We start from the raw sequence: 72,089 nt of genomic DNA on the forward strand, positions 1-72,089 counted from the left end.
GTTCATATCCTTTGACTTTATCAATTGGGGAAATGCCTTTTAGTCTTATAAATTTGATTCAGTTCTCAATATATTATAGAATGAGGCCTTTATCAGAAACACTGGCTGTAAAAATTGCTTCCCAGCTTTCTACTTCCTTCTAATTTTGCCTGCCTTGGTTTTGTTTGTGCAAAACCCTTTAAATTTAATTTAGTGTAATCAAAATTATTCATTTTGCATTTTATAATGTTCTCTAGTTCTTGTTGTACACCCTGTACCTTGACCCTAAGATAGCTTTGTCATTTTGGTCTTCTTGGAGAATGAAGGACAATACCATTGAATGTGGAGATAGAAGAATGGAAAGAGCAGATCTGAACTTCAGAAAAATAACATTGTGTGTGGATAATGGAAAGGGCAGTGATTAAAGGAAGGAAGACCAATTAGGAGACAATTGTAATGGTTCAGATGAAAGATGATAAATTGTGGACTGAACCAAGGTGGTATATGAGATAGAGCCCACACAATTGGTTGACCATGTGGAGTTCATGAAAATGAGGAGTTGAAGCTGATACTAACTTTGTGAACCTATATGTTTAGAAGGATAGTGCTGACTTCCTTAACAGAGAGAAGGAAATTTGGGAGAGAAGATGTGGCTATAATGAGGTGGATTTTGACTTGTCTTCTCATCCTCTGATTGATTGATTGGCATTCCCAGAAAGACAAAGCACCCACTTTGGACTCCATCTCTTAAAAGATAATTTTTTATTTTGGTAATTATATTTGCACTCCAGATATCTGTCCCAAGTAGTGTACTGGGATGCACTAACCATTTGGATTATATGCTAGTAACACATCAACAATAAAATTGTCAATATATAAACATAGATAAAAGACTATTAAATCAAATTATTAACTTACATAAAATAAATATTAATTATTTATTAAATTAAATTAATTAAATATTAAATTATAAAATTAAATTAAATTTAGTAGGCAGTAGACAATTTCTATAAGAGATGAATCATATAATAGCTAAACTTTTTGATCTAGAAGGTAAAAAGCATCTTAAAGTCCAACTTTCTTATCGAGAAAACCAATTGATTAATCAGCAAATATTTATTAAATTCCTAGTATGGGTTTGATGGTATTCTAAGTGCTGGAGATAGAAAAATAAAAAATGAAGGGCAGTTCCTGCCCACATGGAGGTTATTTTCTGTCAGAAGAAACAACTTATCCACATATATGTTTATACCAAATGCATATAAAACAAACACTAGCTTATTGGTGGGAGGAGTGGGGGAGGGGAAGAATTAATACCTAAAGATCAGGAAAGGCATCCTTTGAAGGGTGGTCCTTTGTAAGAAATCAGAAATTCTAATTATCAGAAGTATTGAAGAGAATGCATTCCAGAAAGGGGGAATAGACTTTAAAAAAAGATGTGCAGATGGGAGATGCAATACTATGTATAAGGAATAGCAAGATTAGCTGCAATAAGAAGCTGATAAGATAGTTTCTTGACAGATAGAAGAATCAGGACATTTAGATTGAGAGGAAGAAGATATCAAAGGAGGAAAGAAAAAGGGGGTGATGTTAAAGACAAACTTTTCTTTTTTTCTTTTTTAACATTATTTTTCAAAAAATTGGGTTTCAAATTCTCTTCTTCCACCCAGTCTCTCCCCCATCTATTAAGAGGATAAATAATTTAAACATGCAAAGTTGAGCAAAACATATTTCCATATTATCTATGTTATAAAAGAAAGAAAAATAAAGATAAAAAGTATGTTTCATCTGAACTCAGTTTTCTCTCTCTAGAAGTATTTATTATTATTTATTTATTATTATTATTCTTTGGAATTATTTTGAGTCATTGGATTGATCAAAGTAGCTAAGTCTTTCATAGTGGATCATCCTTACGATGTTGCTGTTACCATGTACAATACTCTGCTGGTTCTTCTCATTTCACTTTGCATTAGTTCATATAAGGTTTTCTAGGTGTTTCCCATCATTTATTGTAGCAAAATAATATTCTATTACAATCACATACCAGAACTCGTTCAGACAAAAGGTTAATGTGTTATTCCTCCAAGAATATTTGCATCATGTGGAATGCATGCTAGTAACACATCAATAATAAAAATGTCAAAATATAAATATAGACATAAGACTTAATTTAAATAATAGTGTGAAATAGACAATTTCTGTTAAGAGATGAATTATTTAATAGCAAAACTTTTTAATCTAGAAGGCAATTTAAACATTTTCTATTCTAACCTTATTGAGAAGACCAATTGATGAATCAATAAGCATTTATTAAATGCCTATTATAGGTTAGGTGGTATTTTAGATGCATCAAGCCACTGGTAGAATTTGAAGTTTATTATTGGAATTCCCTGCCATGCAGTAGTGTCTTTCTGGTGTTATTTAACATTATTCTGGGTAGCCTATGAATAAGATTGGCCCCACAGACAAGCAAGCCGGAAGGCAATCAGCGCTATATAAAGTGGAGAGTTGGGGGCTGACTCTTGTCACTGTTCACACCCTTCCTTTGGGGTAAGGGTAAGGAGGTTGGTTTGCTGAGAAATGGGTGAATCAGTTGCTAGACACGTCATCTCCGCTTCCCCTGGGATTTGGGTCTGCCTGTTTTCATCTTGAAAAACAAAATATCAAAGCCCACAGTTGTAACAAAAGAAATGACCTGTCGCTCTTTCCCCCTCCCAGCTTCCTGATAGCAGAGGCCAGACAGAATGGGCATTGTCTGGAACTTTGCTGCAGCTGGGAGGCCTGACCAGCCCCCCACGCCTCACCTCCCTACCCCCAGCCCAGCAAGGCCATTTGGAAGGGCAGGGAACACCAGCAGTTGTAATTTCCCAGCTGTTGTACAGGCCCGACAATATTCTGGGTACCAAAAAGCCTTGTAAACTAACTGTGCTGGGCTGGAGGTGAAGGGGGCTGGGACCAGAGCTTTTTTAGATCTAAAGGATCAGTTCCTCTGGCCTTCCAAGAAGCAGGTTCTTGTGGCTTAAAGCTATGGGAGTAGGAGCTAGAACACTAGACACATAGTCAAAAAGAACTGTGTTCCAATCCTGCCTCAGAGACTCCAAGTAAGTCATCACTTCTATTAGTCTGTTTCTTTAACTGCAAAAGGAGGGCATGAGATCATCAATCTAGAGCTGGAAGGAAATTTTATAGGACATCAAACTCAACCCCACTCCTTTCATGGATGAGGAAACTAAGGCAGTGAAAAGCTAAGTAACTTGTTCAAAATCCAAAAACATATGGATATATATGCCTTCGATACATAGAAGCTCCCTTTAGCAAACTCCATTTGGACACTATAGGGTAAAATGTATCTTTTCTGCTTAGCATTAAAAACACTTACTTATTTTGGTCCACAAAGTTTCTGGCTATTCTCAAACTAGGACTTGAATCATCAGTTAACACTACTTAAGAACCTAGATGCCAGGCTGTATTAGACTAGGCAGATGCAAAGGCAAAAAAGAGTTGTTCCTGCTCTCAAGGAGCTTACATTCTATCAGAATACAAAAACGTGTACATAAAATATATGCAAAATAAGTACTCGGTGATTTCAGTGTGAGGACCACTAGCAGCTGGGGATGGGGAAGGCTCAGGAAAGGCCCCCTGTTATTAGAAGTACAAAAATGCACATGTGTATATGCCCACATAAATATACTAACAAAGCACTTTACAAATATTATCTAATTTGATTCCCATTCGATTGTAAATTCCTTAAGGACTTTTTTTGCCTCTTTTTGTGTCCCTAATGCTTAACACAATGCCAGACATATAGTAGATGTTTAATAAATGTTTTTTTTTTATTGATTGATCCTTATAATAATCCTGTGAGACAGATGATGTTATTGTCACTTCGCAGATGAGGAAATTAAGGCAGAAAGAGAGGTTAAATGACTCGCCAGTGACACAGACACAGTCAATATTTAAGGCTGGATGTGAACATAAGTTTTTTCTGACCTGAAGCACACTGTACCACTTGGCTCCTCAGGAGGGAGCAAACTAATGAAACTACAGGTGTCCCTGAGGCACTGAGCCTCAGTTTGCTAATCTATAAAATGGGCCAATACTACTTATTCTCCCTATCTGACGGAGTTGTGAGAAAACCTAGCCCTTCTCTTTCTAACTCTTTCTCTTTGTGATTCTTCATTGATTATGTGTTACAGTCTGCTAGTACTCACCAGGTGCCTCTCAGTTGTCATTTTAAATTTTCCAGAGATAGTGATGTTCCATGTCTGGGTGCCACTGGCAAAATATTAGTATTGCAAAGATGGACTTTTCATCTCTGAAAGGCAGCTGGGTGATGTAATGAATAGATTGCTCGACTTGAACTCAGGGAGATGAGAGTTCAGCTCCAGCCTCAGACATGACTCTGGGCAAATTACTTAACCTGTATCTGCCTCAGGTCCCTTTTCTGAAAAAATGGGAATAATAATAACACCTACCTCCCAGAGTTATTGTGAAGATCAGATGAGATTATATTTAAAAAGTGCTTTGTAAGCCTTAAAGCTATTATTTCACAGGAAGGTGGGGTTAAAGACCGTGACAGTTTCCTGACAGTATCCTGTCTGCTCTCCTGCTCAACTCTGGATCAGCTCATCATCCATCTGTGCTGTCTGTCCCAAATATACCCAGTGTTGGACAAACTCTAGAGAATGTTCCTCCAAATGTATATTGAAATCTGGACAATAGACATTTTTCATCCATTTGTTTTTTCTTGTGTCATCAGAGAGGCCAAAGTCCTTTGAGTGATTATAGATCTCTTCCAGGAGATTTGTCAGTGTCTTGGGGCCTGAAGTACTCAGCACCATGTCATCCACAAACAGGAGCATCTGGAGGACCTCAGTATCCACAGGCAATCCTTCTTTGATTTGGAATCTGCACTATATCTCCTCTATCACATAAGCTAATACCTCTGGCAAGCACACATCTCCATGATTTACGCCTTGTCTAATAATTATTATCTAAGAATCACTGAATGGAGTTTATTTTATTGATGTATCTTCCAAGGAATCTTGAATGATGCCGATGTTTGGATGAGATATTTATTGTTGTAAAGAACCCAAAAGGCAGAGTCTTGTGGAACAAAAATTTTCCCCTAATCAGCAGACAATAATTATAATGGGATCTTATCTTCTAACATCTTTCAATTAATTACAAAATTACAAAGATATAGTCCATTGAATATTTGTTGTGAAAATCCTGTTTTCCCTTTCCAATATCCTCCCTGAAGCTGTCTTTGATTTGTGTATACAATAGATGACTCTCAGAAAGATTTTTATAGATGGGAGTATATGCTTATGGAGCTTAGGCCTATAAATCAATGGTTACTAATGCTATCTTGTTCACCCTTTTGGGAGATTAATAAGAGCTTATTTTTTCCCCATGACTTTGGTGTTTCTTCCTCCTTTAAATACCTTGTCTATTGGTCTTTCCATGACCTCCCAAATCCATCATCTTCAGCATAGATTTCTTTTATGTATACTTGGTCGTATATTGCTATTTTCCCTCCCTGTCTTTGCTCCTTTTAGTACCATTTCTGCTTCTTTAATAAGAATATTTAGGATTGTGATGTTAGGATCCAAGGGTGATGATTTCACCCTTTGTGATGGACAAAATAGATTATTAAAATGATTTTTGCACATCTTTTCTAATGTTCTTCTGTTTGTATTTTGTTATTCATTTTGTGTCTGACTGTGTTCCCATTTGGGATTTTCTTGGCAAAGATTGTAGAATGGTTTGCCCTTTCCTTTTCTAGCTCATTTTACAGATGAAGAAACTGAGACAAACAGGGGTAAGTGACCTCCTGCCCAGGTCACACAGCTGGTAAGTATTTGAGACTGGATTTAAACTCAGAAAAATGAGTCTTCCTGATTTCAGGTCCCACACTTGGTGCACTATGGCTGCCCTCTTCTGTTTATAATCCTCTTTCTTTGAATGACCTTGGAATGAGTTTGCTTAGTTATAGCTCTTGACAAGTTTTCTATAAAAGTTTTACTGTCCTTTGCTTTTCTCTACTTTATGAAATAATATTGCTTTTCATTAACCGTCATTTATCTTTTTGAGATTTTACAAATGGATTTATATTCTTATATGGTGTTGCCTTTATGTGCCACTTGGTGAATAAGATATTTGTGCTTTTGGTCACCTTGTTTTGACAATTCATTTACATTGATTTAATTTCTGAATGAAATGATAATAGTTGGTATTGAGGTAATTTTTGTTGTTATAGATGAAAACCCTATGAAATACTCTCAGAGAGATTTGAGAACATTTACTCCTGGGTTCCTGGAAGTCTAAAACTGGGTACATATTGAACCAATCAACCAAGAAGTATTTATTAAGTGCCTACTGTGTGACAGGTACTATGTTAAGTACTGGGGATGGGAAGGCAAAGAATACCTAGCTGGGGGCTGATAATATAATTTATAAGTTACCCAAACCCTTTGCCTCTCTTCTTATCTCTGCCTTTTTACTCTCAGCTATCTTTGAGGGTTTCATCTCCTTTATCCTTACACACCCAATTAATCAATAAGCCATAAGGAATCTTCCTTAAAAATCTCTCTTCCTTTCATCCCTTCCTTTTTTGTTTTTACCACTACTATTCTAGTCTTGGTCCTTATTCTCTCTTGATGATATAGTCATTCTGGCCTCATAAGTGCCCTTCCTCCTTTTTTCTCTCCTCACCTCTATCCTACCCTAACCTTTAGCCTTTCAGCTCTCCAATCCACATCATCTACCTCTGCTAGACTAAATTTCACAAATTCACCAGACATTGATTTTATAAAGGCCCCTAAAGTTTATCTAAGCAAAATTCTCCACTTTATGGGGGTAGGGAGGGAACAGTCCTTGAGAGTTCATAGTTCAAATGAACATATACCAACATCCCTATGAGGAAGATAGTATAAGTATTATTACACCCCCATTACATAAGAAGAAGCTGAGAACTGAAGTGACTTACCTGCACCTTATTCACACAGTTAGTGGGTCCCAGAGTCAGGTTTCAAAATCAGCCCTTCTGATTCCAAGTCCATTGCTTTGGCCACTATTCCACACTCCCCCTGATGATGTCATTTTCTTGTCCCCCAAATAAATAATGGTTTTCTATTGTCAGTAGTTCTCAAAGTGTGGTCCAGAGAATCCTGGGGATCTCTGAAACCCTTTCAGAGGGTCTACAAATTCAAAATTGGCTTTTATTTTTAATGTGGTAAATAAATATCTATAAATATAACCCACATAAACAAAAACTCTTTGGACAGATCCTTAATCATTTTTGGAAGTATAAAGATACTGGAAACAAAAGTTTGGCCTAGAGGATAAATTCCAAACTCTTCTTGGCCCTTCACAATTTAGACCCACCCTTTTTTCTTCCCTTTCTTAGTCAAATCATCAGAAAAAACTGTCTTTACTTGTTGCTTCTACTTCCCTTTTTCTCACTCAGTTAAATCAATAAACATTTATTAAACACCTTACCATGTGCCAGACACTGTGCTAAACTCTGAGGTTACTAAAAAAGGTAAAGGATAGTTCTATCCTTTGAACTCATAATCTAATGGAATCAGAAACAATTGCTTGATGAGAAACCTCGAGGGTCAGGGTCTCTCAGTCTTTCTGTCTCTCTGTCTCTGTCTCTGTCTCTTCTTTGTCTCCTCTCTCTCTGCTCTTTCTCTCCTCCTCTTCTCTTCTCTTCTCTTCTCTTCTCTTCTCTTCTCTTCTCTTCTCTTCTCTTCTCTTCTCTTCTCTTCTCTTCTCTTCTCTTCTCTTCTTCTCTTCTGTCTCTCTCTCATTTATATATAAGGGGCATATATTTTTATATATTTGAAGATAGAGGGATTATATATATGAGGAGATATATATTTATACATTCATATATACACATAGATAAAAAATGCACACATATATGTACACATACATATGCATATATACAATACAAATATACATACATACATGTATGTATATCTAAATTTTTTTGATTAAGTAGATCATTTTTGTCTCATTTTTTATTCTTAATCATTGATTGGTGTAGTCTCAGTCAAACTGAGACCTGTTAAAGACCTTAGCTTTAAAAAGCCAGGGTCTTTTTCTCTCAAAAAAAGAGGGCTCTGAGGTGAGTATGTTCTCCCTCCAACATTTTTGGGGAGGAGAATATCATGTAGATTCACTTAGAGTAACAAGGCTACTGATGATATTAGATAAAATGAAAGAATAAAATAAAAATAAATGCTATTTCTTTTTTTTTAAATTAAATCTTTTTATTTTCAAAACATATGCATGGGTAATTTTTCTTTTTCTTTTCCTTCCTTCCTTCCTTCCTTCCTTCCTTCCTTCCTTCCTTCCTTCCTTCCTTCCTTCCTTCCTTCCTTCCTTCCTTCCTTCCTTCCTTTTTTCCTTTCTTTCTTTCTTTCTTTCTTTCTTTCTTTCTTTCTTTCTTTCTTTCTTTCTTTCTTTCTTTCTTTCTTTCTTTCTTTCTTTCTTTCTTTCTTTCTTTCTTTCTTTCTTTCTTTCTTTCTTTCTTTCTTTCTTTCTTTCTTTCTTTCTTTCTTTCTTTCTTTCTTTCTTCTTTCCTTCCTTCCTTCCTTCCTTCCTTCCTTCCTTCCTTCCTTCTTTCCTTCCTTCCTTCCTTCCTTCCTTCCTTCCTTCCTTCCTTCCTTCCTTCCTTCCTTCCTTCCTTCCTTCCTTCCTTCCTTCCTTCCTTCCTTCCTTTCTTTCTTTTTTTGCTGAGGCAATTGGGATTAAGTGACTTGCCCAGGGTCACACAGCTAAGAAGTCTGAGGCTAGATTTGAACTCAGATTCTCCTAACTTCAGGGCTGGTCCTCTATCCACTGTGCTGCCTAGCTGCCTCTCATGGATAATTTTTCAACATTAATCTTTGCAAAACTTTGTGTTCCAAATGTCCTCCCTTTTGCCTCCATCCCCTCCCTTAGATGACAAGTAATCCAATATTTATTAGAAATGTTATATTAAAAATAGAATGTTAGAAAAATATATTAAATCAATATATATATTCATATTTATACAATTATCTTACTGCACGAGAAAAATCAGACAAAAAGGGGAAAAATGAAAAAGAAAAGAAAATACAAGCAAACAATAAAAAGAATGAAAATGTTATGTTGTGATCTACAGTTTTCACAATCCTCTCTCTGGGTGTAGAGGTCTTTCTTGAATCAACTCATTGTTGAAGAGAGCCATGTCCATCAGAATTGAGCATTGTATAATCTCATTGGTGCCATCTACAATGTTCTCCTGGTTCTGCTCATTTCATTTAGCATCAGTTCATGTAAATCTCTCCAGGTATTTCTAAAATCATCCTGCTGATTATTTCTTATAGAACAATAATATTCCATAACATTTATATACTATAATTTATTCAGCCATTCTCCAATTGATGGGCATCCATTCAGTTCCCAGTTCCTTGCCACTACAAAAAGGGCTGCCAAAACATTTTTGTACATGTGGGTCCCTTTCCCTCCTTTAAAATATCTTTGGAATGTAATCCCAGTAGAAACACTGCTGGGTCAAAGAGAACGCACATTTGGTAGCCTTTTGGGCATAGTTTCAAATAGGCATGCTATTTATTTAAAAAGAATTACTAGGATATCCCATTTCATCCAAGGCCATCTCCAGTTTTCCTGGACCCAGATAACTCCAGAGGAGAAAGTGGTGACAGGGCTGATTTTGCATAGCAAAAAAAAAAAAAAAAAAAAAAAAAAAAAAAAAAAAAAAAGAAAAAAAAGAAAAGAAAGAAAGAATCACTTAAATCTAGTTCACTTGCAAGTCATGTCATCACTTCTCTGATTCCATAGTCCTCTCTGAGAATAAAGGACAAAAAACCAACAATCTAATGGAGGAAGAAAACATGCAAACAAATATGTACAAACAAGCTACATACAGGATAAGTTAGAAATAATCATCATAAGAAAGGCACTATAACTAAACAGGATTGGGAAAAGTTTCCTGAGGAAGATATATTTTAGCTGAAACTTGAAAAAAACTGGGGGTAGAGAAGTGGAGGGAAAACATGTCTTGCCTAGGGAGCCATTCACTTCTTAGTCATTTGGTTGTTGTTGACCATAACTCAACAGAAGCTGTTTTCTCCCAGGTTACCAGTAACCTCTCGATTGATAAATCACATGGCCTTTTCTGATGGCTAGTTCTTCTTCTTCAGCATTTGCCACTGCTGGCTACCCACTTCTAGACACTTTCTTTTTTAAGGAGCTCTTGGTTCTCTTCCAGCCCATTTGGCTGACTTTTCTCAGCTTTATCTTCTGGATCATCATCCATGTCCCACCACATATTTGTGTTTATCTTAAGGCTCTGTCTTGGCCCTTCTTTCTTCCCTCTATATACTCTCTTGGTGATCTCATCCAGTCTCAAGGTAAAATTTAGATCCACCCTTTTTTTTTCTTCCCTTTCTTACTCAAGCCATCAGAAAAAGCTGTTTCTACTTGTTGCTTCTACTTCTGCTCTCACTCAATCATTCAATAAACAATTGTCCTCTTTATGCAGAAGACTAAATATCCATCTCTTGTCTCCCTTCTGAGCTCCAATTTAACATCACCAACTGTGGATTGCCCACATTGAAATATATGCCTCAAACTCAAAACTCAACATACTCAAAAATGAACCAATTCTTCCCCCCCCCCCCCACCGACTTTCTGGTGAGAGAAACCTCCCACCTTTACTCCTTTTGCCTGTCCTGAAGTTCACACCTGATGACTGAAACTTTGGTTTTGTCTTTGATTCCTTATTCTCTTACCTTCTATAAAGAATCAGTCTTATCAGTTATAATTCCCATAGCACTTCTCTCTATATACAAGTTAATGACACCCTAGTTCAATTTCTTAATATCTTTTGCCTGAACTATTATAATAACAGCATCTTAATTGCTACTAGTTGTCTGACATCACTCTGTACTCCAATCCATCTTCCAAAAAACTACTAAATGATATTCCTAAAGTACGCATCAGACCACATCATTTTCTTCTCAATCTCTTCCTCCTAGCTTCTTTCAAATCTTTCCCAATTCTACTGACTTCTAGTACTTTTTTCTCTTGAATATTTCTTATTTATCCTTTATACACATTTGTTTGCATTTTTCTCCCCCACTAGATTATGTATTCATCAAAGGAAAGGATCATGTTTTGTACCCTTGGGGCTTAGCACAGTGCCTAGCATATAATAAGGGCTTAATAAATATTTATTGACTGACAGAGGAAGGGAAGTGGAAGCAACAAGAATAGACAGCCTTTTCTTTGACCAAGAAAAGGAAGAAAAAAGCATTAGAATAAACTCTAGGATAAATACAAATTACTGCTTAAAGCCTTTTACCATCTGGCTTCAGCCTATTTTTTTGATACATCCCTTCCCTTCACAAATCTTATGGTCCAATCAAAATGGCCTACTAACAATTCTTCACATAAGGTGTTCTATCTCCTCTTATTTCTATGTCTTTGCGTGGAGTGACCCAATACCTAAAATACACTGTCTTCACTTCTGCCTCTTAGAATTCTGAGATTCCTTCATAGCCTAACTCAAGTGCCAACTCCTTAATGAAATCCTTCCTGGTCACTCCTGTGCTTTCCAAACACAAATGGCTTATTTTTACACTCTATTTTGTGTTTATGTTTATTTCTCTGCAATCACGTAACTTCTTTTATACATTGTTAGCTCTCTGAAGGCAGGGATCATCATTTTGTTTATGGTACTTTGCAGACATGGGCAGTTATAAATGTTTCTTGATTGATTATTGATTCTCAGCATAAGACTCGGTATATAGTACTTGCTCAGTAAACTATTCACACGCAAGTAAAAATATCACCTGTGGGATGTCATTGGTCCTTTTTGAGAACAACCACAAGCAAAGACCAACTTTATGTTTTAAGGAGTTCTCTCTCACTTGGAGACATCCACAGACCAGCCACATTCTTCCCCCACTGCCCACAGACGCCACCCTCCCTCTTTCACACACACACACACACACACACACACACACACACACACACACACACACACACACAATCTCACACACATACACACACAATGACAAGCACCTGGAATGAGATAAAAATCCATTTCCCTGTTCCCCAAAGACCAAACAGGGGCCAGAAAGGAAGGAAACTCACACCCATCCTTGGTTACTTGTGTGTAGCTCTAGAGAAAAGTTTGGTTGAGGGAGGAAGTTGAGCTATAAAAATCCTATATGCAACTACCAGATTAATCTCACAATCAGAGATCTAGAGTAGGAAGGAACTTTAGTGGCCATCTGGTCTGGTCTTCTCATTTTACAAATGAGGAAACTGAGGCCCACAGAGCTTAAGTGACTTGCCTATAGTCATAAAGGTAATAAGAGGCAGAGTTAAGATTCAGAATCAGGTCTTGAGATTCCAAGTTTTTCTTTTTTTCCATTGTATCACAGACTCCCTCTATTACTCTGATTATGTCACTTTTTTGACAAAAAAAGAAAAACCCCTCAAAACTGTTGGCAGTTCTCTGTTGTACACTTAAACAAGTCTAAACTCTGGTCCTGCAAGATTTAGCCCCAACCTACCTTTCCAGCATTATATGCCATTACAGCTCTGCTCCCCTCCATCCCTTTAAATATTTCTTCTGCTCTAGCTAAACTGGGTTGCCTACCTTTTCTTAAATTATAGTCTCATTTTTGAAACCTTGCTCACATCATTCCATTTGGCTGAAAGTCCTTTCTTCATTTTTACTTGTCTTTCAAGGCTTAACTCAGATGTCAGGTCCTCTCTCTCTCTCTCTCTCTCTGAAGTCTCTTCTGATGCCCTCATCTAAAAGTGATCATTTCCATCTCTGAATTCCCAATGCTCTTTGGTAGAGGAAATATCGTTTAGTTGATACAGAACTGGACTCAGAGTAAAATCCTTTCTGGGGATCTAGTTAGGCAATCATTTAATTACTCAAAGTCTCAATTTCTTTTCCTGAAAGGTGAGGACAATTATGCTTTTGTTGCTCATGAAGATTTGAGGAGCTTTAGACCAACTCCTCCTCCCACTGATGAATCTGTTCCCCAGAGTTTAGCTACATTTCCTCCTCAAAGTTCTAAGGGTATCCCTGAGAGTTCCCATTTGATTCCATAATACTATTGGCTTGAGCCCCCACAGATGTGCTTTGCCATTGATATTATCAGTTGAGAATCATTTTAGTCAGCCTGCCTAATATATTTTTTAAAGAAAGGGTTATTTGCTAACATGGCCAGAAAGAACAGCTGGTATATAACATCTTCCTGTGAATCTGTGATATAGTCTTCCACAAGTACATATAGAGTCCACTCCAAATGTTCATAGGGATTGTCTGTGTCCAACCTGTGGAAGAGCCTTCCAAACTCATATTGGTATGATCAGCCATTGTCAGAAACACGGTAACTCAACTCCTTCCTAGTGATGTCATTTTGGTCCTCTTTGGTCCAACTACTAAAATTGGACTCAATTGGAAAATTGGACTCAGGCTTAAAAGCACATGTAACAAAGGAGTAAATCATAGCTCCTAGAAGTCTTTTCTTCTATTCATGGGGTGCTTAAGAAGTTCCCTTAGGAAAGGTGTAGTTCAATATTGTCAAGCAAATAGAAATGGGGTCACTAATCTGAACATAAATCACATAATGACTTAGTTTTTGAAATGTAATGATTTATGTTTTATTGTATTTTTACTTATTTTGTTAAGGATTTCCCAATTACATTTTAATCTTTCTGGCCACACTTGGAAGTGCTGTGGGTCACATGTGGTCCTTGGACCATGTGTTGGATACCTCTGGTGATTTCTTTGTTGAGTCACAAATCTATGTTCAATCTGTCCTTGGCTCCCAATCCAGGCACTGATATCAGCTGATTTGGGTAAGTTGCTAGGAAACTGAAGGGGGAAGGGAAACTCTAGACATTTCAAAACTATTGAAGTTCTCTTCTGGCTAAAGTAGGGGGAGAGTGGGCAGGGCAAGAAGACTTGCCTGAGACCAAAGCTAAAGTCTTTTTTTTTTCCTTTCTTTTCTTTTAGGAGATTTCTTCTATAGGGAATTCTTTAGAAGGGAGGTCCTTTCAGAGAGAGTTCAGCTAGAGCAGTTCTTTCATTTCTGGAATCCTTCCATTCCAGATAACTTGTTACTTTTATATAGGAGCCAGAGGGCACGATGAAATTCCTTAGTCAATTGGAACAGATTTCCTGTCTGGCAACATTTCACTCATCAAATGTCTTTTAAACACTTTTCACACCTAGTCTAAGGTCTTTGATTGAAATTGATTGATTGGACATCTTATCATTTACTTCAAGTAGGGTGGGGTGACTTGCTTGAGTAAATATCAGTCAACCCCACCCTTACACTTGTACTGCCTACCTCTAAGAGTTTTGAGGAAAACCCTGTGCAAACACGAAGATCATGTAAATATGAATTCATATTTTCACATTGTACCTCATATTGGTACAGATCCCAGCTTCTTAAATTGTGGTTTACGACCCCATATGGGATCTCATAACTGAATGTGGGGATCATAAAATTATGATTTATTATCAGTAAATGTTTGGTTTGTATATCTATTTTATATACTTATATATCCAGGATTATATAAAAATTTCTCAGACAAAAAAGAAGTCACCAGTGGAAAAAGTATATCTATCCCTTAATTATATTGTACATCTGCAAACTAGATCTGAAGTTAAGGATTTGGTATCATTCCTGTTTGGATCTTCTCAGTGACCTACACAGAGGAGGTGAATAATAAATGTGTACTAAATGAATCAAATGAAGTTTTTGTGTTATCTGTGGTTTTCAATTATCCAGGTTCCCCCTTAATCCAAGTGGTACTTATGGAAAAGTCCTGGATGTGGATAGATCAAGGTAGAATATCTACCTACACATAGAGCAGGTCTCTAGTGTCTCCTATGTGAATGATAGCTTTTTAGGCCATCTAGATATGTACCCAACCCCCGATTATACTTTTATTCTATATTAGTTGGGTGAAGCATATTGACTCATGCTTAGAATTTTTCATTTCATTTCAATTTAATTGATCAACCATTTGTAGAAAAATAGGGATTTTATTGTAAGAGAGGATGGTAAAGGCCACAGATCCAGGTTTGAATCTAGTCCAGTCCAGACCTTGTAGTTTACATAAAAACCGAGGGATGTGATGGGTGATTGTAAAGCAGCATCTACTCGTTTGTGGTTTTTTCCAGTGGAGCAGTTAGGAGTGATTTCTTAGAATCAGGAAGAAATGAGGAAGAAATTGTCTTATGATATCTGGGAGTTGATTGGCAACAAATGAATCAGGGTTGAAATGTCAGACATTTTCTTTGCTTGCTGGGTACATTCAATTGGGCATATGGCAAAAAGAGCTAATTAAGACCAACCTCTCTGCTCAGAAGCAAAAGACCTGAAAGACCTCTGGTTACTCTGATTGGAAGAAGCTGTACCAGCAGAAACTAGCAGAGAGGGACACGTAGCAGGAAGCATCATGGTCAAGAGACCAAAGAGCAGCTGAGAGGATCCCAGAGATTCTGGTGTTAATCATGAGAATGGTCTAATTGGGCTTTGTATATGCCCTGGCTACAAGTACTTACTAAAATGTATATACATCTCTTTCTGTGTGTTTTCTAGATGCATTTTCCATTTCCCCCCCTTCCCTCCCACAATGGCTCACAACCTATGGTAGGAATATATTTCTTTGTGTACAAGGTGCACAGTGCAGTTTTAAAATTTAAAATTGAACTAAGACTTTTGGGATACTGTATATGAAGGATCTTTCTTGTCACTTTCTTTGAAAGAACTCCAAGGTTGGAGCTTGGTGTGATTACCAGCTCTGCTACTTTCTACTTGTGTGATCTTATAAAAATAGCTTACCTTTTTCCTCCTTTATAAAGTAAAGGGTGGCTTCCAGCTTTCCTGGTTCTATGTCTTTTGCTTTGAATGACCATATTTTCTGGTTGTTCTGCTAAATGTAAATACATGGGTGAGTTTTATGAATGATGGCAAATGAATAGGTTGTTGTTATTGTTCAGTCATTTCAATCATGACCTACTCTTTGTGACCTCATTTGGGGTTTTCTTGGCAAAGATACTGGAATGCTTTGTCATTTCCTTCTGCAGTTTATTTTACAGATGAGGAAACTGAGGCAAACTGGATTAAGTGACTTGCCTGGGGTCTCATAGCTAGTCAGTGTCTGAGGTCACATTTGAATTCAGATCCTTCTGATTCCAGGACCTAACCACTGTACCACCTGTTTCTAGATGTGTGTGTGTGTGTGTGTGTGTGAGAGAGAGAGAGAGAGAGAGACAGAGAGACAGACAGACAGACAGACAGACAGATAGAGACAGAGAAAGAGAGAGAGAAACAGAGAGATAGATACAAAGACAGAGAGAAAGAATCAAAGACAGACAGACAGAGAGACAAAGAGAGACACAGGAAGAGAGCAAGAAACACAGAGATAGAAAGAGACAAAGACAGAAAGAAAGAGAGAATCAGAGATAGAGAGCAAAGAAACAGAGAGAGACAGAGACAGAGACAAACAGACACAAATAGACAGAGACAAAGACATACACACATACACACACACACAGATACAGAGAGAGAGAGACAGAGAGAGAGAGATACAGAGAGAGAGAGATACAGAGAGAGAGATACACAGAGAGAGAGAGAGATACAGAGAGAGAGAGAGAGAGAGAGAGAGAGAGAGAGAGAGAGAGAGAGAGAGAGAGAGAGAGAGAGAGAGAGAGAGAGAGAGAGAGAGAGAGAGAGAGAGAGAGAGAGAGAGAGAGAGAGAGAAAGTGCCTGGCTGCAGCATATTTATAAATCCCTGTTCTGTGCTATACAGTACTAGTCCTAGAATCATAACTCTTCCCCACTTTTCTGAATCATAATCCATTCCCTGACTACAAAGCAACATCCCTTAGGTCTGGCCAAGAGTCTCTAAGTAAAGGGGAGTAAAGGCTAAGTTTAAAAAAAAATAGTGCAAGGCAGGTTAAGCTTAAAAAAACACATTTCATAGCAGGATTTTTGTTTTGTTTCTTAAATGCAAAGACTTAACCTTCACTAGAAAAGGACTGGAGTATTTTTTTTTTCAGTGAAAGGAGACCATTGTGATCCAAGCTTTGAAAAATATATAACATCCTTGTCCTTTTCTGCCAGGCTAAGTTACTTCATCTGTTTCTCATTAGGTAGAATTTTCTTTCTTGATGCATTTCCCTCCTCTCATTGTTAAGTGTTGGGAAGCCGTGTGGTGTATTGGCATGGGCTTCGGGCTAGGAATCAGGACACCTGGGGTTGAACCTAAGCTTTGCTGCTGACTAGCTATGTGACCGAACCTAAGGGACGTCAGTGGGATTGGATTAATCCTATATAGCAAAGGTTAACTCTTTAGATTTGGGGACTGCCTTTCTGAGAGGTAACCTACGTGCAGAAACTATTATGGGCCCTCAGTAAATACCAATGAATGACTGACTGACTAAATGAATGAATGATGGCATCCATCTGACCTTAGAAGATAAAGTCTCCCACAGGCTACAGCCAGAGCTTTGCCTTTGAAGATGTTTCCCTGAGCCATAGACAGATTCCAGATGACCAGCCATAGGTCATGGAGGTTAATCACAGAATTTAGAGATGCGGGGCCTTTAAAATCATAAAACCCAAATGTGTCATCTTTCAGAGGAACCCCAGAAATGTAACCCTGGTATAAAATAACCCTGCTATAAAGAGTTAAGCCAGAATTGGAACCCGGGCCTTTGGATCCCAGATCCAAAGCTTGTCTACATCTGGGCTTCCTGATCTTTTCTGGGTTGTGGACCTTTTTGTTAATCTAATGAACCCTATGGATTCCTTCCAAGGATAGTTTTCAAATTGAAGGAAATGCTAAATTTCAATTAGAGATTAGTGAAAATAAAGATGTATTTTTTTCCTGTCCAAGTTCACAGACTCAAAGAAACCCTGTTTATAGCAATAGAAGGGGGAGATGACGACAGAACCATTGAAATCCTTTCTTCCTGTCTCTACTCCCCCAAACCTGCTCCCAAGTGCTTCGGCAAATGGCAACATCCAAATCGGCTTTTTGCTCCCGTTTGTTTTCCTGTCATGTTTCCAGGCAGTGATCCTGGGTGGGGAAACCATTTTGGCCTGAATCTGTCCTGACTAGAAATTGGGGTTTGGGAAAGTCAGAGGACAAAGTCCCAGCTGCAAGGAATATTTGTCTTTGTGAGACTTGTCTAGATCTGTGCCGTTTATAAGGTTCCCCACAGGTCCTATTGTAAATAAGAAAGTACAAACATGGGCCTCTTTTCTCAGAAAATTAAAACCATCCATTGCTTTTCCTGGATCTGAACACTACAGGGACCTGTATTTATCTAGCATTTATTACCTTGACTACACAAAGACTTCAGGTTGTGACCTGAGCTTCCTTCAGCAAGAGTTGTGGCTTGGGGCACCCCCCGGGCTGTGGTAAACCCACTTGTTAGGTCCAGAAGAAGTTCTAAAGGTCAAATCTCTTGGGATGGCTTCACCCTCACAAGACCCAGGCTTTCTCCTTTAAGGCAGATTGGGATAAACTGGAAAAAGTGCTGAATTTAGAATTAGGCGGTTCAAATCTCAGCTCTGCAATGTAATATTGGTGTGACCCTGGTCAAGTCTCAAACTTCCTAAAAAAAGAGGTGGTAGGACTCAGTCACATCTTACATTGATTCCAACTCTAAATTAATTGTCCTTCAATTATCCAGTCCTACCTGGATTCCTGCAGAAAAGCAGGATTAGATACAGAGATGCAGATTAACAGAGTTTTAGAAACAGAAAGACACAGAGAGAAAGACAGTTTGCTGTATTGGAGAGAACACTGGAACTTGAAGGAAATCAAAAGACTAAAGATTTGAGTTCTGCCTCAGTTTTACTTGCTACATGACTTCCACTTTCTTCATCTGTGAAATGGGTATAATAATATTTGTATTACCTATCTCAGAGGTGTGTTGTGAGGTAATTATTACATAAAACTGACTATAGTTACATAGAAAGAATACAGAGATCCTGACAGGATCTTGAAAAGAGATACAGAAGCCCAAAGAGACCATGGAATTCAACCCAAATCTTACTTCTATCAAGAAATCTTTCCAGATTTACCCCAATCTAACTACTTTTATCTATTGTTGATACTTTGTTGCCCTGCCTCTCTCATCTGCTCTTTTCCAGTGCCATTCTTTTTTTTTTTTTTTTTTTTTCTTTTTTGAGATAATTGGGATTAACTGACTTGTCCAGAGTCACATAGTTAAGTGAAGTTGGACTTGGAAATCAGATCCTCCTGTCTCCAGGCTAGTACTCTATTACTGCATCGTCTAGCTGCCCCTCTACTGCTGCTCTGTAGGCACTGCTCCTATTTTATAGAACAACTGGAGTCACCCCCTATTCCCACTCTCTATTCAACTTTACAGCGTTCTCTGGATAGTCAGCAGTGCAATGTATTGGGAAAGATTTGCAAAATCACTTTTTATATGTTAATCCATTTTGATGCTCATAATAGCCCCTTTTGAGGGAGATACATTATCATGTCTATTTTACAGATAAGAAAACTGAGGCTGATCTATTCAGTGACTTACCCAGGATCACACAGTTTGTTAGCATCTAAGGCAGATGTCAAACTCTAGTCTTCCTGTCTTTGAGTCCATGGTGCTATTCATTATGCCAACTAGCTGCCTACAGTGAATTGTCTTGTTTTGGGTTATACAAGTAGTAAGAAGCAGAGTGAAGACGGGATTGGGGTTCTTTGCTCTACCTCTTGTGGCTTCCCGTCAGCACGGTGCTGAGTACTTTGTGCTTCCTGGGGAGATTTCACCCCAGGCCTGGTAAAGAGTCCATGAAAAATAGCATGCTCTCTTTGGCAGTTTAAAGTCTCTGAACCTTTTCCAGAATTCTGTTTTTTTTTTTTAAAGCATAAAATATATTTGAAAGAGACAACAATCATAATGAAATACCAGTTATCAAAATATTAATAGAAACAAGGTCAGGGACCCCTAGATAAAGAATTCTTGCCTAGGTACAGGTGGCTAGTGGAGAACAAGGACTGGATTGCAGGATGTTTCTGGGATGGTTGAGAGAGCAAGGGGAATGATATGATCTTCCATGTGTTTACAGACAGATGAAGTCCCAACAAAGGCATTTCCTGGAGCTCCCCAGTGGCCCCAGGGATCAGCAGGGGGATCTTTTGGGCTGGGGGAAGGGTGGAGGGTGGAGGGGATGTGAGGCTTCAGTGCAACTGGTTGCCATGGTAACAGAATCAGCAAAGCAACAAACTCTGACAAGTCTTGGCTGAGATAGGAGTGGGAGGAGAGGACCAGGAAATAACAGAGAACCTTCTCTAACTGGCTTGTATTCCCATTTTATGGTGGGGGGTAATTGTAAGGCTAAGATTTCTGTATGAGTCACGGATGGCTTAAAGCATTCACCATTCATTCAACCAACTGCTTGCAAGGCACTGTGATGAACTCTAAGGAGGTGTACAAAGTAGATACTCTTCCTGCCCTCCAAAGGGTTATAATCCAGTAAGAGGATAAGGCTATAATACAAAGCAGAAACTTAGGGTGTGCCTTTAAAGAATCAATAAAAAAGCACAAGGTGGGGGGGGGGTTGGCGGTTCACACACAGAAGCAAAGACCCTGTTTTGTTACAGGGAATTAGGGGAAGACTTCCTGGAAGAGGTAATTTTTGAGCTAGACTTTGAAGGATGTCTGGGATTTCAACAGATGGAGAGGGGGCACATTCCAGATTAAGGCAACGAAAAAAAGCAAAGGCATGGAAATTGGAAAAAACTAGCCATATTCAGATTAGGAAGAGAAGTCTAGCTTGCTTTAATAACAATTTACATATAAAAAAAAAGTAGTGGGATATAAGGTTGAAAAGGCAGTTTGGGGCCAGACCAGAGGGCCTTGAATGCTAGGTTAAAGTGTTTGGATTTAATTTCTAAATAATTTCTAAATGGAAGGTTCTTGACTAGTCATGTGATCAGATCTGTATATTAGAAAGATTATTATGACAATAAAGCGTAAATGAGAGAGGAATAATGGATGTGGGGACAGCATCTAGGAAGCAATCATCATCTGGTTAAGAGGTGACAAGGATTTGAATTGTAGGAGCAGTAGGAGAAAGAAAGGTTGAAGGAGAAATCTCATCTTTTGTGTCACTCTTTCCTTAGCACTCACAGACTGTCTTTCTCCTCAGTGGAATGAAAACATTTTCAAGACAGGAATTTGCATTTGTATCACTAGCTTCTAGCACAGGGTTTGGCATAAACAGGTGCTTAATAAATACTTATTAATTAAGTGATTAAGCCCATTTTTGTTTCCAATTTAATCTTGGCTTGGTTTTCTTATATCACTTTGGAAACCATAAGCAGACCAGGATTCTTAATCTGGGCACCACAGGCCGGTGGATAGCTCTGGGGGATGTGTGTGTCTATGAATTTTAAAAATTATTATATTTCAACATGATAATATTGAATATTATATAATCAATATAATAATATTCCTCTCCATCTTTCTTTTTTATAACTAAGATTTTAAAAAAATTATCAACAACTTTTTTTTTTGGTCATTCTTAATCTATCAACATAACAATAAATGATATGTAGTATTTGTAATTTTCTTATCCTGAAACATCCCTCTATCCTTTTGGCCCCTTTCTCCCACTAGTAAGGTCTTCCTGGGATCTCCATTTTGAGGGAGGGCTTCTGTTTCTTAGGACTTCCATGCTATGACCTATTCAAGTGAGTACTTTTCTTACTCTCTCTCTTTCCCTTTTCAGGTCCTTTTCCAATGTTTTCTTCTTCCAGGAGAAATGAGCTCTTCCTACCCTCAAGGGTGGGGACTTCCTTTTTGTTTGTTACTTAGCGTTGTGTCAGACACATAGTAAGCATAGTAGCTAAGTAGCACCATGGATAGATTGTTGGGTCTGAAGTTAGAAAAAACTTGAGTTCCAATATGGTCTCAAACACTCACTAGTTCTGTGATCCTGGGAAACAATTTGTCTGCCTTAGTTTCTTTGTCTGTAAAATGGGGGTGATAATAGTACCTACCTCCCAAGATTATTGTGAAGATCAAATATAATAATATTTGTAAAGTGTTTAGCATAGTTCCTGAAACAGAGTAGGTAATTAATAGATACTTATTTCCTCCCTTGTTAACTTGATTAGGTAATTCCTTTGTCTATGTATTTTGTTTTATGCTTTAAAAAATTATTCCAAATTCCTCTATCAGCTATATTAATATTGTTTTAGACTATTTAAAATAACTAGACAGTATAAGGTAGGAATATTACTGTGGTATAGAAAATGATGAGTTGGTAGATTTAGAAAAATATGGAAAGACAGATCTATGAAGGAAGATATCCATTTTCAGAGAAACAGAACAAACAAGCCTATAATGTGGTCTTACACAGATGTATGTGAATGTAAATGGGTATCTATCTATCTATATATGATTATAGTTATCTATATATATATACATATGTATATGTATGTATGTGTGCTTGTATAAATCTATTGGTGCTTAATTGTAGCCTTCTTGGGGGCACAGAGGAAAGGGGAGGAAGAATAAAATAAAAAGTACATAGCAGAGAACAAAAACAAACCTACAAGGAACCAAAGAAAAGATGGGCAGCATAAATGCAATGTGTAATGTTTATTATCTAGGCTTTCTTGAAATGGACATTTCTTGATTTTTACTTTAAATCCTCTCTTATGTTCTGCTGTGCACATGGCAAATTTTTTTTCTATTTTGCATTTAAGTTTTAAATAAAAGGAAAAAAATTTAAAGTATCCATGGGCTTCATCAGATTATTGCCAAAGGAGGTCTCTGATGCAAAAACAAGTTAAGATTTCCTCATTTAGATTTAATTTCAATAGCTTTGGACTCAAGGGCCTTTGTTGTGTCAGAGAAAGACTGTTGGACTTTGAACTGTGTCATGTTAGACTGATTTGGGTCTGTTCAATTGATCCCTAAAGGAAGAGGTAGAGTCTCAACTTGGGTTGTATCTAAGTATCATCATAGATATAATGAGATAAGAAGATTCAGTGGATAGAGAGCTGGTCTTGAATCTAGAAGGTCCTGGGTTCAAATTTCACCTTTGATACCTCCTGACTGTGTGACTGGAAAAATTATATATCTTGCCCAGGGTTATACAAGTAATAAGTGTATGGGGCTTGGATTTGAACTCTAAGTGACTCTCTAAGATGCAGAGAAGGTGCTGACCTGTTTCCGTTGTGGGAGTTTCCTCTCCTGGGAATTCCCCATAAGAGTGATTCTATCTTAGGCTTATCCTTTAGTGAATTGGGTCCTAAGTAAACATTGGGTACCAGGTATAGCCATAATAACATGGTGTGTGTGGGGGTGAGAGGGAAAAGGAAAAGGACAAGGGGCAAAACAGCTCTGACAAAATAATTATTCCATTCAGGAAGGTTCTTCCTTCCCACAACAAATGATATTGTTCTTTATCTATTGACTGTGGGGAAGATACACAGTTTAGGAAAGATGGTATCTCCTTGTCCTTATGAAGTTTAGCACTTAAGAGGGAAATTAGACATCTGGAGGATTATCATACATATTACTTGATGAGGGAAAAATACAAACTCCTCTGTTAGGCATACAAACGTCTGTTACAATCTGTTTCCAGCCTTCTTATACCTTGCTTCCTCTATTTCCCACTCTTTGCCCCTTCTCCAACACACTTTCTTACCCTTCCCAGGGAGGAAGGTGACACAGGAGGGACTGCTGGGTCAAAAGTCAAGAGGAGCTCCATACACTTACTAGTTGTGTAACCCTGAAGAAATCTCTTGACCTTTATCTGCTTCAGTTTCCTTAACTGTAAATTTGGGATAATAATAGCACCTACCTTTAAAGGGCTGTTGTGAGCATCAAATGAAGTATTTGTAAAGTGCTGAGGAAAGTGTCTAGTACATAGTAGGCACTTAATAAATGCTTATTTCCTCCATTCTTTTCCTCTATACTCCAGTCAGACCATCCTACATCCTGTTCTCCCTTTAGAATATTTTTTGTCCTTTCTGTTTCCTTTGTGTAAGCTGTTTCCTGGGAGGAGAGGACACAATTTACTTGCTTCCTAGCATTGTACTGGATTCAGTTAGTTATTAGACTGCTAGGTTCTTAAGACAAAGGAGGAGAGCTCCTTCCTGGGGGCTGGGGTGAACTCAGGACACACTCTCCAGTGGTTGAAATCCTCTGGAATACTGGGAAGCTTAGTGCTTTAGAAAGTCAGCAAGTTACTTGGTCAGTCCTTAGGGAGTCAGCCTAAAAGTTAATCTGCCCAGTAGTTGAGCCCATTAGTTGACAGGGCACAAACTACTGAGAAAGGGTCCTTGTGGCTTGGAGCAGTAATTTACATGGGGTGGGTAAGAGCTGCTCTCGCTTTAATGCTGTCTTTGTTTTTAGAGGATTTTTCCTCTTCTTTCAGACCTCCTTTCCCCACACTCATTGAGAAGGCCTAGAAATGTCTATACTAAAGTTGAACTCTGAAACTATGACCCTGCTCCACAATGGACAGAAATGAAAGCAATGTCCTCAAGATAGTGTAGTGAGAGCCTCTGGATTCACTCTTCCAGAGTGGAGCTGGCTACCATCCCTAAGGTCCTAGGGATGTGGAAGATTCCTCTCTAACACTAATAGCTCTATTCTATCCAAACACACCATTCCCATGCCATGCTTTCTCCCACTATAACTTAACAGTGATTAATGCCCAGTTCCATTTAACCAGTCATCATCAATTATCCTTTACAAAGGGACATACAACAAAAAATATATCAAAAACAATTACTCCCATCACCTGGGGTGAGGGGGATGAGGAACACCCTCCTCTCTGCTACTTTCAGTCCATGGAGAGAGTGGGATCAATCTTAGCACAATTCCTCCATAGCAATTCCTCCACCAATTTCACTTCCAAAAATGGCATGGCTGATAAATGGATGTATGACTGGCCGTCTGTCTAGATAGATGGAAGAGCCCTTTTCTTTGCTATTCCTTAATTGGGTTGGGCAGATTGCTTGGCTTCTCACTGTCTGGCTTATAGCAGATTTTGACATGAATTCCAGCTCCTGGCCTTGAAAATCCTCCTGACCTTTTAAAGCTCACAATATCCATCTTCAGTACTCTTAATATAAAAATAGGAAAGAATAGACACCAAAGTAGTAGCAAGTCTATGTTCCTTGAGCTTTGTGGTGAGAGAGGGCCCAAGATCCTTCCCCTCTCCAGAGATCCATATAGGCTAATCCTCCTTTTCCAGTGATAGCAAGACTAGGAAAAGACAGATTTGCTCTGGCTGGCTAGTGACTTTTGAATTCTCCCAATTCTACAATTACTCAAAAAGCTTTCTCTTCAACATGAGATTTAGCAGATCAGAACCAGATATCGAATGTCTGCACATGCTCCAAAGAACATGTCTAAATCGTATCAGCCAAACACACTGGGCATGCTATAGGGAGCAGGATCATTGGCCAGACCTCTCCTGATAACAGTAATAGCCTCAGCTAGGGAATGCAGAGCAGAAGGTCCTGATGACTTAGGAGAAGTTACGTGAGGGGATCAGAAAAGGTTCCATTTTCAAATATCCTTCCCTGTGGTTCTGGAATCTTGAAGGATTTTTTTTCTCTGTTCCTTGTTAAAATGTAAACCTTCTGGAAGATTAGAACAGATGAATTTAAATTCTTGACCTAAAAAAAAATTCAAGGACTAAACATAAGGGACTTAGGAGAGGATAATTTGTTATAATAGCTCAGAGATGAGTGTTAATAACAATATAGAATCTAGTAGATTCCTGTTTTAATTATTCTTTCCAACCTCCTTTTTTTCTAAAAGAGGTATTAGTGACTGGGGTCAAAGCCTAATCTCTTTGATTAGTTATTACTAACAACTAATTATTAGTTATTAATAGTAATAGTTATTAGTTATTATTCATTATCTCTTTGGTGTCATAGGATGGCATTACTGTAACTAGGTTTTGAACTCAGCAATTATATTCCTCACATGATCCCAAACGACCTGCTCCCAGAACAAAGGCTTCCTGATCAATTCTGGGCATGAAAATTCATAAGAATTCAGAGCAGAAGCCGAAAGCACTTCCTTATTCCACTCCTGGTTGCTCTGAGAAAGAATTCCCAGGAAAGAGAAGAGACAAAAAATACAGGAGAAGCAGCAGGAGGAAGAAGAGATAGAAGAGGGGGGAAAAATCAAACAAATAAGAGAAAAATCAGAAGAGAGGAAGCTTACGATGGAAGTAGGAGAAAAGGGAGGGAAAAGGAGATGTACAAATGATGAGCACTATTATTAACATACTATGTACTTAGGAGACCATAAGAACCAATAGAAGAATGAATAAATGAAAGAATGAAAGAAAAAAAATTATCAAGAGCTTGTTCTGTGCTAAGTGTGGGATGTAAACATTTAAAAAAATAGACATGGAAGCTTGGCAGGAATGGTATCTGGCTTGGAGGCAAGAAGATAAACTAGATGATCTCCTGGTCAGTTGTTCAGTTGTATTTTTTCAGTTACATCTGACTCTGCGACCTTATTTGGGGTTTTCTTGACAAAGATACAGGAGTGGTTTATCATTTCCTCCTCCAGCTCATTTTACAGATAAGGAACAGGCTTTCTCAGGATCATACAGTTAGTATCTAAAGCCAGATTTGAAGTCAGAAGATGAACCTTCCTGACTCCATACCTGACACTCTCTTGATGATAACAGGTAACATTATTTGTACCAATAGAATTTAAATAAATATATCAGAGCAAAATGTCATTTCCCACTCTAAATCCATGATCATATGACCTTATTATCTATTAGTTCTCCAGTGTGGGCTTCTTCTCACAATAAAGATGGCAACCCATGCACACCTTCTTATCCCATGAGACTTTGGCCATGTCCTCCCAAAAATCCTCTGCCAAGAAGTCCATCCAACATATTGAGGGTACTCCTCTAGACCTCTTGACATTGTGAGGATACCATCATAGCACTTGGACTGTCCACTAATTTATCTGTTCCCTTCCCACATGACTGACCAATCTTTTGGGAATATAATTTTCTGATTTTTTTTTTTTGAGCAAAAGATAGATTTATTTAGGGGGAAAAGTTATAGACAAAGTGAAGGGATATAATAGACATCAAGAATGATAAATATGAAATAGAGTTGGGAAAGCATATGGTTAAAATAGGAAAAAGCAAGTTCCTTAGGGGAACTCACAATTAACCAGGAGAGAGAAAACACTCCATGAGGTCGGAGAAAGCCATTGACTGCCAATTTAGACTGATCAAAGTTAGCTAGAGTAAGGAGAAATGGTGCCATTAGAAGGAAGGCACAATGAGGCAGAGAAAGAGTACCTCATATTGGGCTTAGTCCTGAAGAGAACTTAGCCTAATTTTTCTGATTCCATCTTGAATCTCCTTCTGTTGTGCAATGGTTATAATGGTAATGTGCTGTTCTTTCATTGTACTTTATTCATAAATGTGACCTATGTTCCTTGAAGGTCGATGTGATGTCTGGTCCCAGGGTATCCTCAGGGATGAAGGCAGGAGCAGAGTTTTGGGTAGAATGTCAAGAAATCACCTCCTTGAGGTCAGCCACACCTCCCAGAGAGCCACTCTAGAGGCTGCCTCAGTTCTCTACAGTTGATGTGTGTTTCCTGTTTTCCTTCCTGCTCTGAGCAGTTTAAGGGCTTGTGGGGAAGGCCAAGGTTTTCCTGAAAGGAAGAGCAGCTTATTTGAGTTCTCCAGCCTTCGGAATAGGTTTTCTGTGTCTTCATTAATCATCCCAATGAGAATAATACCTATCCCTAAAGGACTTAAGGCTTTTTCCAAAATACTCTCACACCCATGATCTCATTTTATTCTTTACACACTGTGGTGAGACACTGTAGGAATCATATTATTATCCTCATTCTAGAGCTGGAAGAATTGGGACTCAGAGAAATAAATTGACTTTGTCCAATCATCCGGTTAATCCTACTATGTGCTAAACACAGGGCTAAGTGCTGGCAATACAAATATGAAAAGATAGACCCTGAGCTTATTGAGTAGGCAACATATAAAAGGAAGCTGAAAAAGGGGGAGGTACCTGGCTTGGGGCATGATGGAGAGGTGCCAAGGAAAGCATCCAGGGTGAAATAAAGAGATAGCTGACCTTACCTAGCAATTAGAGAGGAGCACTTCATTCTTCCCTCCAATCAGAGAAGTGGAAGGTGAGGTCACACAACTAGATAGTAACAGGGCATAAACTGATACCTACCAGATCTTTTAATCCCCAGTTTTAATAACGATGACTAATATTTATAGCAAACCCTATACATATATTATCTCGCTTGATCCTCAAAACAACCCTGGAAAACAGGTACTTTTATTATTCTCAATTTACAGATGAGGGACCCAAGGTTGAGCAAAGTTAAGTGATTGCCCAGTATCACACAATTTGTAAGGAGTCTGAGACAGAATTTGAATTCAGTTCTTCTTGACTCCAAATCCAACACTCCATGCCCTTCCCAAATAGCAGCAGTCTAATTCTATTTTTGTTGTTGTTCAGGTATTTCATCAGGTCCGACTCTTTGTGACCTCATTTGGAGTTTTCTTGGTAAAGATACTGGAGCAATTTGCCATTTCTTTCTCCAGCTCATCTTACAGATGAGGAAACTGAGGCAGACAGGATTAAGTGACTTGCCCAGGGTCACCCAGCTAGTAAGTGTCACATGAAGAGTTGAACTCAGTCTTCTAGACTCCAGACATGTTGCTCTATCCATTGTGTCATTTAGCTGCCCTTACCATTCCATCTATTTCTTGATAACAAATGATGGGATTTCCAAAATTTCAAAGCATTTTTGCCAAGATTGGATATTGGGTACCTTGGAGAAATGAGTGCTGATACAACTGCTTTGGGGTCAGCTGGTCCAAGGACAGTACATTGTCTGTCAAGGCTCTAAATGTTTCTTCAGAATGGCTTGAACTATGGGATGTGTATGGTTTCAGGTTTTACTCATCATAATTTCCTCTCTCAGATTTTTTTTTTTTAACCGAATCCTCCCATTCCTTCAACTCTATTCCATTTAGCAGGAGACGGAAGAGAGGTCAATCCCTGCTGACTTCTTCTCTTTCCTATCTGCTGTTTGGAATCAGTGAAAGAGATTTGTTTCTTCAGCAAGCTGGGATTATAATGCTCTGGTTCTGGCTATCTCAGGGCATTTAGAGTCCTTCTGCTGGACATCTCTGGAAGTTTATAAAACAGGGTTCTGTTATTTGGCCCAGGAATTCTCTCTTCTCCTTAAATGATTTCACTTAGGCCTGGAAAGGTCAGTCTCTATGGAGCCAGAATTTTCTCCTGTTTTTGCCTTTGGACAGTGTGGCCAGAGGGCAGCCTGAACATCCAGCATAGCTACAACTTGGAACTTGGTACTTTGGCCCTAGCTTTGAGAGCCGGACAGAGAAGGTTCCCCTCAATCTTTCTGGTTAGTCACTCCCCCTCTATCCTACTACATGCACATCTCCCTAGTTTTGGGTTCTTTAGCTAGCCATGATCTGGAGTGGATTTTTCTCCTAGGACAGGAAAATGTTTATAGTTTTCTTTGGATGGTTATCTATGTGTCTGTATGCCAGGTTGTATTGAATATTGGATATCCAAGAGTGTTTGTCTTTTAGTATGTCTCTGTATGTATATATTTGCATGTAAATATTTGTGCATTTTGCATCTGGGTGATTGTCTCTATATCTGTGTCCACATACATATCCACACAAACACACACACACACACACACATACACACACACACACTTGTACATTTGCCTTTTTTGTATATTCATATAGATATGTTTGTATATTGTGTTTAAACATGCTTGCCTAAATATGTCTGTGTGCTAAAAGTCTGATTGTATCTGTATATATTTGTACATGTGGTCATTTGGAAAGGGGTAGAATTAAGATTCTCTCTCTCTCTCTCTCTCTCTCTCTCTCTCTCTCTCTCTCACATCCTCCTTTTCTCCCTCCCTCCCTCTTTCCCCCTCTCTCGCTCATTCTTCCTCTCCCTCTCTCTCCCTCCCTTCCTCTTTCCCTTCCTGTCTTCCTCTCTTTCTCTCCCTTTCTATTTTTGCTTAAATCTCTGCTCTGATTTTAGTAAACATGTTATATTGGTGTAGAATGAAGCTAGTTTGGAGATGAGTCTAGAGCCAGGGAGCCTAGGAAAAAGTGGACTCCACTATGGATTTGAAGTCCAGACTGCCTGTTCTTGGCTCCAATGGCAGAGGCCACAGAATGAATTAGTTCCAGGTTTCTCTGAGGCTTCTTTAGTTGTTCACTCATGTCTGACTCTTTGCCACCCTGGGATTATTCCATAGAGATTTTTGGCAAAGATAGTGGAGTGGTTTGCCATTTCCTTCTCTTGTGTGTGTCTCCATTTTATAGCTGAAGAACTGAGGGAAATAGGTGTTAAATGACTTACTCAAAGGTCACGAAGTAGTATCTTTGCTAGATTTAAACTCTGGTCTTCTTGACTCCAAACCTGATATTTTATTGATTGCAATCATCCCTGGATCCAGGTTTATCTGGAGTTAATTTAACCTGTTAAAGTAATTGTGGCAAAGTTAGACAGCCTTGAATTTATCTTCTCTTTTACTTTTTTTTCATTCTATTGGACCTCTGCTTCTTCTATAATGGGCTGATTTGGGATTAATATTTGTCATCTACAGATGGCAAGAAGAAATTATTCCCCAAATAAAATGTTCATGGGCTCCTCAGCCCTAGCAAAAAAAAATTGGGTAGATTAGATAGGTGTCCTTGCGGCTTTGCCAATGTATCTTTTATAATGAGACTGCCTCTTGACTTCCAGCATTTTCATTAGCTGTCTGTCCACCTCGTCTGGAACTCCCCCTCCTCAACTTTGCCCTGGGGCTTCCTTTGGTTCTCAGCTAGAACCCACCCCCACCTTCTGGAAGGTCCTATTTATCTTAGTTCTCTTCCGATCATCTCCAATCCTGGATAGCTCGTTGCATAGTTTTTTGTTTATTTCTCTCCCATCAGACAGTGAGTTCCTTAAGAGCAAGGGTTTAGGTTTTGCCTTTCATTGTGTCCCCAGTGTCCAGCACAGTGTCTATCACATAGCAGATAATTAATAAATGCTTGTTAACTGACTTCAAAAGTTTTGTCTGGAAGTGTAAGAAATAGTCTAGGAAAATGGGCCAGTACAGTGCCCATCTTATAGGTGATATTTAATAGATGTTTGTTGATGGATGGATGTTCATTTTACCTGTGTGTGAGGACATTCACCGATGTCTATATTTCTCTGTGTGGCTTTCTCCAGAGTGAGTAGAATGTTGAAAAGAGGCCTTCCTGTCTGGCTTTTTTATAAGTTTAACTCATGGAAACAATCAACATTTGGTAATGGTGATATGATGGTCATTAAGGAGTTGATGAGAAACAATGGGAAAATGAATTAGAGGTCAGTGAGAGGAAGGAAGGAGGGGAGAAATAGAATAGAAAAGATGAGCATGAGGGCTGTGAGGATGAAGAAGATAAAGGTGAGAATTAGGTTGGAGAGGAGGAGGAGGATGTCAAAGATGAAGACCTGGAGTTTTGGAAAGCCCCAACTTAAACATAACCCTAGAAATCCAACTCGGGTTTAGAAAACCAGATGTAGCGAGGAGAACTTTAATGTGGCTTCACCCATTACTTTTTTCTGGACTGTGTTCAGGCAACTATTTTAAACCGTCATGTTTTCCTCTGTGATATGTCTGTAGCTTTCAGAACTCTGGGCTGAAAAACACCAGCAATGCTTTTCCTTTGCTGTCTTCATTCTCTGCTTTACCAATTATGAGTCTGAGTCACTGCTGATGCTACAAATCATCTACTGAGCTACAGATGCCAAAATTGGTCTGGGCTCTGCTTTGGAGGTGATGCTCTAGGGCCTTTTGGGCCTTTTCGTACAGTCAGGAGACCCAGTGGGCTGGGCTGGAGTGGGGGCAGTGAGAATTGGGACTTCAGCAGTACGGTATCTGTGCTTTATCAACTTGCTGTGAAATGAAACGAGATGATCTAGTCTGGGATAAATCTCTACTTGTTACTTGTACTTAGGATGCTCTATGGATCTATCACTGTACTGTGGCTTCTCCATCTTCTTCTTCATTAAGTCAGACATTTAAAGACATAAATGACCTGGTCCAACTGCCTCGTTTTATGGATGAGGAAATTAAGATTGAGAAGGGTTTAGTGACCTGCCCAGAGTCACATAATCAATATGTGTCAATGGTAAAATTTGAACCTAAAACCTCTCAAATTTACAACCTATCATTTCTATTTTGCAGATGAGGAAACTAAGTCTTGGTGAGATAAAATGTCTCATTCTAGTTAGTAGGGTAGAAGTAGGACTTTGATTTAAGTCTACTGAATTCCAGACCTGTGTATTTTCCCTGAAGTTGGGGTTGTTCCCATGCCATGTTGTGTCACAGGACACATTATGTGTGTCCTGTTGTGTCCCAGTGAGCATCACGTTGTGTACTTCATGGTGAGTCACATCATATCAGTGGGTGATGGGAACTGCGTATTACATACACATACATACACAGCCTCACAGAGGGGAAACTGCAGTTCACATGACACATTTTGATATTAATTTTCCCAGAGGCTCTCCAGAAGGCTGGGTCCCAGTGACCCCAATTCATCTCACAGTTCCCTTCTCCCTGGCCCTAAACTTGTTCACAAACATCCCCACATTCATCCAGCCTTTCAATCCAGGACTCATAATTTGCAAACCAAGTGCCCCATTCATAACCAGGTAACCTCTGCTCTGGTTGTTCTGCTAATTAATGACTGTTGATTGGCCTGACTAGCCCACTCATTATTCCTAAGAGTGATCAAAGACAGGCCCCAATAATCTGCTAAACAAGATGTCAGATTAGAGAATTCTTCTGGGCTATTAGAAAGATTTTTTTCCCCTTCAATAAAGGCCTGTCAGAAGATAATGGCTAGGCTAGCCTCTCACAGGTCAGTCAAGCAGAGGTGGATTAACATAATGGTAAAGGGGCAGTTGCCCCAGGGCCCCAAGGTTCCAGGGCCTCTTGGCCTCCATCTTACACAAACAGTTGTCCTGTGTATGGCAAGAGGCTTCTTCTCATGCTTACTCATTAAGACTAAAACAGTGGTCTAGCTTTGCCCTGGTACAGCTGGGATCTCATCCATGGGAATATTCCCTCTACTGCTACAGATTATATGTCTCCTGCTCTACCTCATCAGAGTGCTTCTCCAAACATCCTTCTCTAAACCCTTTACAGGGGATCCACCCAACATTCCATTCAAACTTGAACTTTTTACCTTGACCCCTAACCGTCCCTTCTTCCTAACATACCTGTACTGTTGAGAGACCTCCCTATCTTCCTAGTCATACAGGTTCACAATTGAGTCAGGCTTCACTCTCTCAAGACCCCAAATCCAATTAATTGTCAAGTCCTGTTGTTTCTACCTTCTCAGCATCTCTTCTTTCATCTGTCTCCTACATCCTAGTCTAGGCCCTCCTCATCTCATTCCTGAATTCAGCAATAGTCTGCTGAAAGGTCTCCACTCCACTCCAATGTCAAATTGAACTTCCTAAAATGCAAGTCTAATCATATTCCCCCTCTCATTAAATCAACTTCGGTGGAGTCCTCCAAGTTTAAACATAAGATTCTCTGAATGATTTCTTTTTTAAAAAGTCATTTTTTTGGTAGATGGACTGGGGAAGCAATCAGGATTACACAGAGTCACACAGCTAATAAGTGTCTAAGGCTGGGTTTGAATTCAGGTCTTTTGATCCAAGACTGATGCTCTATCTATTGTGCCAACTAGTTGACCCTGGCTGGTTTTTAAAGCCCTTCATAACACCACCCTTCCTAGCTTTTCGGTCTTCTTCTTAACCCCCTCCAAGGATTCTGCAGTCTAGTGACACCGGACCTCCTTATTGTTTCATAAAACACTCCATTTCCTAACTTCAGACATTTTTCATGTCCCATGTCCAGGACTCTCAAGTCTAAGCTAAATCTCAACCGTTTATTAGAAGACTTTTCTGATTCTTCTTAATATTAGTACTTTCTCTCTTTATTGATTACCTCCAATTTTTCCTATATGTAACTTATTTATTCATAATTTTTTGTATGTTGTTTCTCTATTTTTCAGCAATATAATTAAATGAGATAAAATTTAAAGTATTGAACACAATGCCTAGCACATAATAGGCACTTAATAAATATTAGTTGATCTATTGGCATTTTTAATATTTTGGGTATTCTTGTGTAGCCCTTCAGCTGTTCATCTGGGACCTTTCACTCATACTACCTCCTTATTTAGTTGGTCCATAATCATGTCATTTATACAGTTTGTGTATAAGTCATTATTATTAATTTGCTATGGCCTGATTACATATATCACATTTCTTCCTTTTGGTCACCTGTAGTCTATAGGTAATAATGATTTTATAGATTAATATTTTAATATATTGGGAAGAGGTCAGCAGTATTAATTGTTTTATTGTTTAAAAACATTTTAATAACTTTTGTTGCTACATCACATTTATTTTCAATTATTGTCCTTCCTTTTCCCTACTATCTCATCCACAAACTACCCCTTGTAACATAGATTTAAAAAGAAGGAAGACAATGGTTTAATAATGACATCCAAATAAGTCACCCTTGTACCCAGGGGCACTCTTATACTCATGTTGAGGAGGCTTAGATGATTGGATGAAATTAATGTTTATAGAATCATATGATTTAGATCTGGAAAAGACAGATCTGCTTGTGTCACTCTGTTGTTCAAGAAGCTTCAGTGGCTCCCTACTGGGAAAAATAAGGATAAAATACAGTCTCTTTGTCATTTAAAGCCCTTAAGAATATGCACATTTTATGTGTTGGCCAAAAAAGACTTATTTGTTTTTCCCTTTATATGCTATATCATCTATATCTCTTAAAAGTCTGTTGGTTAGACAGTTCTCTGCATATCTACACTGGATTCTTTAGACAATTTCTATTATTGTTGGAATGGTTTCCTTTTATCTTCAAAATATCATTCTTGAGAGTTTTCTAACTTCCTAGGGGCAACTTCTCACATTGGATTTTAGTCTGTGATCATACTTATTCTTCTGAATCCTTTGAAATTTATTTTTCCAAAATCTAGGGCACAGATTGTACTATGTCCAGCTCTCCATTATTTCTCTATCACAATTCCTAAGAAGGAATAGTCACTTCCCCTCAGGGTTCCCATTAATTCTACTCCCAGCAGCCAGTTCTTCCCTGTTTTTGAAAGTCAGATCCAGTATAAAATCTCCTCTTGTTGCTAAATTATACTGCCTAGCACACAGGCATTACATGAATTATAAACTCTTCATTTATATCCTCTTTCTGATCCAATGGTCTCTAGCAACTCTGGAAAAAAAAATTATTTCTGGAAGGCCAGAGGGAAACACAAACAAGCAGGGCATTTTTGAAAGTTTTAAATTAAGTTTATTTGATACTTAAATGGAAAAGTTAACTGTATGTAATAGGAATTCAAGTAAATCCTCTTTTCTAATCTACTTTGAAAATGAAAATACTCTTTTTATTAGGTGCTTGTTGAATTCAGAAAAAAAACAATTAAAAATTAAAAAATGCTTCTCTTTCTCCATACTTTGATCTTCATCAAAATAAATTCTCTTCTCCATGCTATTACTATTGTTTTCTGTAGCTTCCCATATGAGTATTCTTTTAAAATAAATAATGCTATCCCACTACCCCTTTTATTTATCCCATTTCTTTTGAATTTAATACTTTTTATTGATCTCTTCCAGGAGACCCCTCCAAAAGCCCAGCACTTCCCTAGAATTTCTGTGGAGGGAAAGTAATTCCAGCATGGCAAGTCTGAGTCCTATTTGTAGGAAAGAGAAGGTCCCTCGGAGCCTTGACAGAGGAAAGGAGTTAAAAATGAATTTACTTCTTAAGTCTCCTCAAAGTGTGAACCATCTAGTACAAATATCTTTATATACATCAATAACTTTGAAAGCATCTGACTGAATTAGAGAGATTTTTACCTAATTTTCACCTGTGGTGGCAGTCCCATGCTGAGGTCCAAGGCCTCTATGCTGGAAGGATGGATGGAGGCGAGGACAAAATCCTTTGGAAATGTCCTGGAAAATGCTACCTTGTATTGCATCTACCACTTCAGGGAAACCAGAACCCTACCCCATCCCTGAACCTAGAGTCTAAAAAAATAGAGCCCAGCTTTAATACCCAGAAGTAAAGAATTCATTCCAGTTCATCTTGTAATTCAAGACTAGAATCCAGAACCTAGAACTCTGATTTGCAACCTCACCTAAAAGCCCTGAACTCAGAGCTCCGACTTGAGACTATTGCCCAGAACCCAGAGCTCCTTGCCAAGAAAACTAGAACCAGGAGTCCCAAACCCAAAGTCCAGAGTCTACCTTAGAAGTCTATAGTTTTAAGCTTAACCCATCCTAAAACTTAGGACCCAATAATAATGCTCAGAATGGAACCCTAAATCCCAATTCAATTCAATGAGCATTTATTTAGTGCCTACTATATACTAGCCAGTCAATAAATATTTATTAAGCCCCTACTTTGTGCGAAGAACTGGACTAAGTGCTGAAGTTCTAAAAAGAGGCAAAAGTCCCTGCCTTCAAGGAGCAAAACAAGCTATATAGGACAAATTAGAAATAGTTAACAGAAGGAAGCACTAGAATTAAGAGAAATTGATAAAAAGCTTCCAGTGGAAGGTAAGATTTTAGATGCTATTTTTAAAAAGTTGAGATGTGTGCAGCATACGTGATAGGCTCTGATTTGACAAAGGTTAAAATAAAGTAGTCCCAGTACTCCAGGACCTCACATTTTCCCAGGGTGATTTTTTAAAAGCACAGAAATAAGAATAATACAAAAAAACTGAGGAAACTTTAACACCTTGAAGTGTCAGGGAAGGCTTTCCAATGAAACTCCTCACTCCTCAGCAAACTGAGGCCCAGAAAGGGAAAGCAACTAGCCTACAATTACACAGTTAGGATGGAAATCTAGGTCCTTTGATGCCCAGGTCTATCCTTTTCCTATTACACCATGCTAATTTCTTGGCACCTTCCTGGCCTTGTGTAAAGCCATCCTTCGGGCTTCCAAGAGGACTTAGAACAAAGTGCATGACTTGGAGGGAGACGGCTCTGTGTTCCAAAAAGGAAGAACGGTGGGGGGAGGATACCACAAGGCTTCCATTGGGCTATGGACTCTAGGCCCTGTGATTAGACTGGAGGTAAAGAGTGGAGGGTGATATTTTTGGCTTCATAGGGAAAGACCATTTTCAGTGGGTTCCTGTCTGGCATTTTATGATCCCTTTGGCTCTCTCTCCCTTGGAAACAGAGGCCAATGGAAGATTGGTACTCAGCATTCCAACCTTAGGAGTGGGGGGAGTGGAGGGGACACATGAAGAGAAGAATAAGCCCTTGGCTTCAGTGCAGCTTTCTTTCCATTTAGAAGTTCAAATCAACCTTGTTTTTTGTTTTTGTTTTTGTTTTTGTTTTTCACTTTAAAAGCATTGAAGTTTATATTGCTTCATTATGGAGGCAAATTGGAGAATCATAGAATATAGCTCTGTAAGAGATCTCAAGAGATTCTGAGATCATAGGGTTAGTATTGAAAAAGAATTTAGAGATCATCTAGTTCAGGACCTTCATTTTACAGATAAGGAAACTGAGACCCTGAGAGGTTCAAGTAGTGCAAAAGATCACCCAGGTAGCTACTGATGGGGCCATGATTCAATTTAGGCTTTGACTCTGATAATTTTTCTTCCTTCCTTCCTTCCTTCCTTCCTTCCTTCCTTCCTTCCTTCCTTCCTTCCTTCCTTCCTTCCTTCCTTCCTTCCTTCCTTCCTTCCTTCCTTCCTTCCTTCCTTCCTTCCTTCCTTCCTTCCTTCCTTCCTTCCTTCCTTCCTTCTTTCCTTCCTTCCTTCCTTCCTTCCTTCCCTCCCTCCCTCCCTCCTTCCCTCCCTCTCTCCCTCCTTCCCTCCCTCTCTCCCTCCCTCCCTCTCCCCAATGCAGAAGGCCATTGAATCAGAGAATGCAGACTGCTGCTTCCTGGGTGATGTATTCTGACATCCCTCTTCCTGTGGCTGCAAAGAGCCTGGTTGGGGAGGGAAGAGAAAGGGTTACATTTTTCCTTTTGGGAATATAAACTAGTAAACTTAATAGGTTCTAACATTTCCTACTTAGTTACTAGAAAGAAGAAGGAAGGAACAGAAACCAGACAGATCTGGGAAGCTGGAAATGGTTAAATGTTTGATACCTTCACTATGCTGACCATTCTGGACATAATTAAGACAGTAATGAATCCATTCTGAATCCCATGGCTATTGGACACTGTAAGGAGGGAGGAAGCTATGAGGGGTACTTCTCAGCAGAGAAGCTCTTTATCCTCTCCCTACCCCACCCCACACTCTACCAAGTCAGGAGAGTCAAGGTTCTTTGATTGGGATACAACTCAATCATTTATTATTAAACACTGAATCTGGGGGACTTTCTTATAATTAGATCACCCCTACAGTGCATCCTATTCCACAGGGGCAAGCCATCAGATCTCCTTATCCCCAGGGCTAGATCTTCACAGCTTGTGATTCCTTTTCTCTGTACCTTTGTTTTCATAATTGCTCATTCCCAGACTATTTTGGGAGTTGGCTGCCATGGCTACAGAGCCATTGGAAAGCCTGGGCCTTCTTAACCCTCCCTTCTCCCCCCACTCCCTATTTCCCTAACTGCTTTTCTTGTCCCCAGATTACAGCCTGGTCTATTTATTTTGATTGCAACACAACAGGACAAATCTTTAATTACATAGCTTGGATGGTAAGTAATTAGTGGCCTGACTGCTCAGTTGGTGGAGGTTGGGAAGGTTGCATCTGGTCAGAAACACTCTCTGAGCTCTGGGGGAAGAGGCTAAGACTGAGGGGAGTGGATTGAAGCTAGAGAATAAACAATGAGCCATAGGGAAAAGAAGCTGCTCAAAATACCGTGGCTCAAGCCCCTATTGGACATTTACTAATAGTCATATGACATAGGACAAAGCACTTAACCTTTCCAAACCTTAGTTTTTCCTTCTGTAAAATGGGAATGATGACAGTAGCAAGATCCAGGAGGATTTTTCCCACTTTCTGGACAGAATATAGCTAAAAAAAAAATCAGGAGTTTTGTGGCCAGCAGTTAAGCAGAATAGAGATAGGAATAGGGACGATGACCTGGCCTTTTTCACCTTGCTTTTGTTCTGACTCCAGCTACATTATACACTCATTCAAAGAAGATTTTGTGATTAAGTAAGCCTTTGTGACCCAGGCCCCACACATCTCCTATGAGACAAGAGTAAAAGGAATTTTATAAATCAAAGTCACTCTAATCTAAGACCAAGCCTTATGGGTCTGCACCAAGGGGGAAAGGATCAGACTAAATAGACAGAATTATCCTGAGACATTCTGCTGACTTGTTAGTCAAGGCCAGCTGCCTGCATTGGTCTGTATTCACTAAAATTGCTGTTGGGCTGACTTTATCATAGAGGTTATCTAGTCACTGTACTACAGTAACAGGGCAGTGGAGGGCTCTCTAAGAAGCTGAAGCCCAGCAGATGGTAGCAGAGAACAGCTTGTGATCATGAGGACAGTCGGAGAGCAGCTCCAAGACCCATGAGAGAGAAGGGTATTGGTATCACCTGTAGACATAGGCAGCTTGGCAGCCTCAGACATGCATGTTGCTATTGGTCACATCTTTTCCCTGGTCACAAATGTTCTTTGTATACAAGTCCTTCCTGATGTCTAGAAGAGTACACCATGTGGACGTGGGAGAAATATTTTCTTAGCCACTGTATTTGTCTTGAAGTTTGATTAAACATCTTTTGGCTTGAGCGAAAATTTAGTAAAAAGTAAAATTTTTGTAAAGTGGCAAAAACATCTATGTCTTTCCACCTACAGATTCTATTTTTAGAGCACATACTTCAAGAAAATCATTGATAAAAAGAAAGATTCCACATATATATTCCAAAACATTTTGGCACTGCTTTTTTTTTCTTTTGTAACAAAGAACCAGAAACAAAATAGAGAATACTCATTGATTATGGAATAGCTAAATGGACTGTGGTACATGCATGAATATTATGGAATTACTGCTATGCTGTAAGAAATATTGAATAGGATGACTACCAAGAAGCATGGAAAGATCTACACGAACTCAGTGCAGTAAGCAAAGCCAAGGAAACAATATATACAGTCATTAAAACAATATAAATGGAAAGGATAACCATCATAAAAACAATTCAAAATAAATGTTACAAAATTACCAAGAACAAGCTAGGTCCCAAAGAAGCAATACGAGAAGACATATTTCCCCATTCAGATTTTTTTGATATATCAGTCAGTTTTGCTAATATTTTTTTCTCTTCTTCCTATTTTCTTTTTTAAAAAATTCTTTGTTTTAAGGGATGGCTTTCTCAAAGGGGGTCAGATGAATACAAGAAGGACATTTTTGTCCTTGAATTTACATAACGTAAATCCAAAACATTGATAAAAATCAATTGAAATTTTGAATACCATCTGCAAAATTGCTCCAAATTATTACTAACAAGAGAAATGCAAATCAAAACAACTTTGATTTACTTATATGCAACAAGTTGGTGAAGATGATACCATATAGCTATAGTCAATATTGCAATATTGTAGAAAAACAGGCACACTAATACTGTATCTTAGATTGTGAAATCAAGGGCAGGAACTATCTTTTGTCTTTCTTTGCATCCCAACTGCTTAGGACAGCACATAGTATGTGTTTTAAAATGTTTATTAACTAACTGGCAAATGCACTATTGTTCTAAGAACAAAACTATTTGGAATTATATTAAGAAAGTAACTAAAATGTCCATACTCTATAATCCAAAGATTCCCCACTATAGATACTTTGGCAATATGTTTGGCATATACTTCAAGAACCCTAGGGAAGATCTTACATATACTAAAATATTCATTTAATGCTTTTGTAATAGTGAATAACTAGACATCAAGTAGATACCCACCATCTGTGGAATAACTGAACAGCTTGTGGCCCAAAAATATTTGTACCATAAGAACTGATAAATATGGAGAATGTAGAGAAGTCTAGGAAAACTTAGATGAATTAGTATAAAATGAGTAGATCTATGAAACAAAGCAAAAAAAAAAAAAAGGCAAATCCAAGCGAATACTCTCTACATTATGATTACAACAAAAAGCGAAGAATACTGAAATCAAATGTTACATAATTATAATGGCCAAACTTAGTTCCAAAGAAGAAATAAGAAAATGTGCCTCTTTTGCTCATTTCCAGAGGCAGAGAATTACTAGTGGGGAACTCTGCCTCTATTGTTCGACTTGGCTGATGTGTTGATTAATTTAACTGAATTGCTTCCCCCTCCCCTTTCTTTTTCATTCTTTATTATAAGGAATGGATTTCCAGGCATGGGTGTGGAATGGAAGAAGGAATATATTTGGAAATGAAGGTGTTGTAAAAACAAAAGATATCAATAAAGATTTTTAAAGGAAAAAAGGTAAACATTTCATGGGGATTCATTAGCTTTAGTTTTGAGTGCTTCAAATCTGGGCTAGATTTCTAGGGTAGTTTTTCTTAATGCACACATGTGAAAGTATCCCCTAGGGGCTACTATCTACCTTAAGAGGTTGCTGGGAGGAAAGGGCTTTCTTTGTAAACTTTAGAATGTTTTATAAATGCAAGTGGTTTTTATTACATTCTTCTACCAGGTACCATATAGCTAACAGGTAACAGACCTTGCTTTCTAGAAGCTGCCCACAGTTTTTTTTTTTTTTTTTTTTAGGAGAGAAGGGAGGGAGAAGGTATGGGTGGGTATAGAGTAAAGAGACTTTTTAATGTGTAAAACATCAGCCCTTTTCTTCTCTGGATAAAAGCAGCCCCAGTTTAAGCTTAGGAGCTCATGGGGAAATCCAGGCATGGAAGTGTAAGGTTTGGTTCTATCCCATACCCTGCCACAAGACATATAGAGAGTTAAATATAGAATTCTGCATCTGAAAGTCTGATTCTTCCATGTCATGGATTTGTTGGATGATCACCTCCAACTTTATATCTTAGTTTCCCCATACATACAATTAAAGTAGTCATCCCTGCCTTTCATTTTTCTCTTCACACTCCTCTCTCCATCCCTGCCCTGCTCCTAAACACTTCCTTCTACCCAATTGTCAGTCCTGTGTCGAAAAGACAATGATGTTTTCCCAGGGACAAACAAGTCAAGAAAGGAAGAGAAGGTTTTTGGAGAGCACGTGACTAATATCAGGGTATTTTCTTTCTTGTGACTGCCTTTCAAGCCATTCATAGCATTTTGTAGATTTTAGAACTGCAAGAAAACCTAGGCATCCTAGTGTTACTTATTCTCACCATAACCTTAGAAGATATGGAAAGGGAAGGAATTTTCCTCACTTTAAAGAAAGGGAAACTGAGGCATTCAGAAATTAAATTATTAATTTCCAGTTTCATCCAATGAATAAAGTAAACTGAAATGAGTGAAATCCAAATAGCCCAATTTCTACTCTCACTGTTGTTCAGGGTTCAGAAGTGCCTTAGAGTCCCTCTAACTATTAGGGCATTATCCTGTCTTCTGATATTACTAAATTATTCTATATGCCACAGTGCCTATTTTTAGGATATACCTCATCTCTTCCATTAATAAGAATACTACTGCCAAAATATAAGCTTAATAATAATTTACAATTCTATAATTTAGATTTCATAGAACAATAAACAGGCATTAGTGCAACATACTTTTTTTCTCCTCCCAACTTCTTCTCTGGTCCTTTACTATAATAAATACAGAAGAGAAAATCTCAAATAACACCATCTGGGTGTCCTGGGAGATCTTCCCTTAAAGTAATCCTCAGGGGCTTCATTCTGGTAAGGAAGTAACTTCATTCTCCTGAAGGCTTTCCCAGCAGAAAATAGGCCATGGAAGGCCTATGTAGTTGTATGGGCTCTGACTAAGGGTCTAGGGATGGATTGTGTGCCTGTCATTAGGGGATAGCTCTCACTCTGTTCAGAGAAGTTTCTTATCAGATCATTGCAGAATTGTGTTCCTCTGTTTATATATCCCCTCTGGAGTTAGTCAGACTTCTTACACTCTAACCAGACTCAGTTTCCCCTGCAACAAGACACTGGGTCATGGTTCAAGAATCGCAGAGTAGGTAGTTCATTATCTTTGGAAACAGCCAGGCTGACTATGTTTACTGATACAATCCACTCATTAATAACCACAGCTGGACCATTCACACAATCAAAGATCCAAAGTGAAATCTATATCTTACTAGTCATCAGTGACTTACAAGTCACTTTTTCCTGCTGTTTTCTGTATGTGTTGATAAATATACAGGGCATTCAACTGTGAGCTCCTTGAGGGCAGGGACCATGTTTCTTAATTTGTAAAATGGGAATAAAACTTGTATTAACTAAATTATTGTTGTGAGGAAAATAAAAGTTTAAGGTGATCCATAAATATTAGCTGTAATTATTAAATGCATTACCTACTCTTACCTTAAACATAATCAGTCAGTCATGGTTATTGGATATCCATTTTATAAATTAAGAAACTGAGATTCATAGAGATCAAGTAAATTTGTTGACTTTCGTAGAACAAGGAAGCATCAGAGCTGGGACTGAGCTCAGAGATCTTTATTTTCAAGTATAACTGTAAAGTATAATGTAAAGGGCATTGTACCTGGATCCCTGTTCAAATCCTAAGTATGCTTTCTATTTCTATTGAGGGTTATGAAGGGGTTCCAAACCCTACAATGGATGAGGGGTATCTACCCCAGGCAAGTAAAGAAAGGTGAAATAGCTGGATGAGAACAATTTGTTCCAGTTGGCCATGAAGACAGGTGAAGCCGGTGTTCTGGAGTGCTTAGAGCTTGGTTAGACTTGAAGACACCAACGTCATCTGCTGCATCTGGAGTCATCATCACCATCTTGACTCTGTCCTGCCAATGGACAATGATGGCTTTTGAAGACATCACTATGCTATTTTACCTTTCTACCTATCTCAGAGCTGTATAGTGGTAGGCAAGTGATGAAGCAGCAGGTGCAGATATACTGGGAGCTGTAGTCATAATTGCATACAGGTGGCCCAAGTTATAGGGTCGACTTCTCACTGGAAGCAGCAGTGGGATTCAGTATCTTTCTGGGTTTCTGAGCAGCCTTTTAAGGATCACGCTGCTCACCTCCATATGTGAAGAAGAGGCTAGAAAAGGTGCCCTAAAAATTGTCTGCTTGCCCAACCTGTGCCAGGCAGAGATCCCGCTCTATGGTCGAGACACTATAAAATACACAAAAACTTCTGAAAAACTTATTCCTCTCACCACTGGTACAAGAAATGTGTGTACATATATAGAAAATACAAAATCTAGTTGACCCTGAAAGAAGCAAAGCAGAATTAAATTAATCCAAAGGAAATGTGAGCTATGCAAAATTAAAGAAGTTACCCCAAATGTTCATATGATTATTTGTGTCCGACCTATGGCAGAGAATTCTGAGCTTATATTGATCTGATCAGCCACTGTCGGGCACATTGTAACTTGATTCTAATATCTCACTCTGTTCAGAGAAGTTTCTTATCAGATCATTGCAGAATTGTGTTCCTCTGTTTACATATCCCCTCTGGAGTTAGTCAGACTTCTTACACTCTAACCAGACTCAGTTTCCCCTGCCACAAGACACTGGACCATGGTTCAAGAAGAGGTATAGCCAGTGATGTCAGTCTGGTCCTCTTTGAAAACGAAGGACAGGGCAAGTGCTCATAAGGTGGTCAGAAAAGGTGATAAACGGACACTCTCAAGGCTTCTTGAGTTTAGATTTGATAGACACTGGCACAAGATCATTCATCAAGGCATGCCCTCACCAGAATAGGTACTGTGCTCTATTAGGCCTCTTTTAGCTGTAGTTCACTTAAGGCAGGTAGATAATGCAGTGGATAAAACATGGCACTTGGAGCCAGGAAGACTTGAGTTAGATCCTGCCCCAGACACTTGGTAGCTGTGTAACTAGGTGGGTTATTAAATTTCTCTTTGCCTCTGTTTCCTCATCTGTAAAATGGACAATAGCAGCAACTTCCTCACAGGTTTAGTGTGAAGATCAAATGAATTAACATATGTAAAGTGCTTTACAAATGTTAAAGTGCCATTTAAATGCTAGCTACTATTGCTATTCATTCCATACATTTCTTTGCTGTGGAGATAATATGTTTCTGTAGCACAGGGGGGAAGAAGCAAGATAGTTTAGTCCAAGAGTTGTCACTAAAAAAAAAGTATTCTTGTTCTATTAGAATATTAAAAGGAGAGAAGCAAAAGTTGTGTTCTTCTTTTACATTATTCTCATTTTACACATTAACAAGTATGGTCTCTGCCCTTAAGGAGCTCCCAATTGAATGCCCTATATATTTATCAACACACACACACACACACACACACACACACAGACAACAACAAGAAGTGATAGAATAAACAAATGCTTGGTGTTGAAATTATATAAAAGATCAAGATACTTCATTTGTGTTCCTTAAATATGTCATATCAGGTAAAACAGAAATTCATCCCTATGCCTGTATATATAGCACCTGGGGCACTTCCCTCTCAAATTTGATCTTCCAGAAGTTTAAAGTATTCTGTGGGTCCCTTTCCACTCAAAAGCCAGAGCTTATGGGCCTCCAGCAGTGTATTTACACTTATTAGTCTCCTAGAAGACACAATTGCCTCAAATTAAAGAATTTATTAATGTAGCTTAATAAGAAAAATAGCAGTAGATGATCCCCCCCCTCCCAGAAAATCCATGACCATATTCTCCCAATATACACACTACCATTAGGAAGATCAGACTCATCTTGAAAAGAGGTATAGCCAGGATGTGCACATAGAGTGACAATGCTAAGTTTTTAAAAATGAAAATCTCTGTGGATAATTGTAAAGTATTACACATGGGTTGAAAAAAATCAATTTCACAAGTACAGAACAGATGAGACATGGTTAGACAAGTTTGTCTAAAAAATACTTGAGTGTTTTAATGGATTGTAAACTTAATATGTCAGTTGTGTGATGCGGTAGCCAAAAAAGTTAATGTGATCTTGAGCTGCATTAAGAAAGTCATAGCTTCCAGGAATTAGAAGGGGACCACCCCATTATACTCTAAATTAATCAAATCATATTTGGAGTATCATGTTCAGTTCTGGGCAATAACAATATTGACAAACTGGAATGCATTTAGATGAGGACAACCAGAATTATAAAGTGCCTTGAGTTTATGTCATGGGAGTTCAACCATACTGTTGGAGGAACTGGGGACATTTTGCTTTTAGAAGAGAAGGATGGGGAGACATGAAAGTTATGTGCAAGAACCTGAAATATTCATGTACAAGACAGATTAGATTTATTATGTTTATCCCCAGAGGGCAAAATCAGAATGGATAAAAGTTGCAAAGAAGCTATTTTATGTTTAATGTGAGGAAACACTTTATTTTATTAATTTTATAATTATAATTTTTTTTGACAGTACATATGCATGAGTAATTTTTAGAGGAAACACTTTGTAATACTTAGGGCTACCCCAAAATGGAATGGACTGCCTTAAGAGGTCAGGGATTTCCCTTCTTCAAGCAAAGGTGGGATGACTAGTTAGGGCTCTTTAAACAAATAAAGTGTTCCAGGTTTTAAGCCAACCAAAAATATATGTATTTTTCCAGCTAGGACTGGGGACACCAAGCGCCCCCTAAACCTTAACAGACTAGATCACTTTAATTATTAGTCCCATGTTAGACAATATGGGCTATGCCACAAAAAAGACAAACTGTGCATACCCTTTGACCCAGCAGCAATACTACTAAGCCTGCACTTAAGAGATTAAAGAAAAAAAGGCCTGATGGACATAAATATTTAGAGAACTCTTTTTGCAGTATTCAAGGACAGGAAACTAAAAGAATACTTATCAATTGGGATGTGGTTAGACAAAATATAGTATATAAATGCAATTTAGAGAGTTAGTTTGCACAGTAGATAGAGCTACTTCTACTCAATGGCCTTAATGCAATGTGCCAAATGTAATTTAACTAATAGAGAGTGTAATGGGGTGGTTCCCCTCTAATTCCTGGATCCTACAGCTCTCTTAAAGCTGCTCAAGATCACATTAATTTTTTAGGCTACTGCATCAATTAAAGGGAAGGAAGGAAAGAAAGAACAGGAAGAAAAAAAGGATGGAAGAAGGGAGGGAAGAGAAGGAAGGAGAAAGACAAAAGGATCTCAAAGAAAGGTATAAGAGGGGGCATTGGCTTTGGTATCAGATAGCCTTTCCCTTCTCTTCATGGAAATTTTCTCACCTGCAAAAGGAGACAATCACATTCTATGATCTCTAATCACCTTCTACTCTAAATTTACAATCTTATGGATCCTTACAGTCTTATGGATCCTTGAGGGTTTCCAAGATGTACAACTTCCTCCCTCTCTGGGGGAAAAGTCTGATTTCCCTGGATGATCTAACCCTTAAATGACCTTTTCCAAACTGAATAATCCTAGAGGTATTCTAGGTGTCCTATTCTAGATTGGAATCCAACCAACAGCAGGTATTTATTGAGCACCAAGTGCTCATAATACTATAGATAGCATTTATATACTGCTTTGAAGTTTGCAAAGTTCTTAACAAATATTATCTGAGGCAGAGACTAAGTGATTTGCCTATTATTACACAGAGCAAATATCTAAGGTGATATCTGAACTCAAGTCTTAGATTTCAGGTCCATAGCACCACTTAGCTGCCTTTACTCAATACATATTTTCAGTAAGTTCTTGTGTCATTAAATTGGACTGAAGGAAAAGCCAGAAGGCCAAAGGCATGTACAATGGCTCATCTCCCATCCCAAGCCTAGTCAGTGCTTTCCCATCTGGTCTGGCAGAAGGACGGGTGATCACGGGTTGAGTTTCTGTTTTACTTCATAAGCTGAGATCGTTGAGGTGAAGGAAATCATTATAGCAAATAACTGAGTTGGAATGTTTTCTTTGTGAGTTAGGGGTTCTTCCTTGCTTTGCAATCTCGCTGCTCCATTGGGAAATGAGGAAAATGTCCCGGTCGTGATCCAAGCATAATGTAAACCATACTGAGGAGGGATACACCCTGGTTGATTTTGGTGCCCTGAAGCCTGTTCCCAGACAGAAGCTCCTCAGAGCTTACTGGAGGGAAGATCAACAAAGATGGTCTTAATCCCTGTCCTCATATAGACTCCCCAGGCTGGCCTTAGCTAAGGCCTCTGTCCCTTTTCTCCATTCCAGGGAATTTTGACAAAATAGGCCCAGCTCCAGAGAGGCAGAAAAGAGAAATAAGCTTTCCCAATTCTCTTCACAGGGCTCCCTCCCATCACTCCTCCAAACCATTCTGTGATGAAAGAGGAGAACTTTTTGTTACCCTGATGTTTTTGATAATTAATCTGGTGGGCCTGAGAGGAAGAGTCTGTTCTTCTGGTAAGTAGGCTGCTTCTCCAATTGGATATATTTGAAAAAAATATGATGGAGAGTTAGAGGGCCTGGATTTAAATTTTAACAACCAGATGACACAGTGGATGGAGTGATGGAAATGGCGTCAGGAAGCCCTGAATTCAAATCCTGCCACTAAGTGATACTCAACAAGTCACTTAACCTTTTCATGTCTCAGTTTCCTCATTTGTGAAATAGAAACAGAATTAATGGTTTTTAAGGGCCCTTCCAATTCTAAATCTGTGATCCAATTTATTATCTTAAAAGGCTGGGAAAGTCACTTAACCTCTTTGCCTCAATTTCCTTATCTGTACAATGGAAGAGTGGACTAGAAGATCTCTAAGATTACTTTCCAGCTTTGAATTCAGTGATTCCCAAAGGAGGATCCTGGGTAACCTGGTTCCAAGAGTCCCTACTTTGCCACTTTTAGCATTTTTGTCTGGATGTCCCTATAAACAGAGAGAGCATTTCTAAATGGGAGCTCAAGGTCTTTCCATGTTTATGAAGTCCTGAGACTCTTGAGAAAACTCTTTCTTATTCAAAATGAGCTTCTACTTAACTGCAGTTTTCCTTCATGTGGCACATTTTTCTTTGTACATAAATAAGGGGTTCCTTTCTTCCTACCTAATTTAGGAAATTTCTGACCTTGATTTCTGTTCTTACAGTACTTTGGTTTGTACTTCTAATAAGTACTCATATATATTCCTCACAATGATCCTATTGTTAATACAAATTAGTAACCTAGATCCTCCTGTTTCCCTATCCAATATCATCAATGTGAAATCACAGCAGGGAGTTTGGATGTCATAAAGGGAGAAGGGTCTTAATGATAGCCAAGATCCTTCTAGTTTCCCTGTGGCCAGGCTATACCTTGTGGGTATAACTTGGAGAATTTCACCAACACATCCTACTTCACTGCTGAAGGTATCAGGCACATATGGAAGCTCATCAAATTCTGAGCAAGTAATATATAAATCCCTGGGTATTATTCCATGGAAAGCAGACCACATGAAGCTTGGTAGAGGAGTGGTCTTAATGTGGAGTCAGAATTCCACCCATCCCTATAGCAAAGAAGTAACAGCCTAATTTAGGTTAGTGCAGAGAAACTACATGTAGGAGAAAAGGAAAGAGAAAAAGAGTCAATCGGATGGGGACTGAGCCAAGATCTGATGAGTAGTAGGACTAATCCATTTCGAGGTGAGACTGTTCTATCAATAAAGGAGAAGGGACAATGAAGGAGAAGTCAGTTTATCTGAAAGCCAGATAGTCCCTGGGACTCAGAGAGTGAACTCAAAGTAACTTCTTCTGATGGGGCTGAGCATGATAGGTGGGATTCAGCAAGTGATTGACAATACATACCCTGGTCTTGATTATACACTGATTAAAGTTTCCCAATCAATAATATCACATTCCCAGTTTGCAAGTAAAGAAAATGAAGCTCAGAGCTGGAAAGTGCCTAATAATAAATAATAAAGTGACTAAAATAAAATAATAATACATCTACTATTGTAGATTTAATCTATTTTGAGCAGGAAGGAGCCATAAAGACCATCCAGTCTAACTCTTTTATTTTCCAGATCTCTCAGTCAATAAACATTTATTAAATGCCTACTGTGGGCTACATGCTAGAGATAAAAATAAGAAAAAAGTCAGTCCTTGCCCTCAGGAGTTTGCAATCTAGTGGGGATACAATAAATAAAAGGAAGCTGAAAAGTAGAGATGGGGAAAAAGGGCTGTCTAGGAAGCAAGGTAGAAAAAGTCAGAGCAGCCAGGTGAGAAACAAAAATGCTCTGAACTAAGTTTCCTCCTTAAATGGAACTTTTGGAGTTCATGGTTCTACCCTCCAATTAGAGGGACAGAAGTGGTGATGAGTTACTAAGACTGATGGAATCTTGCAGGATGATGAAATTTTCCCAATAATGAGCTTCCTCGGGTATGGTGGAAAAACTCCCCAAATAAAGCATCCAGTTGAGAAATAAGCAGATAAAGAAACTGAGATTTTGACAAGTGGAGTGAGTTAGAACAACCAGAGATATGCTGGAGCCAGCTCAAACTGGCTTCTGAAAGTTGATTGTCATATTTTCAATCTGTGCTTTTATATCTCTGAATCAAGAAATGCTATAAATCAAGATTTGGTTTATTGTTTTATTGACTGTTTAGATTAAGAAAGTGATGGAAATGTTTATAATGAAGATTTAATTTTAAAGTGCATTGGGAATATACAATATCCCTTTCTCACCAGAGAAATATGGTTGTTACACTTTTATCAGCACATCCTTAGTCCCAGCAGAACAGGCATTCAAATACAAGTCCCTCCTGACCCTATAGTTATCCAAGGTTCTCTGTTACTCTCCCATGCTGACTAGCTCAGAGTCACACAACTAGTAAATATTAGGCCAGAATTTGAGCCCTATCCTTTTGACACTGGGCTCAGTGCTTTTTCCATTATACAACACTGTCTCTCTAATCCAGATAACATCTCATGTGTATCCTATTTTTCTATTTATGTGCTTTTTTTTCCTATGACTGTGACAGCAAGGACTATGTTCTGGCTAAGCTTTATAGTTCTACTAACACATAGCACATGATTCTACCTATAGACCTTCAGTAAATATTTACTGAATTGAAATGAACTTAAAATACATTAATTTTCTTTTTTTTTCTTTTATTAATTTTTATAATTATAACATTTTTTGACAGTACATATGCATAGGTAATTTTTTTTACAACATTATCCCTTGTACTCCCTTGTGTTCTGAATTTTTCCCCTCCTTCCCTCCACTCCCTCCCTTAGATGGAAGGCATTCCCATACATATTAAATAACTTATAGTATATCCTAGGTACAATATATATGTGCAGAACTGAATTTTGTTGTTGTTGTTGCAAAGGAAGAATTGTATTCGGAAGGTAAAAATAATCTGGGAAGAAAAACCAGAAAAAAGCTCACAGTTTACACTCATTTCCCAGTGTTCCTTTTCTGGATGTAGCTGATTCTGTCCATCATTGATCAATTGGAATTGGATTAGCTCTTCTCTATGTTGAAGATATCCACTTCCATCAGAATACATCCTCATACAGTATCATTGTTGAAGTGTATAATGATCCCCTAGTTCTGCTCATTTCGCTCAGCATCAGTTGATGTTAAGTCTCTCCAAGCCTCTCTGTATTCATGCTGTTGGTCATTTCTTACAAAAGAATAATATTCCATAAACATTCATATACCATAATTTACCCAACCATTCTCCATTTGATGGGCATCTGTTCATTTTCCAGTTTCTAGCCACTACAAAAAGGGCTGCCACAAACATTTTGGCACATACAGGTCCCTTTCCCTTTTTTAGTATTTCTTTGGGATATAAGCCCAGTAGTAGCACTGCTGGGTCAAAGGGTATGAACATTTTGATAACTTTTTGGCCATAGTTCCAAATTGCTCTCCAGAATGGTTGGATACTTTCACAACTCCACCAACAATGTATTAGTGTCCCAGTTTTCCCACAGCCCCTCCAACATTCATCATTATTTGTTCCTGTCATCTTAGCCAATATGACAGGTGTGTAGTGATATCTCAGAATTGACTTAATTTGCATTTCTCTGATCAATAGTGATTTGGAACACTCTTTCATATGAGTGGAAATAGTTTTAATTTCATCATCTGAAAATTGTCTGTTCATATCCTTTGACCATTTATCAATTGGAGAATGGCTTGATTTATTATAAATTAAAGTCAATTCTCTGTATATTTTGGAGATGAGGCCTTTATCAGAACCTTTAACTGTAAAAATGTTTTCCCAATTTGTTACTTCCCTTTTAATCTTGTTTGCATTAGTTTTGTTTGTGCAGAAACTTTTTAATTTGGTGTAATCAAAATGTTCTATTTTGTGATCAATAATGGTCTCTAGTTCTCCTTTGGACACAAATTCCTTCCTCCTCCACAAGTCTTAGAGGTAAACTATCCTATGTTCTTCTAATTTATTTATGATTTCATTCTTTATGCCTAAATCTTGGACCCATTTTGATCTTATCTTAGTATGTGGTGTTAAATGTGGGTCCATGCCTAGTTTCTGCCATAAAATACATTAATTTTCCAAGGGGGAACAGTCATGAAATAAGTTCACAACAGCCAATATTTGGGGTGATAGGGCAGCATCCTTGATGATTATAAACTCTTTTTTGTAGTAGACCCATATTTTCATCTGAAAGCAATGGATCTCTAATCATGAATCCCATCTCCAATATCCCCAATGAATCATTCAACCTTCTTTTACTTCTGCACCTATAGGAAAAATATTTCATTCTCCATAATGTTGTGGGTAGAAGACTCCAAGCAAAGGATGCCAGAAACAAGAATCCTTAATAGAAAGAAGAATTTCCCTGAGAAGTGGTAGAAGAGGGCAGTGGTTGTAAGCAGTAGAGACACAAATTCCAAGCTGGCAAGAATGGATTAGCAGAGGAATTCCTGGGTCATTCTAAATATTTGAACTAAGCAGAAGAGTGCATGGTCCATAACAAATTCTATTAAACCAAGTGCATCAAATGGGATGAGAAGGAACATCAAACAGTCTTTATTGAATACTATTTCAAAACTGCCTACAATACAGAGACTTTCCTTTAAATGCTTTGAGTTTGTTTTGTGCTATTGGATTTTTGGACTTCAGTCTGAGTCCACATCTGTACATCTGGGGAAACTCACAAGAGTGTGAGACATGGCTCCTGTCCTTGGGGAGTTTTATTGAAAAATAAAAAAGGCATATAGGTTGTTCAGTAGATAGAGGGCTAGATCTGGAATCAATAAGAACTGGCCTCAAATCCTTCCTCCGACACTATTGATTGTGTGATGCTGGGCAGTCTTTTAACGTCTTCCTCCCTCCCCCATTTTATTTATCTGTAAAATTGGGATAATAATAGCACCTACCTCCCAGGGTTTTATGAAGATCAAATAAAATGAAACAATGTTTGTAAAGTATTTTACAAGCCTTAGCTATATCAATAGCTATTATTATTCAGATTAGGGAGATAGGACACTTGAGTGAGGGAGAACAATTGAGTATACCAAGAAATTTATAAATTACAGCTTATAACTGATATCAAGGTTCAGAGAAAGAGGCAAAATGCTCCATGGAATAGAGAAAGCTTTGATCTGGGCAGGGAAGGATGGTCAGAATTTAGGCAGAGAACATCCCTAGTTTTTGAGACCTGGAAAAGGAACTCTGAAGTCACTGAGACCACTCCTCCCATTTTGCAGATGAGAAAACAGAGGTCCTAGAGGTCAAAGTGCTTTGCTCAAGGTTTCATAGTTGAAGATCTGGGAAGCCAGCAATGACATAAGTTCCCTTTGTAGAGAGGGAATTTCAAATGATAAAATAGTTTTCATTTCCTTCTCTCTTCTTCCATAAGCATCTATTCAACTTTTCTCAGACTCGGGTCCTAAGCTAGGTTTTATATACATAAAGACACAGGTGTAGTCTCTCTAATCACACTCGCTCTCTGAGACTGACCCATAGATCAGCAGTATCAATGCCATGCGTGGCAAATTTACTGTGGCAAAGTGGAGGGAATCCATCCAGAACACCACCTTCTCAAAATATTTTGGGACCAAGAGTCTTGTTCATTAAGAAAAAGTTTTCCAGAAACCTGTGAGTTGCAGTTAGACAAACACTGTTTAAAACAAAGGATGGAAGTCTTGGGGGGCATCTGAGACACAGGCAGAAAAGATGGAGAGATCGTGGCATGGAAGAGATGGAAGAATGCAGCAGGGCAGAGAGCTTTGGTGGGCATGTATTAAAACCACATGGAGTCTTAGAGTTAGAGTCTCACCTGAGCAGAAGAGGGACCCTAGATGAAAATGCTTCCTGTGACCTCTAATAACTTCTTAACAGTTTTCATTGAGCAGGTAAGTTCTGATTGAGGTGAAGAATTTTCTTCTCTTCTGGTATTCTGGGGACTCCGAATGGTTAATTAGGAGTCAAGGTAGACAGTTGGGGACAGCAAACATTCAAGAAAAGGTGCCAAGAATCTTTGCTGTTCCATCCACTTCCTCACTATTTATCCTGCATTCTGTTTCATTAAACATTTCTGTTCTGAATTTATTTGCCTCCTAGACTGATCTGGAAGATAGATATTTGGAATAGGGTCTCTGGGGCTGAATAAAAGAGGGATCCAAATGGAACCAGCCTATGTGTAGCTTTCAGAGGAATGGTTACATTGAAAGGTAATTTATATAAAGGAGAGAGCACTCCCTGGATTTCAAATCTATGGAAGGTAGGGTGGAATTTTTACCCTAACATCTGCAGAAATGCAATTGTTTTCCTAACACTAGAGTCCCAGCAAGAGAAAGAACAGCACTCTCATAAAATTAGTCTTTATTAGCACCTGTTGGAGAGGTTTCTGGGTTGGACTCAGAGGGATAAAATTGGGAATCTTTTCTTAAAAAAGCTTTCAAAACAGTTTAGGAGTCCTTAACCTTAGAAATATGAATTTACTTTAGGAATATTTTAATAGCTGTATTTCAATATAATTGGATTCAATTGTAATCTTATGTGTTATATTTTATGCATTTAAAAATGTTTTTCTAAAAAGGAGCCCATAGACTTTACCAGACTTCCAAAGTGGTCCATGATACAAAAAAAGTTGAGTTTCTAGTCTACTTGGGAAGTTTGGGTATATAATCAAAAGAGAGTTCAACAAAAATATGGAATTAGTCATAAAATGTGATCCTGAGGTCATGCAAACAAAAGAATAATATCTCCATAGGATCACAAATTTAGATTTGGAAAAGTCCTTAGAGGCCATTGATTCTAACTACCTCATTTAATACATGAGGAAACTGGGGCAGAGAGAATTAAGTAACTTGCCCATAGTGATACAGTTAAATAAGGATTTGAACTGGGGTCTTTTTGACTTCAATCCCAGTATTCACTATACTATGTTGCTTCTCATACTCGTTATACTGGATGGGTTATTTAGTTTCTTTCAGGCATGCTTCCATTGCTCAAAACATTGTATGAACTTACTGTTGTAATAATCTCTAAAGCCTTTGGTCATTCATAGAATCTCAGGATTGCAGAATCTCTGAAGTCTGAAGCACAAATGTCCTCTACAGTCAATCAATCGAGATTTATCAGTCTAAATCCTCCACAAGTGGTCATTCAACTTCTACTTGAATGTTTTCAGTGACAAGGAAGCCTGGAAGCTATTCAATGATGCTAAAACTTGATCCTTGTTCAGAAGATTTGATTTTTGAAAACCACCCAAAGTCATTTGTGTCATTTATCAAGTGTGATAGATCAGGTCTTTGCAAATGACTATAAAGTCTGACTCAAGTTTGACTTGAGAACTGTCTCTGGAAGTAACTTCCCCACAGGAGTTCCAGACATGATTTGACCACTAGTGCTTCCACTGGAATACATGTATGATCTCAATGTACTACAGTGTGAGTGAAGGTAGTGTCATTATTTTAAATTCATGGGTTGCGCAGTAGAGATAAGGGGTATCAAGAATGTGCCTAACTCAAAGGACAGCAGCAGAGCTTCACATGAATCTGACTGCAGGGATGGGGGCTGGAGCTGGCGGGCCCCTGTCAAAGGACAGAGATGCTTAAAAGGGAATGGGGCTTGCAATGAAGCTGGCCAAAGATTCCCCAAACAAAATGCTCTATGACATTCTTCCTCTGGCATCTTTTCACTTCCTCCACATAAACATTCATGGTTGATCATGGAGACTGTGGCCTTTCATTTCTACTTGCCTATAAGAATTTTTTTTTCCTGTGCTTTTGGCACAGCACATGCTCAATTAGACATGCAGAGATTACTTTCCTATAATGTAAGGAAATCTCCAGATACACAAGCCAATTATAAATACACAGAATAGTTATTTAATATAGCTTGATCAAGTTGAGACATTTATCAGAATTTAAAATCATTTCCACTTAAATCTTTTTGGTTCTACTAGCTCTTTCTTCTCTAAATGGTATGAAAGTCACATACTTTCTGTTTGGGTCTTTGATTCATGATCTTGAGTTCATTCTAGAGTACATCCTTGGATTACCTTGGACATTCTAAGGTAATAACACTACCCTGGTTTCCTGTTCGCAAAAATCTTCTTGAACTTATTTCTTACCTTCCAGATCATACACATGTCAATTCACTCCCCTCTCAAGCTTTTTGTAGTTGAAACCTCACAGCAGCCCTCTGACTTGGAACAAATGATCTCATTGTTTGAACCCTGACTTTTATCTTTATCTGGATCTCTGTCTTCATGATCTACACATCCAGCCCTGATTTGATTATCAGATATGTTGGATGTCAGTCAACCCCCATTCAAGCAAAATATCTCATATAAAAGACACATTGATATAATTTTACAGAATCCCAGAATTTCAGACTTGGAAAGAACCTCAATAATCAACATAGAGCTAAAAAAGAATTCCCTTTATAACATATGTGACAAGTGGTCATCTAGACCTACCCTGAAGCCAACCCCTTCCACCTCCCCCATAGCTTATTAACTGCCTCTCTCCATTTTGGACAATTCTAATTGTTGGGAGTTTTTTTTCCTAACATCAGGTTTAAATTTACTTCTTTGCAATAACTATTCATTGCTTTTCATTCAACCCTCTGGGGCCAAGCAAAACAAGCCTAATCCCTCAATATGAGGTCTCTTCAAATACTAGAAGATGGCTCTCATTCTCCTTTACTGCTTTTCTTTTGTAGGTTAAAAAACTTTGTTCTTTAAACCAATACACAGAAGATAGTTTCTGTCTCAGTGAGACATAGGTACAGTTAAATGTCAATGATGTTTGAGACAGACTAGTTTTCATTCCATGGATGGAAATCCTTCTAGCCCTGTGCCTATGTAGGTCTCAAGCAAGGGAAATCAATTGTTTGGTTCCTTGGTTTGTGGCTGTGTCTAATGAACATCATTGTCATACTAAGACCTTGAGGGATCATGGAGGAAGAGAACAGAGTCTAGTTGATCCCATATAGAAGTTTTGGCAGGTGATATGAGTTGAGAAGTATAGTTAACATTCATTGGGAAATAAATTATGCTGGCTTGGGAATAGACAGTGCACTGACTGGCCTGTGATGGCAGTGGGGTCACACAGTAACCCAAGAGGAGAGCTACTCCAAGTTTGTAAGGCAGAGCTTCACACGAACCTGACTGTAGGGATGGGGGCTGGAGCTGACGGGCCCCTGGCATGGCCTCCAGGGTTTGGGTTTAAAGAGCTTTAAAAAGCTTATTAAAAAAGCCTCCTTAGACATCAAATGGGTCTTAAAAATCAATATTTTGAAGGTTTAAGTGCAAGTGAATCAGAAACATATGGATTAAATTGCTCTTAAATTATACACGGATTTAAAAAAAAATGTTGGTCTTTAGCAAACTCCAAATATTTGAAAAACAGATCAAATTGTTCCCCATCTCCAAAGGCAGCAAGGTTGGGCCAGTTCACAGCTCCCAAAGGGGTGTTGGTTGGGGTGGGTAGCACGAAGAGAGAAGACTGTCTGGCTCAGAGGGGGAGAAATGGGAAATTATTTCCCCTTTAGGCTTTTGCCATTTGGGCTTGTTGGGCCAACTGGATAACACTTAAGTTCAGTTAGAGGAGGCTCTGTGTGTGCATGTGTGTGTGTGTGTGTGTGTGTGTGTGTGTGTGTGTGTGTGTTTGCCTCATTGTAAATATGACAGTAAGGGGGAGAATGTTGTGTGAATACATACATGTAATTCTTGTGTCAAATTTTTCACAATTCAGAAAGAGCCTGGATAAATTTTATGTGATTTATAATGTATATATGCATATGTGCATATGATCATATATAAATATGGCAGTAAGAGGGAGAATGTTGTGTGAATACATACATGTAATCCTGGTATCAAAAGTTTCACATGCCAGGAGGGAGCTGGATACATTTTGTGTGATTTCTGAGTTCTTTGGCTTGTTGCTAGGTAATCTGGGAACCTCATTATCTTATACCATCCTGAAAATACAGAGAAGGGATGCTACATTAAAAAAAATTTCTTTATATCCATTGCATAAGTAGATACTCAGTGCATTTGTTGCATTGAATCAAACTATTGTCACCAATTCCTATTGAAGGCTAAGAAAACATGAATTAATTTATTTACAGGTCAGAGAAAACAGAACAGATTTACAAAAGAGTTCATGGGAAAAATACCTGCCTATGAGCAATTCTTTCCAAGAGGACTGCATCCCTCAGTCGCTTAGTCATAGCCTTAATCATAGCCACATATCCTGATAATCCATAGGGTTCCTTGCATGTATATTTTTAAATTAATTTTTATGATTATAACATTTCTTTGGCAGTACATATGCATAGGTAATTTTGTTTACAACATTATCCCTTGTACTCCCTTCTGTTCTGAGTTTTTCCCCTCCTTCCTTCCACCCCCTCCCCTGGATGGCGGGCATTCCCATACATATTAAATATCTTATAGTATATCTTAAGTACAATATATATGTGCACAACCGAATTTTGTTGTTGTTGTTGTTGCAAAGGAAGGATTGTATTCACAAGGTAAAAATAATCTGGGAAGAGAAACAAAACAAAACAAAACAAAAAACAATGCTCACAGTTTACACTCATTTCCCAGTGTTCCTTTTCTGGAGGTAGCTGATTCTGTCCATCATTGATTAATTGGAATTCGATTAGCTCTTCTCTATGTTGAAGATATCCACTTCTATCAGAATATATACTCATATAGTATCATTGTTGAAGTGTATAATGATCTCCTAGTTCTGCTCGTTTCACTCAGCATCAGTTGATGTAAGTCTCTTCAAGCCTCTCTGTATTTCTCCTGTTGGTCATTTCTTACAGAACAATAATATTCCACAACATTCATATACCATAATTTACCCAACCAGTCTCCAATTGATGGACATCCATTTATTTTCCAGTTTCTAGCCACTACAAAAAGGGCTGCCACAAACATTTTGGCATATACAGATCCCTTTCCCTTCTTTAGTATTTCCTTGGGATATAAGCCCAGTAATAGTATGGCTGGGTCAAAGGGTATGCACATTTTGATAACTTTTTGGGCATAATTCCAGATTGCTCTCCAGAATGGTTGGATTCTTTCACAATTCCACCAACAATGCATCAGTGTCCCAGTTTTCCCATAGCCCCTCCAACATTCATCGTTACTTATTCCTGTCATCTTAGCCAATCTGACAGGTGTGTAATGATATCTCAGAGTTGTCTTAATTTGCATTTCTCTGATCAATAGTGATTTGGAACACTCTTTCATATGAGTGGAAATAGTTTTAATTTCATCATCTGAGAATTGTCTGTTCATATCCTTTGACCATTTATCAATTGGAGAATGGCTTGATTTCCTATAAATTAAAGTCAATTCTCTGTATATTTTGGAGATGAGGCCTTTATCAGAACCTTTAACTGTAAAAATGTTTTCCCAATTTGTTACTTCCCTTCCAATCTTGTTTGCATTAGTTTTGTTTGTGCAGAAACTTTTTAATTTGGTGTAATCAAAATTTTCTATTTTGTGATCAATAATGGTCTCTAGTTCTCCCTTGGACACAAACTCCTTCCTCCTCCACAAGTCTGAGAGGTAAATTATCCTATGTTCCTCCAATTTATTTATGATTTCATTCTTTATGCCTAAATCTTGGACCCATTTTGATCTAATCTTAGTATGTGGTGTTAAATGTGGGTCCATGCCTAGTTTCTGCCATACTAATTTCCAGTTTTCCCAGCAGTTTTTGTCCAATAATGAATTCTTATCCCAAAATTTGGGATCTTTGGGTTTGTCAAACACTAGATTGCTATTTTTATTCACTATTTTGCCCTGTGAACCTAACCTATGCCACTGATCAACTAGTCTATTTCTTAGCCAATACCAAATGGTTTTGGTGACTGTTGCTTTATAATATAGTTCTAGATCAGGTACAGCTAGACCACCTTCATTTAATTTTTTTTTCATTACTTCCCTTGAAATTCTCGACCTTTTGTTGTTCCATATGAATTGTATATTTGTTGATATGGCTCTTCAATATGTATCTCCTACTGAAGTTCTACCGAAACTATGGCTAGAGTGCCCTTCCACAGTTTCTCTGATAGTTCCTGCCATATACCTTCTCTCTCTGCTTGCAGTCTTCCATAGCTTCCAGAAGATAGCACCAGTAATAATTATCTTATCCATGTCCTTCTCCTCTTGCATTTCTCCAGAAGATGGCCTTATCTAGGAGGGTGCTGGCAGATGTTTAACAACTGGCTCTCTGAAAATAATACATATGGCATATTTTTACATTTACTCTTCACTATTTGCATTTTCTTCATCACTGTCTTAATTTTAGAGAACTAACAATGTTAAGTACCAATTTAGTACTTAGTAAGAACCTAACACAACAATATAATGACTCAAGCTCTGATTTGAAGTGTTTGTTGATTTCCAAGATGTACATGCTCACACTGAAAATTTAACAACCGACTCTCTCTAGCAGGATCAGTTTCCAGTCCCCTGGCCTTGACCTTCATCAATGACAGCTTCCAGAAGATGGTCCCCAAAGTCCTCTTCTGTATCTCTCAGTTGAAAGTAACCCACGGAAGGTATATACTCCAGAGCTCCCCTTACTTGTTCCTTGACCTTGCTTCCCCTGTCTCCAACTTTATGAAGAGTGTGCCCATCTGAATTTTTCCTTTGCATTACATCTTGAGTACTCCCGGCCTCAAAAAGCATGCTCAGTGATCTAAAATACATCATCCCTTGTGTTTTCCATATTACTAAAATTTTATATTTTTATTGTATTTTTGCCCCTAATACAAAGTTAGATTAGAGTAGCTCCTCAGTTCTACATCCCATCAAGCATACAGGTAGCTTCTGTCCTAGTTCAGAACCTCATCAGACCTTGTCTGAACCAATTCAATAGTCATAATTCATCTCTCTCCCTTTAATCTCTCCTTTCTAATCCAACCTTCAGAGAGCTGTCAAATTGATATCACTAAACACAGCTACAATCAGGACATTCTCAACTCAAAAATCTTTAGTGGCTCCCAATTTATAAAATAAAATGTAATCTTCTCATAGAAGATCAATCATCACAATCTGACTCCAACCTGTATATTACATTCTCTCTTACACTCTACATATTCCTTCTAAACTAAACTTACTTTCTGTTCTCCATTTGCAATATTCTATTTTCAATTTCCATATCTTTGCAAAAGGTGTGTCCCCATGTTTGGAATGTTCTCCCTCCTTACTTATCTCTGCCTCTTTGATACCCTAGACCCTTCACCTCACCTCAGATCAGAAGTGAGCTTCTACATGAAGCCTTTCCTAATTCTCCTCCTTCACCACCCCACTCTGAAAGGTTGGTATTATTTTTTGAAATGATCTTTTCTAGGTATATATTTGCATCAGTGGTCCTTTCTATGTCTTCCAAGAAATGGGCTGAGATAAAGAATCAGTAAGACTCAAGTAAATTATAACATATCCTCAAGCATACATTTCCCAGAGTCCTTTAATTTCCATTTCTTTTCCTTATAAAGATGTTCTGCCTATAGTTTCATAAGTTTTGGATAAAGAGAAATACCCATCTAGATGTCATTTTGGATTTTCTGGTGTCTTTATACCACTGTTCTGGTTATATGTGGTTGGCCATGGAATAAAGTGAGAGCTTTCTTCTGGATTAGTGCTTCCAAAAAGAAAACTGGAATACTGTCAACCAAGAATAGATAGTAATTAATGGTAGAATGAAAATAGAACAGAGCAGCAGTATTTGGGACCAATAAAGATGAGATGATATAGTACACAGAGTACCAGGCCTGGGGTCAAGAAGACTCATTACCCTGTGTTCAAATCTGGTATCACTTACTAACTGGATGATTCTGGGCAAGTCATTTAACTCTATTTGCCTCTGTTTTCTCATCTGTAAAATGGCAAACCAATAAAGTATCTTTACCAAGAAAACCCCAAATCAAGTCATAGTGAGGAAGAAACAACTGAACAATAACAAAAGCGTTTATCATAGCACCTACTAGGTACTAGGCACTTGCAAATATTATCTAACTTAATTCTCAAATAGCCCTGGGAAATAGGTGCTATCGTTTTCCCTATTTTACAATTGAGGTAAAGGAAGTTTAAGTGACTTGCTCAAGGCCATGGAGCTATCTATTAAGTATCTGAGGCTGGATTTGAACTCAGGTTTCCCAGATTCCCAGGTCCAACTCTCTATCCACAGCACCACTTAACTGTCCCCAGTAACTAATAACATGAATGTTATACATGTAAGTAATGGAATAGCCTGTGACACAAGAAATGATTAATGGAAAGAATTCAGAGGAACACAAAAGATTAATAGGAACTGATAATGAAATAAGCAAACCCAGAAAAACAATGAACATATTGACCAAAACACAGCAAATAGAAAGAAAAAAAAACTCACTAAAAGCTATGTAATCATAATGATTAAATTTGAGATGAGAATATACACTCTTTTTTTTTTTGGAGAAGCAGGGGACTATGGGTATGAAATTTTACTCACACTATTGAACTTGGTTCATGCATTTGTAGATTTTGCTAAACTTTGCTAAACTTTTGTTTATTCTTCATTACAAGGAGTGGCTCTCTGGGTAAAGGGGGTGGGAAGGGTACATTTGGAAAGAGATAAATAACATTTTTTTAAAAATTAAAGACAAATTGTTGAATCCTAAAAATAAATGTCTATGAATGAGGAGGGAACAATTCAATACAGAGTGAAAGTTCAAAGAACAGAGATGAGGGTGGTTTCATATTTGGGGGTGATATGAGGGCATCTATTCCAAATCCTATCTCTAGATCTCTCTTGAACTTAGGAAACCAATCACTGCCATACATCAGCTTATAAAAGAGATCTCAAAGTGGGAAGGAATGTAGTTACTCGCAAGTACCTGCGGTGCCATCTGGCATCCATCTCCCTCATCTGGTTAATTAATTAACTATTCATGTGGCGGTCTACTGTTCTCTGTGAGTAGGAGATACTGGGGCAATGTGCCAGGTGTGGTACAGTTCAGGAGGAACCACTGTTTGTCATAGCCTCAGTCACCTGTAGGATTTGTAGTTACTTATCTGTGTCCATGTTGTTTCTGGTAGAATATAAGTTCTTTGAGGGCAGGTACTGTTTTATATTTGTCTTTATATGTTTAGCACCCAGGAGAGTGCCTTGCACAGAATAATTTCTTAATAAATGCTTATTGAATTTTACAAAAGAGGAAACTCAAGTCTATGAAGTAAAATAACTTTTGCCTAAGGACACACACACACACAGAGAGAGAGAGAGAGAGAGAGAGAGAGAGAGAGAGGGGGGGGGGGGGAGGGGGAGAATCTGGTATTTTTGAAATCCTGAATTTCCCACTCATACAGCTTACCTGTGTTTCCCCAGGAAGTGACTTCTCTGGGACACTATTTCCTCTTCTCAGAGACTTCAAAATTCTCTTCCAATTCTAAACCTATGATCCTCTGATCTTTTACCACACTATCTGAGAAAAGGGACCCCTAGATGTCACCATAGATAAAGTGTTTATCTTGGAGTTGAGAACAGCTGAGTTCAAATCCACACTTCGACAACTTACTAGCTGTATGATCCTAGGTAAATCACTGTGGTGGGTTTCCAGTCATGATTTGGTGTAGCTTTTGGTGTAGCTTTCTCCAAGCCACTTACACCTCCTTTTATGATAAGCTGTGTTTTCAGGAAGATGAGCTGTATCATCAGAAAGGCTTCAAGATAATTCAGAGTCTGATCTCTACTTCACCATCAATTAGAGAACTAGTGTCATAGGTCTAGACCAGAAGGAGCCTGAGGACTTTTGTTTAAATGACATTTTGATAGTAATATTAAATGTTAATTGATTCCTTTTTTGATTCGATGTTTTTATACATTTAAAGACATTATTTTGAGAAGGGGTTCATGGGTTTTATGGACTGCCAAAGGGGTCTATGACACAGGCAGGTTAAAAATTCCCAATCTAGACCCTCTGAAGAATTAGTGTGTCATATACAATCCATAATTTTGTGTTGGTCACTATTCATCTCAGAATAAAAAAGAAAATTAATTTTTTTTTAAACTAGTGTAAGTTTGAGGTTAAAGGTACAGTGGGCGAAAGGAAACAGTATAGACCAAGCTAAAGGGGGAAACTATGATTTCACACAGCTGTGGGAAGTCCTTCAGGGTCAACACTTCCATTTCTAATCTCTAAAAGCTAGGTTTGGGATTGACAACTTCTCTGATGCCTCTTGGCTTCTAAAACATGTTCATGTGCCTCTTTCCCCATACAGACCAACACTAGATTCCTTGGCTGGCTCCTATGAAAGCCAGCTTTTATGTTTGAGGCTGTTAGGTGGTACCAATGAAGGAATGGTATGGGGCTTCTCTTTTGCCCTAGCTGACAACCTGGTTGATTCAGAGGGCCCCAATCACACATACACACACACACACACACACACACACACACACACACACACACGACAATAAGGTAGAGTAAAAGAAACATTGAATATGGGGCCCACTTATTGGCTCCATACCTGACATTCCATTTTCCTTGGGCGTGGACCAGAGATGAAACCTAGCTGGATACAAGTTTCCTTGATGATGATCTAAAGGTCAGAGTAAACCACTTTCAGCAATAAAGTATTATTTTTAGGCTACAGGATATTTTTAATAGGAAGTTGCAGTTGAGCATCTCCATGCTTTCCAGACATTTAAATTCTCCAATAGTCTTCCTATCCTGGGACTTTACTCAGGGATTGAAGAGGTCCTAGAAATACTCCTAATGACTGGGTGACTTCGAGCAAATTGTTTTACCAAACTAGCCTTTGTTTTTTCATCTAGAATATGGGAGAGTTAAACTGAACCTATACAATCCAATTCTGCAGCTCCAATTCTACGAAGTCGGGATTCCTAATTATTTTTTTTCTAAGTTCATTGTGAGCCAAGGAGCTCTCTGTACAAATCTTTATAACAGAACAGGGCTAGGGTGTCCTCTCTGGGTTGGGCTCTAGGGCTGAATTAGGCACAGGAAGATGAATCACTGACAATAACCCAGAGATGATGAGGTTAGCAGGAATGGGAGCCAAGGGAAAGAAAGGTTGAGGGGCCAAAGGGAGAGGTCTCCGAGCATAGGGGAATGTCTCACTTCCCTATTCTGGTCAGGCTGTGTTCAGTGGGCTCCCCTACCTTGTCTGTGTATCCCTCCAAGCCCATATTTCCTCCTCTGATTCTTTGCTCTCATTGTTTTTGCTCTTGGAGCAATCTTCGCATGCCTAAATTTTGTTTCTAAATCTTGCCCATCTTTGAGATCAAACTCAAGCCCTACCTTTTCCATGCAAATTTTCCTCCTATTAAAGGGTAGTAGATTGGAACTAGGACGAAAAGGGTATTATTATGATTTATTTGGACAGGGTGGGATGAAACAAAAATTCAACATGTTTACTTTCTTAAAAAAAAAACACCTTTTTTCCTCCCTTTTCTACCTACCATCCATTCTTATTCCCTCTATCCCCTTAAGTTTTCTATTTCTGTTAAGGAGGCATAGCAAATATTGATGAAAAATTTACAGTGTTCAGAGCATTGTACTAGGTAGGCCCAGAGAAAAGGATTAAATTTAGATAAAATGTGATCCCTGCCTTAGGAAGCATACAGTCTAGTATGTCATGCGAAAACACTTGGACTTATGCTCTGCCCCTAATTTTGTTGCTATTGTTGCTCAGTTGTTTCAACCCAACTTTTCAAGATCCCATTCTAGCAAAGATACTGGAATACTTTGCTATTTTTTACTCCAGCTCATTTTACAAATGAAGAAATGGAGGCAAATTGGGTCAAATGATCTGCCCAAGGTTATACTCCTGGTAAGTATCTAAGGCCAAATTTAAACTCTGGTTTTCCTGACTCCAGGCCCAGCACTTAGTAATTTTTTTGAACAAATAAACGCATATTTGACATTGTTGGTTAGTTGTTGTCCTTCACTCTTGAAGAGCACCAAAATATATCACTATGTTGGGGTCAAGGTACAGTGTGTCCAAGTGAGGAAATCAGCTCAGTATGAGTTCAGAAGGCTCGAGCATGGGTCAGGCACAAAGAGTCCATATGAACATTTGGAGTGAAGACATTTCTAAATTTGTGCATCTCACATTTCTTTTGAGCTATTGCAATTCTGTTTTGCTCAAAGAGCACAGCGCCTTCTTTGATTCTTGCATGCCATACTGGATGTTTTGTGCCAATCTTTTCCATGTCTTGCAATTGATTCCAAAATTCTTCAGGGAGACCTTGAAAGTGTCCTTGTATGGCTTCTTCTGATCTCCTTGTGAGCACTTGCCTTCTGAAAATTCTCTGCAAAATAGTCTTTTAGGCAAACGTACTTTTGGCATCTAAACATATGTGGCCAGCCCACCAGAGTTGCACTTTCTGTTTCTAGGTTATGCAATGGGTAGGGCACCATGCCTGGAGTCAGGAAAGCCTGAATTCAAATTTGATCTCAGACATATGGCGACTGTGTGATCCTGAGTAAGTCACTTAATGTTGTTTTCCTTGGTACCAATTTTCTCATTTTCTTATATCCAAGTGTTGTGAACCAAGATATTGATGGAAGGCTTGAGTTATGTAAGCTCCCGGTCTCCCACAGTATCATCTAGGACTGCTCTGAGTGAAGAAATTTTGGATCAGAGCTGAGACAAAGTTAAAATAGCCCCAGGTGAAATGATCTGGGGTCCAGCTGTTGATCCTTTTGGACAAGGAGGATATAAAGTCATCTCTTAGACCCTGGCTGAGAGAGAGCTCTTCAGAGAGCTCTGGGACCTCTGGGAGCCTCTTTTCCAGCTGCTTTTAACTTTCTTACCCGAGATTTTTATCTTTCCTTAACTGCTTTTAATGGGCCTTGGAAACTTCTTTTACCTGGGGGTATTTGAATATGTTTTTATCTAATGGATTGTTTATTTGAACATTTAGGCTCTGGGTAATCCACTGAACCAGATGTGGAATCTTGAACCTGGATACCAAGAAAGAGAAGGCTATGATTGTTTGCCTTAAACAGAAAAAATTCTGATGCCATTTAATCCAGTATGAAGGTCAGAACTGACCTTGCTCTCTGACCAGGGGTCTCTGGTCCCATTGCTTACATTTGCTTATGCTTTGCATCACTCAGTACTTCCATGTATCAGACTTAACTGGCTATTTGGCTCTCATCTTCCATTTATATAGTGACAAGCAATTTCGGTTAGTCTCCTGCTATCCTTGTTCAGAGAAACATCTATTTGGATAAAGGAGTTTAATTTTTTTTTTCCTGTTAAAATATAGATCCCTGAATGGGATGCGTATTATTCTCTTAGCCACTCCTATCTCAGTGTTGAAATAGTTTGATTAGATTCTTTCTAGCTATCAGGTTAGAATAGAAAGGATGAAAGTAGGAAAAAGAATAAGAAAGACCAGGGGAATCACTGATGGAGGAAAGAGAAGGGGCCAGAAAGAGATTACTGGTTGAACTGAAACTTCACTCATAGAGGGAAATCTATAGGGTAGTTAGAAATTTGCTAGCTCCCTTTTCTTCCCTTCTTCCGCTCTCTCTCTGTCTCTCTGTCTCTGTCTCTGTCTCTCTCTGTCTCTGTCTCTGTCTGTCTGTCTCTGTCTGTCTCTGTCTCTGTCTCTGTCTCTCTCTCTCTCTCTGTCTCTCTCTCTCTCTCTCTCTCTCTCTCTCTCTCTCTCTCTCTCTCTCTCTCTCTCTCTCTCTCTCTCTCTCTCTCTCTCTCTCTCTCTCTCTCTTCCTCCTCTCCCAGCACTTGGAATTAATAGTCTTTCTCCCTTCCCAAGCACTTGGCTTAGAGAAAGAATCCAATAGGACTGTGTGTGTGTGGGGGGGGGCATGTGTTTGTGTGTCTGTGTGTGTGCGTGTGTCTCTGTGTGTGTGGGCGGATGTGTGGACAGGAGACAAAGGGCCTCTGAGCGAGATCCAGGGCACAGCTGAACTGTCCTGAACTTTCTCTCTTGTTCTCAAGGAAAGACAGAATCCAAGAACCACCCACAAGGTCGCGGTTGGCCCTGTTGAATCAGGGCTGGAATGTGCTGCCTTTCCCGTTAGCAATTGTTTTTCTGGTTAGTGAGACTGCTTGCTCATTAGAGAGAAACTCTTTCATTCCTACGTTGCAGTCACTAACCCTTTGGGGGCCCCTAGTTTGTAGAGGACCCGTAGTATGGGAGGGAATTGGGGCTATCTCTTTCTCTCTCTCTCTCTTTTTTTTTTTCCTTCTTAGCTTAGTTCCTTCCTAGAGCCTCCAATTCTTCTGGCCCACTGAGACCCCATCCTCCCTTGGGCTCACACTGTCCTAGACAAGGTGGACCTTCTAGTCCCAGGCTTCCTTCCTATTGAAAGCAGGTGACCTTGCATCTGCATTGTGTTTTAAGTGGTGATATATTTCTCAATTCAACTGAATTTTAAAAGTACCTATCAAATATATTTTCAGTCCAGATCCTACGCTAAGTTTTAGAGATATTCTAATAAAAATGAAGCAGTCCCTCCTCAAGGGGCTTTCACTCTGCTGAATGAGAGTCACCTATGTCAGATTGTGTGTATGGGGTGCCATACGTAGAATTTAGGGACTGTCTTGTGTGTTTGTGCACTCAATTATGTATGTGACTGTGTGCCACTTTTGTGTGTGTATACTATTATATATGCATTGTATATACAACATTGTTTCTGTATATTGTGTATACTATCATATTATATATATATACATTATACATATGTATTGTATGATGCAGTATTATATACTGTATTCTATTATATAATATATATTATGTATATACATTATATATGTATACTATTATATATATGTTACTGTGTATGTAATTGTATGATTGTGTTCCACTTGTGTGTATACATATTATATATGTATTGTATACTGTGTATACTATTATATAATAGATACATATGTATTCTATATACAGTATTGTTTACTGTATACTGTGTATACTATTAAATAACATATACTACATATATACATTTTATATATATGCATTGTATATACAGTATTGTATACTGTGTATACTATTATATATATTATATATACATTATATATGTATACTATTATTTATATATGTTACTGTGTGCCACTTTTGTGAAATTCTGTATATATAATTGTATGACTGTTTCACTTGTGTATATATACTATTATATATGTATTATATATTATATGCTGTGTATACTATTATATAATATATATTATACATATGTATTGTATACTGTAGGCCATGTATACTATTCTACATTATATATGTATATTATGCATTCACATGTATAGACTATGTACACATATGTATATGCTATGTATATGATGTATACTTTATATATGTATACTATTATATATTTGTGACTTTGTGCCACTTTTGTGAAATACTGACTGTGTATTTGTGTGATTGTATTCTACTTTTGTGTGTTTGTGTATGCAACCATGTGTATGGTTGTGTGTCATTTTTGTATGTTTGTATGTGTAATTGTATGTGTGATTTTTGTAACACTTGTTTGTGTGTGAGAAGTTTAAAGAGTTCATGTGTGAACAAAGGGGAGGGAAATGGTGGAAAGATAGAAAGGAAGGGAAGGGAGTTGAAGAAAACAGTCAGCTTTGTTAAGATCCCAAGAACTCGGGTACACACGCGGTCCCAGGCAGGCAGGTGGTACCAGGCTGGTGGATCTTTCCCAAGCAGCTGGTTGGGGAGGGTTTGGGGGCGGGGGGGGGAGGTTGTATTTATAAAGTGCCAGGGCCAAGTGGGCCCAGAACATTTGGTGCAAATTAAATGCCTTTTCCAGCCTCATTAGGAATGCAACAGAACAGGGTTTGGAAACATGGCAGGGTATTCACGAACTCTGTCCTAACCAAGTTTCAGACTTTTAATTATAAGCAGTGTTTTCCAAAGGTTCATAAATCTCGTGGTGACCTGCTGGAGTCAGTATCTATGCCAAGGAGAGAAATGTTGTTAAAACCTTTGCAGCAAAGTTTATTTTAACAATTTTTTTAAGAGGAGGATTTTCAAAGTAGGGTTTAGGAACTTTTCTCAGTACAATATGCACAGGCAGTTCTATTGACATACCCCTAAGACTTACAGAAGCTCAGACACACAAATAAATTTGATTCTATTCCACAAACATTTATTGAATGCCTATTATATGCGAGCCTCTGTGTGTGTGTGTGTGTGTGTGTGTGTGTGTGTGTGCGTGTGTGTGTGCAGCAGGAGAAACATGGAAGATATGAAGATGAGCAAGAAAGTATTCCTTCCCTCAAGGAGCTTATGATCTTAGTAGAGAAATGTCATACATGTTGATAGCTAGTACAAATCAGATTATGTCCAATCCAATAAGCAATGATTAAGCACTTAGTATATAGGACTGTACTGCTAAACTCTAGAGAGAGGAAAACAAAATGAAAAGCAGCCCCTTCCTTCAATAAGATTACATATATATGAAGCATAATGGGGAAAAGTCAAAACAACACTCCACAGGAGCACAGAAGTGGTGTAATAATTAGAAAGACCAGGGTACAAATTTTACCTCGGGCACAAATTCGCTATGTGATCATGGTCAAGTCAGCAGTCTTGCTTCTGTTTGCTTCAATTTCCTCATCTCTAAAATGGGAATAATATAGCAACTCAGGGTTGTGAAGATTAAATAAGATAATTATTGAAAAGTGTTTGGTGCAGTATCTGGCACATATGGTTGGTCAGTAATATTAGTCCTGTCCAATCTTTGGGGTTTTCTTGGCAAAGATACGAGAGTGGTTGGCCATTTTCTTCAGCTCATTTTACAGATGAGGAAATTGAGGCAAACAATTAAGTGACTTGGCAGTCTTAGGCCAGATTTGAACTCAGAGAGATGGCCTTTTTGACTCTAGTTCTAGTACTACTGTGACACCCAACTGCCCATCTGGCACATAGTAACTGCTATATAAATGTTAGCTATTGTTGTTATTGTTATTATTATTATTATTATTACTTCTTCCCAATGGACTATGGAAGGCATACATGTCCTAACATGCTAACTAATAGAAACATGTATATATATACACCTAGATAAGGGCACACAGACATTACAGGTATATTTGTGTACAGACAGCAACATGAAAAGACATTCCTATAGACAAACTGACACACTGACAGATATGCACAACAAATAGATATAGTGAATAAGTGACTATTACAGACAAAAAAATCAGTCTAAAACTCCAATGAATTTCAGAAAGAAATTGATTCTGCTTCAGTTGCTTACTTGATTCTGCATCAGTTCATATCTTTCTGTTTCTCTGCATTCAATGAAAACATCATTTCTTGCAGCACAGTACTGTTCCATTATATTCATGAACCCCAATTTGTTTAGTCATTCCCCATTAATTGAGCCCCCTCCCCCAGCTCTCTTTCTCTGACTCAGTCTTTGAGGAAACACTACTCTCTAAGGACAGCCCCGATTTCAGGTGATCTGGTATCAATGCAATCAATACACAAATTCACTAGCTTTTGATAGATTTTTCTTCCCTAGTTTTGGCCTCCTATTGTAGATCAGATTACT

General features: G+C 38.4%; 1 long non-coding RNA gene across 1 annotated transcript; it reads left to right on the forward strand.

Moving 5' to 3' along the window:
• Positions 1 to 20,287: 20,287 nt before the first annotated feature.
• Positions 20,288 to 53,157, forward strand: LOC141553232 (uncharacterized). Its single transcript, XR_012485333.1, has 6 exons — positions 20,288 to 20,689; positions 35,812 to 36,120; positions 38,785 to 38,853; positions 41,465 to 41,569; positions 48,418 to 48,533; positions 52,826 to 53,157. It is a non-coding gene; the product is annotated as an uncharacterized LOC141553232 (long non-coding RNA).
• The last annotated feature ends 18,932 nt before the right edge of the window (positions 53,158 to 72,089 follow it).

This window comes from Sminthopsis crassicaudata, chromosome 2 (genome assembly GCF_048593235.1).
Source record: "Sminthopsis crassicaudata isolate SCR6 chromosome 2, ASM4859323v1, whole genome shotgun sequence".
Taxonomy (NCBI): Eukaryota; Metazoa; Chordata; class Mammalia; order Dasyuromorphia; family Dasyuridae; genus Sminthopsis; species Sminthopsis crassicaudata.